The 72089-nt window shown below is 39.9% G+C and overlaps 1 protein-coding gene, 1 long non-coding RNA gene and 1 pseudogene across 3 annotated transcripts; 2 read left to right on the forward strand and 1 right to left on the reverse strand.

The window, feature by feature from the left end:
• Positions 1-25600: 25600 nt before the first annotated feature.
• LOC104249152 (phosphatidate phosphatase PAH1) lies at positions 25601-34458 on the reverse strand. 2 transcript variants are annotated; one of them, XM_009805530.2, is made up of 12 exons: positions 34353-34458; positions 34173-34250; positions 32354-33922; positions 31625-32223; positions 31450-31523; positions 31003-31087; positions 30144-30230; positions 28531-28603; positions 28041-28084; positions 26312-26440; positions 26120-26218; positions 25601-25869 (listed from the first exon to the last, which is right to left on the reverse strand). In XM_009805530.2, the coding sequence occupies exons 3-12, from the start codon at positions 33759-33761 to the stop codon at positions 25810-25812; spliced, it is 2658 nt and encodes an 885-aa protein (XP_009803832.1). In that variant the 5' UTR covers positions 33762-33922; positions 34173-34250; positions 34353-34458; the 3' UTR covers positions 25601-25809. The 2 variants fall into 2 exon arrangements, with proteins under 2 accessions (XP_009803832.1, XP_009803831.1); XM_009805529.2 differs by having other exon boundaries at positions 31625-32235.
• Positions 29951-30045, forward strand: LOC138874302 (U6 spliceosomal RNA; annotated as a pseudogene).
• A 6160-nt stretch (positions 34459-40618) lies between the features above and the next one.
• Positions 40619-41481, forward strand: LOC104249153 (uncharacterized). The gene is made up of 3 exons (XR_716650.1): positions 40619-40795; positions 40897-41012; positions 41160-41481. It is a non-coding gene; the product is annotated as an uncharacterized lncRNA (long non-coding RNA).
• The last annotated feature ends 30608 nt before the right edge of the window (positions 41482-72089 follow it).

Genomic DNA, 72089 nt, shown 5'->3' on the forward strand with positions numbered 1-72089 from the left:
GCTTGTTTTAGCTAATTTATGACTTGCGGAGATGGTTGGTTTGGGATTTGGAAGAGTTTGGAGTGAAATATGCCCATTTGATTCCTTAGGATTTTCTTAAAAGGCTAAGTTTGACTTTGGTCAACATTTTGAGCAAACGGACCCGGATTCGTAATTTGATGGTCCCGGAGGTTCCGTAGGAAAATATGGGACCTGGGCATATGCCGGGAATCGAATTCCGAGGTCTCTAGCCCGAGTAATGAGTTTTCATTAGAAATTGTTAATTTGAAGTTGTCACGACCCAATCCCCGAAGCCGGTCGTGATGGCGCCTCTCGTGAAGACAAGGCCAGCCAAACCAAAACGGAACACCTCTTTTAAATAGTTAATCATCATAAACGGTAATAACATATAATATAATACTCATAAATTGCAGAATTTAACGATAATAACCGCAAGAACCATCCCAACACATGCCCAAACCGGGGTGTCACAAGTCATGAGCTACTACAGAATCTGCTATAGGTCTACAAAGTACGGAATCCGATACAACAGTCTGAAGAAAACATAAATGATAGAGGATAAGAGAGACAAGGGGTTGCGGACGTCAACAGCTACCTCGTAACTCCAAATCACTGCCAAGCCTGGAAGGAATTAGCGCTCAGGTGCGGACTCTGCTATGCCTGAATCTGCACACATGGTGCAGGGAGTAATATGAGTACTCCGACTCAGTGAGTAATAATTAGAAATAATGGCTGAAAGTATGAAAACATGTAAAGGCACAAAGCAATTCCATATCAAGCAGTAAAATCACTTAAAACAGTAAATCAATGAAGAAATCAAATGATATTCCTTTTAAAACAAGTAAAATCGGTAATTTAAAAGGTAAATAACAAGTAGAAATCCGCCTCTTGGGCACAGTATCAATCGCTCAGCATAGTATCAGCCCCTCGGGCTCACTCTCAGTACAGTATCAGCCCCTCGGGCTCAGTATCAATCACTCAGAACAATATCAGCCCCTCGGGCTCACTCTCAGAACAGTATCAGCCCCTCGGGCTACCTCACAATCACTCATATCAGTCCCTCGGGCATAGCATCAATCACTCAGAACAATGGGTACATGTGCTCACTATGGGTGTGCAGACTCCGTAAGGGCCCCTTACGACCCAAGCGCTATATCAAGCCACCTCGTGGCATCATCACTCAGCATATCCTCACATCACTCAAGCCACCCTGTGGCATATAAAGTATCTCAGGCCCTCGGCCTCATATCACTCGACCACACATCACTCAAGCCACCGCGTAGCATAAATAGTAACTTAGGCCCTCGGCCTCATATCACTCAGCGCATCCTCACATATGGCCCTCTGCCTCACTCAGTCCGAAAATCATCATAAGCCCATTGGGCATTAGTAAAACAGTAGTTCTCAGCCTAAAACATGATGTAGGAATATCATTTAAGTTTCAAATCTGAGTAATAGTGGCTGAGTTTGTAAAACAGTAGATATCAACAGGACTGAGTTCAAATAATAAGTCAAGCAGTGAGGAAACAGTGATAAAAATCCCCGAAGGATTCAAATAGTTGGCACGAAGCCCAAATATGGCAATCATCCCAAATCATGATGATAATAATGAATTTCAGTCAAATATTTGGTAAAATCATCAATCGGGATGGACCAAGTCACAATCCCCAGTAGTGAAAGACCCCATGCTCATCATCCAGTGCGTATCTTGCCTCAATATAGCACTACGATGTGCAATCCGGGGTTTCAAACCCTCAGGACATCATTTACAACCATTACTCACCTCGAATTGGCTAATTCTCTAGCTCGCTAAGCCTTTGCCCCTCAAATTGGCCTCCACGCGCGTCGAATCTATCCAAAATCAGAACGAATACGTCACAATATGCTAAGGGAACAAAGCCCAAGCAAAAACATTCGAAAAATATCAAAAATCCCGAAATTAGCAAAACCCGAGCCCCGGGTCCACGTCTCGGAATCGGGTAAAATTTATATTTTCAGAATCCTCATACCCTCACGAGTCTAACCATACCAAAATTATCCAATTCCGATACCATTTGGTCCTTCAAATCATCATTTTACATTTTTGAAAGGTTTCACAATTTTCTTCCCAAATTCCATCCCAAATCACGAATTAAATGATGAATTCAGTGATAGATTCATGTATTCTAGCCAAATATGAGTTAAAATTACTTACCCCGATGAATTTCTTGAAAACCCTTCGAAAAATCGCCAAAATCCAAGCTCTCTAGGTCAAAATATTAAATAAAACCCAAAACCTCATATTTATAGGGTACCCCTCAGGTTCCAGCCTCCGCGGGCCGCACCAAAATGACCCGGTCCGCGCAAGCCAGTGCGGTCCGCGCAAACACAACCGCGGTCGCACAGACCTTCCTCTGCAGTGACAGGATTTAGTATTTTGGCCATAACCTTTTCTAAAGATGTCCAAATTGCAATATCTTTATCTTTCTGAAAACTAGACACGAAGGGCTACAACTTTCGTTTATAAATCATCTCAAAATTCCTTATGGATCAAAAGATATGAGCTTCCGAAGTTGGACCGACGATTTGCAGGTCTTCATGACCGCGGCCGCGGTCACTTTTACGCGCCCAGCACTAAGCCAGCGGGCCCAGCGCTAATTCTACCGCGGCCAGCGCTAACAATTCTGCTCCCATCCATTTTCTATGTTCTAAAATGTCCGTACTCTCTCAAAACGCACTCGAAACACACCTGGAGCCATCAGACCTCAACCCAAACGTACCAACACCTCTCATAACATCATTAACACCTAGTCGAGTTTTCGAATCACTCCGAACAACATCAAAACATAAAATCAACTTCGGATTCAAGCCTAAGAACTCCAAGAACTCTTGAATTATGCTTTCGATCAAAAAGTCTATCAAATCTCGTCCGAATGACCTGAAATTTTCCACGCACATCCCAAATGACACAACGAAACTACTGGAACTCTTGGAATTCCATTACGACCCCTATATCAAAATCTCACCTATCGACCGGAAAGCGCCGAAATCTCAATTTCGCCAATCCAAGCCTAAACCTTCCACGGACTTCTAAAATGCATTCCGATCACGCTCCTAAGTCCCAAATCACCTAACGGAGCTAACCAAATCATAAAAATTCCCATCCGATATCAAATACACATAAGTCAAATTTTGGTCAACCCTTTCAAATTTTAAGCTTTCAACTGAGACTGTTCTTCCAAATTCATTCTGATTAACCTGAAACCCAACACAAACGATTTACATAAGTCATAATACACCACACGGGGCAAGTCATGCCCGAGAACTGGCGGGCGAAATGCAAAAGCTCAAAGCGACCGGTCATCTCGTTACATCCTCCCTTACTTAAACATACGTTCATCCTCAAACGTGCTAAGAGTTGCTCCAAAAGCCAACCAATTGCTGAATAACTTCACCATGCACATGCCCGGGGGTGATCCCACGTCACCCTATCTCGCATAGGTTCGATAACACAATATAACGGAAATTTCACCATCCATCCTAGTCCATGAACTATGGAACCACATTTCCTCTTCTAAAATCATCGACACGATCAGAATTTCACATTTATACTGTGAATAAGTCCGAACAAGCGGTAACAAACCATATATGCTATCTCCGGTGCAATCACATGATATACCACATAACTCAACACTTGTAGTGATAACTTCTAACCACAGCAACTGCACACAACATCCGCATACCGATAGAAAAACTCTTATCAACTAAAGTCTCATCCCAACACTTTCATATACTGCCAATGATCACTAAGACACGCGGTAAGCCATAACCATTTTCCAGATCAACCATTCATGAAGCCACTTCTTCCTTGGCAAATACCACAGCAAATTCCCGAACTGAAGCTCGATACTATCCTTCCAACATGCTGAAATCACATTCGTTCGTATTTATTAATAATCCCCAACGATCTCCTCTATTCTAACACATTACTCTGGTGACATGACACATCCATACAGGCCTAAGCCACAACTTACACAATACACGCATCAATACGCAACAGTCCGAACATACTCAAATCATGAAAATGACTCAAATGAAAGAGCTATACCTCAAGCTCACCGGTACCACCACAACACAAGGCTGAGAACCCGTCTCACATCATAGGAACAAAATACACAAGTCTAATCCGCAAGGTCATACCTCCACATAACTTCGCTACGATGTGTGATCCTATGCAATACTGCCCCACATGAACCACCTTAAGTCACTAGCTCGAAATTGACAACCATGCACAATTTGATATCTGGAACCAAAGCAATTCATCAGACTCACGGTGAAGTAAATAACATACACCATGCAAACCCGAAAGGACATAACCGATACGATATTCACTGAGCAACACCCAATTACTCTTCCGCTCGACTTCCACTATGAGACCCCAATAGAACCGCACCACATGTACTTATAACCAACAAATCATAACATCTCGCAACACAGAAAGGTAACTCATGGATCTCCCCATATTACTAATAAGTTCAATAACAATTGAATCAATACACCCCTCAACAGTACAATTCAGAGCCAACCAAGCCGGCTCAAATTAGAACACGCATCCACATTGACCTGCAACGAGCTCCTTATAACAAAAATCCTGGAGTTGCTCTTCAACTCCTTTAACTCTGTTGGTGCCATACGATACAGTGCCCGACATCAAATCAATATCGAAATCAACAACCTTGCCCGACGACATGCCCAGCCACAAGAAACATATCCGAAAAGTCCCTCACCACCGGAACTAAATCAATGGCAGGAGCCTCTACACTAACATCCATCACAAAAGCCCAAATAAGGAAGACAATCCTTCCCAGCCGTCCGCTGGGCCTTCGAAATATAAAACCACTCCACTAGGGAATAATCCTACGGACCTCGCCACTTAATCTGTGGCATTTCCAGCATAGCCAACAATATCGCGTTAGTGCAATAGTCCAGAATGACACAATATGGAGACAACCAGTCTGAACCCAATATTACATCCAAAATCTAACATACCAAGCAACAAAAGATCCGCTCAGGTCTCCAAATCCCAATAGTCACTAAACAGTGCTGATACACAAGACTCGCAACCTCCATATAGCCTGAATATGAGAACTTCCCGTTTCCAACTCCATATGGCCCATGAATCCACATATTTGGTTCCAATTCCGCCGTCTGAATGCATACCACACCTCGAACACTCAATTATTCCATGAGAGATAATCTAGAATTCTTCTGTGCCACCAAGAAAACACGAGTATCAGCAGTCGTTCTAACCAGAAAATGCCACAATACTACCAAATTATCACCAACTTAATCACATTGCCCTTTCTGAAACATATGCCCTCGTCAAATCACCCCAAATTAGCAATACAATTTCCTTAGTCATTCGAAGACCCTTCCTCTAATTATCTAAAGCTCGTTCCTCTAATTATCTAAAACTCGTTCCTCTAATTATTTGAAACTACCCGTGCTGCCTAAGAATTATATGACTTTCCATTCAAAATTAAACTGCAACCTTACGCACACAATTCCCAATCATTTACAACATACTGCATAACCCATACCACTCTAGGATAACCACGAAAAATTCATATCCCTTCCGAACCGCAAGCCACTATGCATTCCACTAGCCAAGAACTTTCCATTGATCCCATCTAGCAAAGAACCACTATACATCCCATGCTCCTTATGCCCATAGAAAATATACATCTCCAACCAAGGTAGAAACCATCAAGGACTCTCCGAGTTCCCCTTGCACAAAGCAGACCTGCCAGGACTGAATCTTCTAACTCATCCAAGCTACGCAAGCCATCAAAACCTAAGAGCATTGCCGCGAAATACCTGTAGGAACTCATTACCCCGTACACACCCAAAGAACTAATCATATCTTTGCCATACTGATCCAGCCTACTATCAAGCTACCCCATCTATCTAAATTTCCTTCTGATTCATTTTCATCTTGATATTCTCTCTTAAATATTCCCAAAAGCACTACATTCGAAATACTTCGCTCTGAAGAACTTCCTGTGGATCTAAATCTGTTACCTCCTAATATTAATACATAGAATCCCACAATTAATATAGAAAACACCACAAGTCTTGATGTTTTCCAAGGAAAACTCAGTTCGTAACCACACATATAACTTGAAAATATCTAATTGTTATATGTAAAATTTTGAACACAATAGGACCATTCTCTAGAGGCATCCACTCTACTCAAACCGCAGTTAGATTGATTAAACGAACCGAATAACCTGTGCTTTATTTGCGCTCCGACACTGCAGAATGTGACTTCATTTTAATATAACCAAGCAACTTCTTACCCTATGCACCGAGCATTCCTTACCAACCACAACTCAAGTCATTCCCCGATTCTCGTACACTCATAAGGCATAACATAACCTTTATTGAAATTTCCTTTACTCGAGCCATAACTGATTCACAAATACGCCTCAAACTGGAACCATTAGAGCACATAACCATGCAATCAACTATTCAATAGCGGACTCCCCCACTTGGCTCAAGGCCATAGATCAAAACACGCACCATAACTTATAACGCGTATACTTTGTTGCTTCCATGATACCATAGTGAGATTAGACTCAGTCATTCATAAGCTCTTGAAACACCAACCATCGGGTACTTTAACTCTATGTAAATCTCGCATTCACTCTCGTAACAGTTAAGCCCACTCTATCAAGTGACCCAAATTTAAATTTAAACACATATGTTTCACTTGTGAATGAGATCTTCTAACAGACAGCATAAGGATCACACAATCTCAGAACACCGCAGGAGACAACCCGCCTGCTTCACCTCAATATAACATTTCTGTATACCTTCCACTGTCATATACATTACACAGTCACTTAATGTTTCCTGAGTCTGAACTTATATCGCAACATGAAATTTACTTCACCCCAACTAGGAGACATGAAAAGATTTTTCACGCGCCCATAACTCGGGGCTACACATCCAACCACAATGGAAATCAAACACTTAATAGTTCATCTATCATCCATCAGACCTTCCTCGTCACTTCCAAGTCATATAGATACCTCTCGCAGTACCAACATACTCATCACATAGTTGTCAGCCATCACTTCTACTAATAGGGACAATACTGCACATATAAGTTCAAAATACTTGCTCACACAATCAGCACCTCGGTGCTCAAGCCATAGGCAAAGATCCAGCACCAAGTCCTCTAGACTGGCCCAACATCAAACTCACAAAGATCATATCTCGCCCCTCGATCAGGGAATCACAAGCCATTAAGGCATATCTGATATTGAGCGCTCATTCGCACATACGAACGCGTGGAAGGAATTTAAGAGTTACTTTTCAAGCTGAATCAAGGACGCACGATAAGAATTCAAGAATGCAAAGTTTTCCTAAAGGTTCTGCAGCCTCTCGATGATAAATACAGACATCTCCGTATCGATCCGTGAGACTCTACTAAACCTACTCATGACTCGTGAGACCTGTGTAACCTAGGCTCTGATACCAACTTGTCACGACCCAATCCCCGAACCTAGTCGTGATGGCACCTCTCGTGAAGACAAGGCCAGCCAGACTAAGATGGAACACCTCTTTTAAATAGTTAATTATCATAAACGGTAATAACATATAATATAATACTCATAAATTGCATAATTTAATGATAATAACCTCAAGAACCATCCCGACACATGCCCAAACTGGGGTGTCACAAGTCATGAGCTACTACAGAATCTGCTATAGGTCTACAAAGTACGGAATCCGATACAACAGTCTAAAGAAAACATAAATGATAGAGGATAAGAGAGACAAGGGGTTGCGGACGTCAACAGCCACCTCGTAACTCCAAATCACTGCCTAGCTTGGAAGGAATCAGCGCTTAGGTACAAACTCTGCTATGCCTGAATCTGCACACACGGTGCAGGGAGTAAAGTGAGTACTCCGACTCAGTGAGTAATAATTATAAATAATGGCTGAAAGTATGAAAACACGTAAAGGCACAAAGCAATTCCATATCAAGCAGTAAAATCACTTAAAGCAGTAAATCAGTGAAGAAATCAAATGATATTCCTTTTAAAACAAGTAAAACCGGTAATTTAACAGGTAAATAACAAGTAGAAATCCGCCTCTCGAGCACAGTATCAATCGCTCAGCATTGTATCAGCCCCTCGGGCTCACTCTCAGTACAGTATCAGCCCCTCAGGCTTAGTATCAATCACTCAGAACAGTATCAGCCCCTCGGGCTCACTTTCAGAACAGTATCAGCCCCTCGGTCTACCTCACAATCACTCATATCAGCCCCTTGGGCATAGCATCAATCACTCAGAACAATGGGTACCCGCGCTCACTGTGGGTGTGCCGACTCCGGAGGGGCCCCTTACGGCCCAAGCGCTATATCAAGCCACCTCGTGGCATCATCACTCAGCATATCCTTATATCACTCAAGCCACCGCATGACATATAAAGTATCTCAGGCCCTCGGCCTCATATCACTCATCCTCACATCACTCAAGCCAACGCGTGGCATAAATAATAACTCAGGACCTTAGTCTCATATCACTCAGCATATCCTCACATATGGACGTCGGCCTCACTCAGTCCGGAAATCATCATAAGCCCCTTGGGCATTAGTAAAACAGTACTTCTCAGCCCAAAACATGATGTAGGAATATCATTTAAGTTTCAAATCTGAGTAAAACTGTCTGAGTTTGTAAAACAGTAGATATAAACAGGACTGAGTTCAAAAAATAAGTCAAGCAGTGAGGAAACAGTGATAAAAATCCCCGAAGGATTCAAATAGTTGGCACGAAGCCCAAATATGGCAATCAACCCAAATCATGATGATAACAATGAATTTCAGTCAAATATTCAGTAAAATCATCAATCGAGATGGACCAAGTCACAATCCCCAGTAGTGAAAGACCCCACGCTCATCATCCAGCGCGTATCTTGCCTCAATATAGCACTACGATGTGCAATCCAGGGTTTGAAACCCTCAGGACATCATTTACAATCATTACTCACCTCGAACTGGCTAATTCTCTAGCTCGCGATGCCTTTGCCCCTCGAATTGGCCTCCACGCACGTCGAATCTATCCAAATACAGAACGAATACGTCACAATATGCTAAGGGAACAAAGCCCAAGCAAAAACATTCGAAAAATATCAAAAATCCCGAAATTAGCAAAACTTGAGCCCCGGGACCACGTCTCGAAATCCGGTAAAATTTACATTTTCAGAATCCTCATACCCTCGCGAGTCTAACCATACCAAAATTATCCAATTCCGATACCATTTGGTCCTTCAAATCATCATTTTACATTTTTGAAAGGTTTCACAATTTTCTTCCTAAATTCCATCCCAAATCATGAATTAAATGATGAATTCAGTGATAGATTCATGTATTCTAGTCAAATCTGAGTTTAAATCACTTACCTCGATGAATTTCTTGAAAAACCTTCGAAAAATTGCCAAAATCCGAGCTCTATAGGTCAAAATATTAAATAAAACCCAAAACCTCATATTTATAGGGTACCCCTCCGGTTCCAGCCTCCGCACCAAAATGACCACGGTCCGCGCAAGCCAGTGCGGTCCGCACAAACACAACCGCGGCCACACAGGCCTTCCTCTGTAGTGACAGGCTTTAGTATTTTGGCCATAACATTTGCTAAAGATGTCCATATGACAATATCTTTATCTTTCTGAAAACAAGACACGAAGGGCTACAACTTTGGTTTTTGAATCATCTCAAAATTCCTTATGAATCAAAAGATATGAGCTTCCGAAGTTGGACCGACGATCTGCAGATCTTCATGACCGCGGCCGCGGTCACTTTTACGCGGCCAGCGCTAACAATTCTGCCCCTATCCATTTTCTAAGTTATGAAATGTCCGTACTCGCTCAAAACTCACCTGAAACACACCCGGAGCCATCAGACCTCAACCCAAACATACCAACACCTCCCATAACATCATTAACACCTAGTCGAGTTTTCGAATCACTCCGAACAACATCAAAACACAAAATCAACTTCGGATTCAAGCCTAAGAACTCTTAAATTACGCTTTCGATCAAAAAGTCTATCAAATCTCGTCTGAATTACCTGAAATTTTGCACGCACATCCCAAATGACACAATGAAACTACTGGAACTCTCGGAATTCCATTCTGACGCCTATATCAAAATCTCACCTATCGACTGGAAAGCGGCAAAATCTCAATTTCGCCAATCCAATCCTAAACCTTCCACGGACTTCTAAAATGCATTCCGATCATGCTCCTAAGTCCCAAATCACCTAACGGATCTAACCAAATCATAAAAATTCTCATCCGAGATCAAATACACTTAAGTCAAATTTTGGTCAACCCTTTCAAATTTTAAGCTTTTAACTGAGACTGTTCTTCAAAACTCATTCTGATTAACCTGAAACCCAACAAAAAAAATTTACATAAGTCATAATACACCACACGGGGCAAGTCATTCCCGAGAACTGGCGGGCGAAATGCAAAAGTTCAAAGCGACCGATCGGGACTTTACAGAAGTTTTAAGGATTTAAAGAAACTAATTAATGATTGATCACGAGGGTATCGGGTTTGTATGTTGGTTCCGAAGCCTGGTACAGGTCCGAAATAATATTTAAGACTTGACCGTAAAATTTGGTGTCAAATCGAGTAGTTTAAGGGCATTTTGGCCCATTAGTAGAAAATTAAGAACTTGAAGTTCAAAAGTTTGATTCAATTGGTTTTAGGGGTGATTCTTAGATTTAGCGTTCTTTCGGGCATTTTGAAGGTTTGAGTACATCTGTTTCGTGATTTTAGACTTGTCGGTATGTTCGGGTGGGGCCCGGGAGCCCCGAGCGTCAATCAGACGAGGCTCGAGTGAAATGAAATTTTTGAGAAGTGCTGAAGCTGCTGCTTCTGTCATAACCGCACCTGCGGTTGGTGGACCGCAGGCGCGGTCCATCTATCGCAGATGCGGCCTAGGGAAGGCTAGGCCAAACCACAGAAGCGGCTCTAGAACCGCAGAAGTGGCCTCAAGACTGCAAAAGCGGTCCCGGCCCTTTTAGTCCCTTTCGCAGATGCGGTCCTTTCTCGCAGATGCGGTCCCCTGACCCTAGATGCAGAAATCGCTGAAGCAGTGAGCTTCATTTAATACGTGTTCTAAGTCATTTTTACCACTTTTCACTCCTCCATTGGCGATTTTGGGAGCTTTTGAGAGAAGACTTCCACCTAGCATTGTGAGGTAAGATTATCCCACTAATTCCTAGTTTAATACTTGTGTCGTAGGTAGATTAAACACTAGAATTTAGGTAAAATCAAGGGGTTAGAGCAAAACCTAGGATTTTAATAAAAGCTAGATTTAACCACGAAATTTGTTATGGAATGAATTAGAAATCATATATTGTTGATCCTAGGTTTTAAGGAACAACTTCCTTCGAAAAGTTTCGGAATCCGGGCACGTGGGCCTGGGGTCGGATTTTAGGATGTTTTAAAGGTTGGGAAATTGCTTAAATAGATAGAATTCTATCTTGTGAGTCTATATTGACTAGTTTCTACATCATTTAACTAGTTTGGGATCTTTCGGCTCCGAATTGAGGGCTTGGACTCGTTCTTGGTATTGGAAGTGCACTTTGGAGCGAGGTGAGTCTTCTTTCTAACCTTGTAAGATGGAATTATCCCCATATGTGTAATAATTGAAATAATTGCTATTATATGTGGGGGCTACACACGCAGTAAGTGACAAGAATCCGTGCATAGCTACTATTATATTAAGTCCGGGTAGTCTAGGACCCAAAAGCATGCTCTATGTAATATTCTTGTAACTTGATGATAAATTCGGATTTGTATAAATTATGTTGATTAAGGAAAATGGGACTAGTAAAGGAATCTTATCTTGCTTGGTCTTGTAAAAGAGAATTTGAATATTCCTGTGAATAACTACTCCTCAGATATACATTATTTTCTGCTTGTTGATGAGTTTATTTATATTTGACCATGTCGCACATGTGATTCGCGAGCGGGGTGATAGATGCATCTATGGTTCGAGTCATTCGACCCTCGACAGTGCACAATTTACTTTTATCTTAGATCGGGCCGTACGTCCCTCGGTGTTACTTGCGCATGCTTTACTTAGTATTTCTCTGTGGACTGAACTTCATATATGCCTTGAAACGTAAATGGATGCCCATCATATTATTTGGAAAAAGAAATGTTATTCCTTGCCATATAATGCTAATAAATTGTGCTATCCATGCTTATTATAAACTCTTTCTCATATTATTTGGACCTAGTAAGTATCAAGTCAACCTCTCATCTCTACTTCTTCAAGATTAGATGGGATACTTACTGGGTACATATTGTTTATGTACTCATACCACACTTCTGTACTTAATTGTACAGGATCTGAGGCAGGTATATCTAGCTATCAGTTTGGTGCACATCCCTGAGTGGAGTTCGAGACTTCTACGGTGAGCTGCTTCCCTTCCCGTGCTGTTCAGCAGCCTGAATGAGTCTCTCTTATGTATTTTTTTTGCTGTCTATTATGTTACGGACAGTAAAATAGTGTGATTCTTTTGTATATTCTACTAGTTGCCCATAGTTTGTGACACCAGGTCTTGGCACACACATTAGTAGACTGTATTATTTTTTGGGATTGTATGATTATTTTTGACTTAACTGATCATCTTTTATTTTAATTCAACTTAAAGAATCATTGCAACTATTTTGGGTAAAAGTAAATGAAAGTTTATTTAGTATTTTTCCGCGTTGGCTTACCCGACAAGGGTGTTGGGCGCCATCACGACCTATTATGTAAATGGTTCATGACAACATGGTATCAGAGCACTAGGTTCACGTAGGTCTCACAAGTCATGGGCAAACCTAATAGAGTTTTGCGGATCAGTACGGAGACGTCTATATTTATCTTCGAGAGGCTATAGGGTGTTAGAAAAACTACTCTTTATTCATTTCCTATTGTGCAGTGGTTGGTATACTAAATTTCCCTCTTTTATTCTCTCACAGATGGTGAGGACACGCACAGATGATGTTCTAGACCCGGGCGGAGCTGCTCCCCCCGTTGTTAAAGGCCAAGGCAGAAGCCGGGAGAGGGCATCGGCTCATGGTAGGGGACTAGGGCATCCCAGAGTTATCCCAGCAGTACCACCAGCAGATCCCACGGGAGATCCTATCATCGAGGAGCAGGGCGAGGTGCCCGCAGCTGAGCCTACCCCGGCGGACTTTATGACAGCACCAGGATTCTAGGAGGTCATGGGCCGTATGCTACGGTTCATGGATTCTATGACTCAGACTGGTTTATTTCCAACAAATCCAGCTATATCACAAGTAGGAAGGGGACCACATACCCTTATTGCTCAGGCTCCTGGACATGCAACTGCCGTGTATCAGACTCCGGGTGTGCTACCCGCAGATGGGGCCCAGACTGTTGTTGCGGTAGTGCCCTAGCTCAGACCAACTGTGGATGGTGACTCGCAGAAGTTATTAGATAGATGGACTAGACTTCACCCTCCTATCTTCGGGGGTGAGAGTCATGAGGATGCCCAGGATTTCATTGATAGGTGTAGGGACAGGCTGCACAACATGAGGAAATTGGAGTCGCATGGAGTTGACTTCACTACTTTTCAGCTGGAGGGCAGGGCCCGTAGATGGTAGCAGTCCTATATTCTTGGTAGGCCAGCAGGTTCTCCTCCCTTAACCTGGGGTCAGTTCACCCAGATCGGTATATTCCACCCTCAGAGAGGGAAGAGATACGGTATCAGTTTGAGCATCTTGAGCAGGGTCAGATGTCTGTGACCAATTATGAGGCGAGGTTCTCTGAGTTGTCTCGCCATACACTCATGATACTTCCCACATATGCAGAGAGGGTGCGGAGATTTTTTGCGGGGTTACACCTCGGTATTTGAGCTAGCATAGCCTGGGAGGTGGAGATGGGTATTGAGTATCAGCTAGTGGTAGAGATTGCTCGCAGGATCGAGGGGTATCGCCAGAGGGGTAGAGAGAAGATTGAGCAGGACAAGAGGGCCCAATTTTTAGGAGAGTTCAGAGGTGCCTCAGCTAAGGGTAAAGGTCACTTCGGGAGGGGCCATCCCAGCAGGCCCCCATATTCAGCACCACCACCCCCTCCCTAAGGTGCTCTAGTGAGGCCTTATTTCAGTGCAATGACGGAGAGTTCTTACCGCCCACCAACTATTCAGGGTGCCTCTGGCGGGTATTCTGGTCATCAGGATTCTTCCAGTGCTCACTTCAGTGCCATGTCAGAGAGTTCATATCGCCTACCAACCATCCAGGGCTCTTCCAATGGGTATTCGAGTCAGCAAGCTCAGACTTTAAGGCAGCAAGCTATGGTACCGAGAGTATGCTACAAGTGTGGAGATCCGGGTCACATGAAGAGGACCTACCCCAGATTTTGGGGCAAGGTAGTGCAACAGGGTCAGCAGCCTATGATTTCAGCACCGGCTGCCCCGCCACCAAGAGGTGGAGGGAAGACTGGTAGGGACCGTCCTAGAGGTGGAGGCCAGGCAGGGAGAGGTCAACTAGCTATTGCTCAGTCAGGTGGAGGATAGCCAGCCGGCGCTCCAGCCAGATTCTACGCCCTTCCAGCCAGGCCAGATGCATTGGCCTCAGATGTCGTCATCACAAGTATTATTTCCGTCAGCGGTAGAGATGCTTCAGTATTATTTGATCCCGGGTCTACTTATTCATATGTATCATCTCTGTTTGCTCGTTTCTTGGTTATTTCTCCCGAGACTTTGGGCACTCCGGTTCATGTGTCCACTCATGTGGGTGATTCTGTGGTTGTAGATAGGATCTACCGATCCTGTATGGTCACATTCTGTGGTTTTGAGACTAGAGCGGATCTCCTATTGCTTGACATGATCGACTTTGAGGTCATCCTGGGCATGGATTGGTTGTCTCCATATCATGCCATCCTAGATTGCCATGCCAAGACTGTTTCATTAGCGATTCCAGGGTTACCGAGGTTAGAGTGGAAGGGTTCCACAGTTGATACATCTAGTCGGGTTATTTCTTTCCTGAAGGCTCAGCATATGGTCGAGAAGGGGTGTTTGGTTTATCTAGATTATGTTCGGGACACCACTGTAGAGTCTCCAACGATTGATTCAGTTCCGGTGGTTCGAGAGTTTGCCAATGTGATTCCTTCTGATCTTCCTGGCATGCCACCGGATCGTGATATTGATTTCTGTATCGATTTGGCTCTAGGCACTCAGCCTATACCTATTCCACCGTATCGCATGGCTCCTAAGGAGTTGAAGGAGTTGAAGGAGCAGCTTGAGGAGTTGTTAGTGAAAGGGTTTGTTAGGCCTAGTGTATCACCTTGGGGTGCACCAGTGTTATTTGTGAAGAAGAAAGATGGGACTATGCGGATGTGCACTGATTACCGCCAGTTGAACAAAGTCACCATCAAGAACAAGTATTTGTTGCCTTGTATCGATGATTTGTTTGACCAGTTGCAGGGTGCTAGGGTGTTCTCTAAGATAGACTTGAGGTCAGGGTACCATCAGTTGAGGATTTGGGACTCGGATATTTCGAAGACTACATTCCGGACTAGATATGGCCATTAAGAGTTTTTGGTAATGTCATTTGGCTTGACTAATGCCCCAGCAACATTTATGGACTTTATGAACAGGGTATTCAGGCCTTATATTAATTCATTTGTCATCGTCTTCAATGATGACATCTTGATATACTCCCGTAGCCTGGGGGAGCATGAGCAGTATTTGAGAGCAGTGCTTTAAACTTTGCAAGAGAAGAAGCTATATGCTAAGTTCTCCAAGTGTGAGTTTTGGATGGAGTCAGTGGCCTCTTGGGGCATGTTGTGTCAGGAGAGGGTATTAAGGTAGATCCCAAGAAGATTGAGGCAGTTCAGAGTTGGCCACGTCCTACCTTAGTGACCGAGATCAAGAGTTTCTTGGGGCTAGCGGGTTATTACTGGCGATTCGTGCAGGGCTTTTCATCTATTGCATCACCTTTGACTAGATTGACCCAGAAGGGTGCTCCTTTCCGTTGGTCCAATGATTGTGAGGAGAGCTTCCAGAAGCTTAAGACAGCTTTGACTACAACACCAGTTCTTGTGTTGCCTTCCGGTTCAGGGATGTATACAGTATATTGCAATGCTTCGCACATTGGATTGGGGTGTGTATTGATGTAGGAGGGGCGAGTTGTTGCCTATGCTTCGTGCTAGCTGAAGGTTCATGAGAAGAATTATCCTGTGCACGATCTAGAGTTGGCCGCGATTGTTCATGCTCTTAAGATATTTAGGCATTATCTGTATAGGGTGTCATGTGAGGTTTATACTGATCATCGCAGCTTACAGCATTTGTTCAAACGGAGGGATCTTAATTTGAGGCAGCATAGGTGGCTTAATTACTGAAGAATTATGACATCACTATTCTTTATCATCTGGGCAAGGCAAATATGGTCGCAGATGCCTTAAGCAGAAAGGCAGAAAGTATGGGTAGCTTGGCATTCATTCCAGCAGAGGAGAGGCCACTAGCCTTGGACATTCATTCCTTGGCTAACGGACTTGTGAGGTTGGATATTTCAGAGCCCAACCAAGTTCTCGCGTGTGTGGTTGCCCAGTCTTCATTATTGGGGCAGATCAAGGTCCGGTAGTTCGATGATCCACATTTGGCGGTTCTCATAGAGACGGTGCTTCAGGGAGGTGCCAAGGAGGTTACTATTAGTGAGGATGGTGTTTTGTGACTCCAGGGTCGTTTATGTGTTCCTAATGTTGATGGATTGAGGGAGAGAATTTTACAATAGGCACACAGTTCGCAGTATTCTATTCATCCGGGAGCTACGAAGATGTATCGCGACTTGAGGCAGCATTATTGGTGGCGGGGGATGAAGAAAGACATAGTAGAGTATGTGGCTAGGTGTTCGAATTGCCAGCAGGTCAAGTATGAACACCAGAGGCCGGGTGGCCTACTTAAGCAAATGCCTATACCAGAGTGGAAGTGGGAACGCATATCATGGATTTCGTAGTTGGGTTGCCGCAGACATTGCGGAAGTTTAATTCAGTATGGGTCATTGTTGATAGGTTGACCAAGTCGGCCCATTTTATTCCAGTGGCAACTACTAATACAACAGAGAGGTACGCTCAGATTTACATTCGGGAGATAGTTCGGTTGCACGGTGTGCCTATTTCCATCATATCAGATAGGGGTTCTCACTTCACTTCCCATTTCTAGAGAGCCGTTCAGAGCGAGTTGGGGACCCGTGTAGAGCTCAGCACAGCATTCCATCCTCAGACCGACGGGCAGTCGGAGCGTACATTGCAGATTTTAGAGGGCATGCTCAGAGCATGTGTGATTGACTTTGGAGCGCAGTGGGATCAGTTCTTGCCCTTGGCGGAGTGTGCATACTACAACAGCTATCAGTCCAGCATAGAGATGGCTCCAAACGAGGCTTTCTATGGTCGTCGTTATCATTCTCCTATCGGCTGGTTTGAGCCTGGTGAGGCTAAGTTATACGGTACAGATTTGGTATAAGATGCCTTGGATAAGGTAAAGTTGATCTAGGAGAGGCTTCACACAGCTCAGTGTAGACATAAGAGTTACGCAGATCAGAAGGCGCGTGATGTATCATTTATGGTTGGCGAGAAGGTCCTCTTGAAAGTCTCGCCAATGAAGGGTGTTATGAGATTCGGGAAGAAGGGAAAGCTGAGCCCAAGGTTTATTAGCCCATTTGAGGTGTTGAGGCGAGTTGGGGAGGTTTCTTACGAGCTGGCTTTACCCCCCAGCTTATCGGGATTTCATCCGGTTTTTCATGTATCGATGCTTCGGAAGTATCATGCTGACGTATCCCATGTGTTGGACTTCAGTACTATTCAGCTGGATGAGAGTTTGGGTTATGAGGAGGAGCCAGTTGCCATTATTGATAGACAGGATTGCTAGTTGAGGTCAACGAGGATTTTTGCGGTAAGGGTCCAATGGAGGGGCCAACCAGTCGAGGAGGCGACTTGGGAGTCCGAGGAGGACATGCAGAGCAGATATCCACATTTATTTGGCAGCTCGGGTACTTTTCTATGTCCATTCGAGGACGAATGTTTGTTTAAGAGGTGGAGAATGTAACGACCCGACTGGTCGTTTTACCTTTTAGAACCCTGTTCCCTTAAATAAAACTTCTCGCGCTTGCTTTAGCTAATTTATGACTTGCGAGGATGGTTAGTTTGAGATTTGGAAGAGTTTGGAGTGAAATATGCCCATTTGATTCCTTAGGATTTTCTTAAAAGACTAAGTTTGACTTTGGTCAATACTTTGAGAAAACTGACCCGAATTCATGATTTGATGGTCCCGAAGGGTCCTTAGGAAAATATGGGACCTAGGCGTATGCCCGGAATCGAATTCTGAGGTCCCTAGCCCGAGGAATGAATTTTCATTAGAAATTGTTAATTTGAAGTTTTAAGGATTTAAAGAAATTAATTAATGATTGATCACGTGGGTATCGGGCTCGTATGTTGGTTCCGAAGCTCGGTACAGGTCCGAAATAACATTTAAGACTTGTCCGCAAAATTTGGTGTCAATCCGAGTAGTTTAAGGGCATTTTGGCCCGTTAGAGGAAAATTAAGAACTTGAAGTTCATAAATTATTCAATTGGTTTTAGGGGGGTGATTCTTAGATTTAGCGTTGTTCCGGGCGTTCCGAAGGTTCGAGTAGGTCCGTTTCGTCATACTCCTATCATACTTCCCACCGAGAGAGAGGGTGAGGAGGTTCATTGATGGACTTATTCAGCCGATTCGTCTTCAGATGGCTAGGGAGACTGGGAGTGGGATATCTTTCCAGGAGGCGGCCAATGTGGCCCGGAGAGTTGAGATGGTTCTATCGCAGGGAGGTGGTCATGGGTTAGACAAGAGGCCTCATCATTCAGGCATATTTAGTGGTACCTCATCAAGAGGTAGAGATTCGTATGGCAGGGGCCATCCTCCTAGGCCTTTTCAGTCAGCACTTCAGGTTTCTCACGGTGCCTCAGGTAGTTGTGGTCCTTAGATGCAGTATTTTGATCAACAACCCTACAGTGCACCACCAGCTCCTATCAGTGCATCGCCGCTCCAGAGTTTTCGGGGTGGTCATTCAAGTCGCCGGGGTTAGTCTCAGTTTCCTCAGCCGCAGCACTTAGGTGGATGTTTTGAGTGTGGAGAGTATGGTCATATCAGGAGGGCTTGTCCGAGAATTGTGGGTACCCAGTCGTAGCAGTAGGGTTCCCGTGCTATGGTTCAGGCACCAGGTGTTCCACAGCCCGCCCAGCCAGCTAGAGGTGGGGGTAGAGGTGCTAAAGGTGGAGGTAGAGGTGGAGGCTAGCCAGCTGCAGGCCGTCCTAGAGAAGTAGTCCAGGGTGGTGGGGCCTAGCCCCAATGTTATGCTTTTCCAGCTAGGCCTGAGGCTGGGGCTTCCGATGCAGTTATCACATGTATTTTTCTGGTTTGTAGCAGAGATGCTTCAGTTTTATTTGATCCGGGATCTACGTACTACTATGTGTCATCTTATTTTGCACTGTATCTGGTCATGCCTAGTGATTCTCTGAGTGCCCTTGTTTATGTGTCTACACCGATGGGTAATTCTATTATGGTATATTGAGTACATTTCTCTTGTATAGTCGTGATTGGGGGTCTTGAGACTCGTGTAGATTTGTTTCTTCTGGACATGGTTGATTTCGATGTCATATTGGGGATAGACTGGTTATCACCTTACCACGCTATCTTGGACTTTCATACCAAGACCGTGACCTTAGCCTTGCCGAGTTTACCTCGTTTAGAGTGGAGAGGGACTTCTGGTCATTCTACCCATAGTGTTATCTCTTATGTGAAGTCTTGGTGTATGGTCGAGAAGGGGTGTTTGGCCTATTTGGCATATGTTTGTGATTCCAGTGCCGAGGTTCGTTCTATTGATTTTGTGCCTGTTGTTCGTGAGTTCCCTGAGGTATTTCCTTCGGACCTGCCAGGTATGCCACCCGACAAGGATATTAACTTCTGTATTGATTTGGCTCCGGGCACTCAGCCCATTTCTATTCCGTTGTATCATATGGCCCCGCCTGAGTTGAAAGAGTTGAAGGAGTAGTTGCAAGACTTGCTTGAGAAGGGTTTCATTAGACTTAGTATTTCGCCTTGGGGTGCGCCGATGTTGTTTGTTAAGAAGAAGGATGGATCGATGAGGATGTGTATTGATTACCGGTAGTTAAACAAGGTTACAATCAAGAATAAGTATCCATTGCCAAGGATTGATGATTTGTTTGATCAGCTTCAGGGTGCCAAGGTATTTTTGGAGGTTGACTTGAGATCTGGCTATCATCAGTTGAGGATTAGGGCATCTGATATCCCTAAGACAGCTTTCCTAACTCGGTACGGGCATTATGAATTCTTGGTGATGTCATTCGGGTTGACAAATGCCCCAATAGCTTTTATGGATTTGATGAACCGAGTGTTCAGTCCTTACTTGGATTTGTTCGTGATAGTCTTCATTGATGATATTTTGATCTATTCCCGTAGCCGAGAGGAGCACGAGTAGCATCTTAGGGTGGTTCTTCAGACCTTGAGGGATAGTCAGTTGTATGCTAAATTTTTGAAGTGTGAGTTCTGGTTGAGTTCAGTTGCATTCCTGGGTCATGTTGTATCAGCATAGGCTATTCAGGTTGATCCGAAGAAGATTGAGGCAGTCAAGAACTGGCCTAGACCAGCATCAGCTATAGATATCTGGAGTTTCTTAGCATTGGCGGGCTACTATTGTCGGTTTGTGGAGGGGTTTTCATCTATCGCAGCCCCGATGACCAGGTTGACCCAGAAGGGTGCCCAGTTCAGATGGTCAGACGCGTGTGAGGCGAGCTTTTAGAAGCTCAAGACAGCTTTGACTACGGCACCGGTGTTGGTTTTGCCTACAGGTTCAGGGCCTTATACAGTTTATTGTGATGCATCTCTTATTGGACTTGGTGCGATGTTGATACAGGATGGCAAGGTCATTGCCTATGCTTCGTGGCAGTTAAAGATTCATGAGAAGAACTATCCAGTTCATGATTTGGAGTTGGCAGCCATCGTCCATGCGTTGAAGATTTAAGAGGCATTATCTGTATGGCGTGGCACATGAGGTGTTCATGGATCACAAGAGTCTGCAGTATTTGTTCAAGCAAAAGGAGTTGAATTTGAGGCAAAGAAGGTGGTTGGAGTTGTTAAAGGACTATGATATCACAATCTTATATCATCCGGGAAAGGCCAATGTGGTGGCCGATGCTTTGAGTAGGAAGTCAGCCAGTATGGGCAGTCTTGCTTATATTCTAGTCGTTGAGAGACCGCTTACTTTGGATGTTCAGGCTTTGGCCAATCAGTTCGTGAGGTTGGATGTTTCTGAGACTAAACATGTGTTAGCTTGCACGGTCGCTCGTTCTTCTTTATTGGAGTGTATCCGTGATCGGCAGTATGATAATTCCCATTTGTGTGTCCTTAGAGACACGGTGCAGCACGGAGGTGCCAAGCAAGTTACCTTAGGTGATTATGGAGTTTTGAGATTGTAGGGTCGAGTTTTTGTGCCTAATGTGGATGGACTCCGAGATTTGATTTTAGAGGAGGCCCATAGCTCCCGGTACTCTATTCACCCGGGCGCCGCAAAGATATATCAGGATCTGCGGTAGCATTATTGGTGGCGGATGATGAAGAAGGATATCATTGCATATTTGGCTCGGTGTTTGAATTGTCAGCAGGTTAAGTATGAGCATCAGAGGCCTGGTGGTTTGTTCCAGAAGATTGAGATTCCTGAGTGGAAGTGGGAGCGGATCACTATGGACTTTGTTGTCGGACTCCCACGGACTCAGAGGAAGTTCGATGCAGTATTGGTTATTGTTGATAGGATGACCAAGTCAGCGCATTTCATTCCTGTGGCAGTCTTCTATTCTTCCGAGAGGTTAGCTGAGATCTATATCCGGGAGATTGTTCGTCTTCATGGTGTGCCCGAGTCTATCATTTTGGACCGAGGTACGCAGTTTACCTCACATTTCTGGAGAGCAGTTCAGCGAGTGTTGGGCACACGAGTTGAGTTGAGCACAACATTTCATCCTCAAACGGACGGGCAGTCCGAGCGGACTATTCAGATTTTGGAGGATATGCTCCGAGCTTGTGTCATCGACTTTGGAGGCCCGTGGGATCAGTTTTTGCCTTTAGCAGAGTTTGCCTACAACAACAGCTACCAGTCGAGTATCCAGATGGCTCCTTATGAGGCTTTATACGGTAGGCGGTGTTGGTCTCCGATTAGATGGTTTGAGCTGGGAGAGGCTCGGTTGTTGGGTACGGATCTGGTTTAGGATGACTTGGACAAGGCCAGGATTATTTAGGATAGGCTTCGTACAGCTCAGTCCAGGCAAAAGAGTTATGCCGACCGCAAGGTTCGTGATTTGGCATTCATGGTCGGTGAGCGGGTATTGCTTTGAGTGTCGCCTATGAAGGGCGTGATGAGATTTGGGAAGAAGGGCAAGCTTAGCCCTAGGTTCATTGGCCCGTTTGAGATTCTTGGTCGAGTGGGAAAGGTGGCTTATAGACTTACATTGCCGCCGAGCTTATCAGTCGTGCATCCAGTGTTTCATGTGTCCATGCTTCAAAAATATCATGGCGATCCATCCCACGTGTTAGATTTCAGCTCTGTTCAGTTGGATAAGGACTTGTCTTATGAGGAGGAGCCGGTAGCTATTCTAGACCGGCAGATCCGTCAGTTGAGATCGAAGAGCTTTCCCTCTGTTCGTGTTCAGTGGAGAGGTCAGCCTGCTGAGGCATCGACCTGGGAGTCCGAGTTCGATATGCGGAACCGTTATCCCTATCTTTTCCCCGACTCAGGTACTTCTTTCTTCTGTCCATTCGAGGACGAACGGTTGTTTTAGAGGTAGAGAATGTGATGACCCAAAAGGTCATCACCTGTTTTTAAAATGAATTGTGTGTTCTGAGGCCTTAAAAACCTCTTTCTGTCTCACCTCGATTTGTGTGCACAGTACGGGCGCGTAGCCGGAAGGCTGATATGTGAAAATATATGAAAAATGATAAATTTTGACTATAAAATGAATTAATTCGACTTCGGTCAACATTTTGGGTAAATGGACCTGGACCCGAAAATATGGGACTTAGGCATATGCCCGGAATTGGATTCCGAGATCCCAAGCCCGAGAAATGATTTTTTAAAGAAAATTATTTTCTGAAATTATTTATGAGATTTGGAAATGAATTGTGATTAGAACTCGATGGTATCAGACCCGTATTTTGGTTCCGGTGTCTAGTACAGGTCTTATATGTGATTTAAGCTAAGTCTGTGAAATTTGGTAAGAAACGGACTTGAAACGACGTGAATCAGATCATTTTTGGAAAAATTGGAAGTTTGAAGTTCTTAAGAAAATTTCATGATTTTGATGCTAAATTCATAGTTATTGATGTTATTTTAGAGATTTGAATGCACGAGCGAGTCCATATGATGTTTTTAGGTTAGTGTGCACGTTTGGTTTGGAGCCCCGACAGCTCGAGTGAGTTTTGGATAGGCCACAGGGTGGATTTTGGACTTGATGGATTGCAGGTTTTATAGCTGGTGTGTTCAGGCCTGCAGGCTTCGCATTGCGAGGGCCTTGTCGCAATTGCGAAATCAGCCCAGGCCAGCTCCATCTCGCAAATGCGATACACCCCTCTTGGGCCTGTTATCGCAAATGCGATCCTTTGTTCGCATTTCTCATCTCGCAAATGCGAGAACCTGTTCGCATTTCCCATACCTGCGACTTGCAATTTTTATACTTAGCCGAAAATCAACCATTTCTCGCATCTTTTTAAAACACAAACTCCCTAGGGCGATTTTTCAAGAACAACTCTTCTTCCAAATCGATTGTAAGTCAATTTTAACTCGTTTTTTTCAATCATTAACATCTTTTCACATGATTTCAACTCAAAATCAATGATTTTCATAGGGGAAATTGGGTGTTTCAGGTAGAACCTATGTTTTTCAAAAATTGGGGATTTGGACCTCGATTTGAGGTCCGATTTCAAAACAAATTATATATTTGGGTTCGTGGGGGAAGGGGTAATTGGGTTTTGGTTCGAACCTCGGGTTTTAACCATGCGGTCCCGGGGCGATTTTTGACTTTTTGGGTAAAACTTTGGAAAACTCATTTTTATGCATTGGGGTTGATTCATTTAGCGTTTATTGATGTAATTAAGAAACTTGTGGTTAGATACGAGCGAATTGGTGGTGGAATCAAGGGGTAAAGCGATAATTGAGACGTGAATTGTGTTCGTAGCATCGAGGTAAGTGTTTGGTCTAACCTTAGCTTGAGGGATTAGAAGTTGTGTCCTATTTGCTACTTGTTTCTTGTTGAGTACGACTTATAGGCATGGTGACGAGTATCTATACGTTGGTGTCGAGCATGACCGTGAGTCTTAAATTATGATTTATTATGTTCTTGAATAATACTACGGATGCTTAAATTGATGATTCTCTGTGTTGAGCAAGGATTATGATTGTTCTCGTGGAATTACTTATGATTGAGTATTGGTGTTAGCTGAGGTAGTTAGATGTTGGAACAAGTTTGGTTATAGCTGTTTCTCCCTTGCCTGGACGTATTTACCGATATTGTCGATTCCCTTGCCGAAATAATGTAGTTCTTTATTGATCCCTTGACGGGACTCTTGTTATGATTGTTGTTGATCATATATGTGGACCGGGTTACACGCCGCAACATTATTATATGTGGATTGGGTTGCACGCCGCAATAATGATATATGTGGATCGGGTTGCACGCCGCAACAGTGTTATTATATATTGGGATCGGGTTGTGCGCCGCAACAATTGTTGATACAAAGCGTTTATAGATTGGATACAAGTTTCTTATTATTTTGCCGTGAATTCTAAGCTGTCCTTATGCCGTTACTCTTGATTTACTGTTGATATTGTTACACCCCCGCAGCATGTACCCCCTCCCATCTTTACTTGTTTATTCCTGTTTTATTTTCCGTTTTATATTATATAACTGCACAGGTTCATTTGGTAGTCTGGTCCTAGCCTCGTCACTACTTCGCCGAGGTTAGGCTAAGCATTTACCAGCACATGGGGTCGGTTGTGCTGATACTACACTCTGCACTATGTGCAGATCCCAGAGCAGCTCTTGGACCATAGTATTTGGGTGGCTACCTTCAGTCCACGCGGAGATCCAAGGTAGACCTGCAGGCGTCCGCAGGCCCTGGCGTCTCCTCTATCCTTTATTTCCTGTTTCATTTCCTTGATTCAGAAACAGTGTACCTTTTATTTTCAAACTTTGTATTTAGCACTCTTAGATCATCTGTGGTACTGTGACACCAGTTCTGGGTGATTAAGGCTTAAACAGTTGTAATAGATTCATATTTAAGATATTTTACTATATTTCTTCCGCTTAATGAAATTTCCACTTTTTTTTCACATTATTGCTTTATCAATGCTAAAAAGGTATAAAAATGGATAAAGGTAATATGTTCAATAATTGGCTTGCCTATCTCACATTAGTAGGCGTCATCACGACTCCCGAGAGTGGGAAATCCGGGTCGTGACAGCAGTGAAGACAAGCAAATGATCTAAGAGAAATAGAAACAAAATTTTTATTCAGTGTTATGCTTTGAGTACAATATGAATTAATTATGACTACTTAACTGAAATTTTACACTTAAAAGAAACATGAATGGCAGTTCCCCTTCAAAGGAAACTGCAGTAGTTATACATATACCGACTAAACATGTCATCGGCCTCCCAAATCGACAAAGATCCATCGCAATGGGAAGAAATCTCTACAAGTTATCGACGTCTGCCAAGGGCATTTTCCAATAGTTCCACAAGTTAAAATCTTCCTGCAACAATGAAAATACAATATAATTGAGTCAAAGCTCCAAGAAAACCACCCCCTTTGTAGAATTAAGAATGTCCACCCCCGGGAAGAAAAATAGTAAAGGAAAGAAAAAGACTATGCTTTAGTTCTAGAAATTCTTGAATAAGAAAGAAAATGTATATCTAAAGATAGGAAAACATGATGATATGAAAGTGCCGATGACGTTAGAATTACTTACAAACGAACGAAGAAGATATTAGAGTCTTGCTTACCTGCTCAACCATAGATGTAGGAGGGAACATGTCATTAACTAGAGTGTGCAATGAAGTATAGGATTTCACGTCAATTTGGTGGTTAATCGCTACCTCCCCCTGTAAGTCCAATTCAGCTTGTTAAGCAAGAGTGTAACTTGACAAATTGTACATTCCATTTTTACAATAAAGCAAAGGAAAGAGATTGAGAACCTTTGGGTTTATTATAAAGATTTTGCCTTTCGGAATTCCAATTTTTCTGTAACTGAGCTCATCGGTGTCCCTATTCCCAAAACCCGCATAAAAAGGGTTGTAATCTGCTGGGAAAAGTGCTTTGATGTCCTGAAATGTAGAAGAATATATTAGAAGGTGGCAAACTATTAGAGAGATACAAGAGGATTGAATCCACTGTCGTTTGGTTTGTGGGATGAGGAATAACAATCTTGGGATAGACTACGGGAATATTTTATTCCCCGTTTGGTTGAACTTTTGATTCTGGGATTAGCAATCCTGAGATAATTTACCACAAATATGGTATTATATTTATCCCACTCAATGTAGGATAACAAAATAACAAAAAATGCCGTTCTCCAAAGCTCTTTTTGCAAAGTTCTTTAAAAAATTCAAGGTTAAAATTGAAAATAAATGTTCATCCCAATTTAACTAGTGTAAAACCAAACACATGTTTTATATTATAACCCGTAATTCCATTTTCAGTCAAATGAACCAAACATATACCAATAAAAATATATCCACTAAATAATTTCATCATTGTCGGTGTATACACTACCCTCCCCAGACCCCACTTGTGGGATTATGTTGGGTATGTTGTTGTTCTTGTTGTGGTAATTTCATCAGAATCTAATCCACGTATTACAACCCCAACAACTATAATCCCCGTATAAATTGTTCACCAACCAAATGACCCCTTCAGGACTAGGCAAAAATAAGACTTAAGGTCCATTTGGTGCAATATTTGACTCTCTGGAAAAAACAAGACTAAATCACAATACAGCAATGGGACATATCTTAGAAATAGTTTCAACTGGACGTGTGAGACTATAATGTTGTCATTACCCTCCGACTATGTTAGAGAGCAAAATGTCGCTTCTAAAGTTCCAACCTGCTATCTATAAAAGGTTAGGAGAAGGTTGGATCTGTTCCATCTTTTTTTCTTGTTCTTCTTCTATCTTTTTCACTTTCTGGAGTATTTTCCCCTTGATTTTTCTGCTACAAATTTGTCAATTGGGAAGTGTATTTTCTTTTTTCCCTTTTTAAAAGGAGTATCAGTTCAGGATAACCTGCACACGCCTCTATCCTGAACACGCCTCGATTGATCCACTACAAACATGCTACCTCCCACCAGCACATATACCAAATAACTCTGTCGATCAAAGCTTAGCCAGATGGGAAGAATTACCTAATGTTGCTTATGCTGGAATTCGAACCTTGATTTTCAAGATTACCACTCCAACTCTTAGACCATCTGGTGACAAATTAGGGGCTTACATGCGGTATCTCTTGGATTTTTCTTCTATTTGTCCATTATTTCTCCAATTTCTTTTTGTTTAACTTTTTAGCTTAAAAAGGTTAAACTTTTGAAGCAACTTGTTAAAGTAGTGGACATTTGTTGTAGTTTACCAGACAAAAAAACTGAATGATAAAATATTATTATGGATTTTTGCGCTTTAAAGAAATAAAATTTGTGTAAATGTATTTGGTGCAAAATTATAATCAATATTGTACCAAATATAGAATCAGATTAGACTAAAATGCTGATAAGTTATCAGATATTTGATCTCGAAACCAAACATTGGTCAAGGATTTCAAGTCAGCCCTAAATCCCCTAATTAAAATCCCATCTAAAGAAAATAATATCCACTTTATCCATTCATTCGTACCAAGATACACGTGAAAGAACTGTCAGTCTTGGAGTACTTACCTCTAAGCAGGCAATCTTGAATTCATGAGGAGCTCTTCTTATAACTGCCACGACATAGAAGAGAAAAGGTAAATTTTGTCAGAGATCAAATTTATGCCAATTCCTTCTTAAAGGGGGGAAACAAATTGCACAGAATCATGCATGCAAAGTGCGACTCAAAATCTGAAGAAGATGACATGGCACCAACAATAGATCAATGGTCTTAATATGGAATCAAAAACCAGAGCTCAATGGGAAATTGGGAACGGAGGCATATAGAACTGACAGAAAAACCCTAGTACCAAGACAACATGTGTTGCTTCAACTACTCTTTTTATCATATCAGTAGGAAAAAGTCAGTCGACTTGCTATGGGCAAAGAGCTGAAGTTTCCGGATAATTCTCATTGAAACCAAACATCAAGAAACATGTGTAATTCGCATGCACAGATAATGCATTTCGACTCAGACTAAGGCAAAAGATGGACTTATGCTAAATATGTACTTACTTACCTTCTCTGTACAACGAGGGAAATAAACCATCAGGTGAAATAACAACAGGTCCAGGTGGTAAGGATTTCCCATCCTGCAGATTGTTACACGTTTCTGGTCAGTGAAATCTGTTACACAATCAGAATTCTACAAGAATGGACAAACAAACAGAGGCCAGATCCAAGAATTCTTTAGGTGGTGTATATAATCACAAATAGCGGTTAGACAAAATGCATCCTCCAAACCTCCTTTCCCCATAAAAGAAAGAAAAAAAAACACATGGAAGGTCTGAGAACAAAGCACAGGAGTCGGAGAATAAGAAATGAAAAGAACAGGTAATTAAAGCTAAATCTTCACCCCAACACCATGAGTGCCCAAAACATGTAAATACGGCAGTACTCTATTAGTCAGTTGGCTTTGAGCAAATTCTGTTCAGATTATTTGATTTTCTGCTTGTAGATTGGCAAACCAATCAACAGATCTATTTGTGCCTCTCTTCCTCAGCTAATTCATTTGTAGCAACATGTTTTACACCCAAGCAGGAAATAAAGCCAAAACTTTAAAACTCAGAACAACTTGCATAAGAAAACGCTAGATATAAAAAGCGAGAAAGGCAAGTTGAGAACAAGGCTGCTTATAGTTGTTCAATTTCCCAAAACTATAGAAATCCACAAGAGTGAAAGGCTCTACTTCACAAAAATATCTAACGGAGATGATTTCCTGTTGTCTCTTATCTTTTTCTTTTTATAAATATAGCAACCTTAAAAATCAAGCTATGCATCATAGGTCCCAAGCCTGATAACAAAGTTTGGATAGTTCACGGTCGATGAAAAAATAGTTTGGAATTGATGAGTAGTTGATTGGATTTTGATTGATATAGCAACCATCAATTAAATGAAAATAATCGTCATTTTGAAGTTTCTAGCATAACCATGGATATAAGCTTATGGCATGTCCCACCTAACCAAATTTGGAAACAGCTTCTTGAAGCCGTTCTGAGGTAGTATATTTGCTAGGACCGGATACAAAAAAAAAAAGGTTTATATGGTTCACAAGGCCATTGGTGTTTGAATCTCAGACTACCAAGGTCTAAAGACATTTCTAGATATGTTCATTTGATCTCATTATATTCTCGCCTTGAAGTGTGGAGAAGAGGCGAGAGAGACAGAGGTGGAGTGAGGAAAGTGGAGACAACAACTGAACCCCTAGTAAACTATGGATACCTACCCTCACCCCCTAATTTCAGTTTTCAGTTTTCTCATTTAAAAAAAAAAAATTCTACTCGTTGGAAACCTCACTGGAAAACAATGTTTCCCTGCACCGAGAATCAAAACAAACCGAACCGGAAAACCAAAAAATTTGTATCACACAAACCAGAATTTTTGGTTTGGTCAGTTTTCTTGGTTTAAACCAAATAATGCACAGCCCTACATGTAACAGAGTGCCTTCGGGAACATCTTATAAAATAGTAACGATATAGAGAAGATCAGCATGGCCTGTGCGCAAGGATGACATCGAGAAATGGTCCTACATGTAACAGAATCCAGCCAAAATGCTCCCTAAAATCTTCTGTATGTTTTAGAAAACTAAAAATTAGTGTCCTCGGTATTTCATGTATATGGGACTATGTTTACCTGTTTGAGATTGAACAGAAAACTTTTGGTCAGATAAGCTTGAACAATTGCCCGTGCGCTGAGAAAGAGTAGCTGATACCCATTTTCCTGCAATTACAAGACAGCACATCCATTATAAAATATTGAAGAAATATAGTTCAACATCAATGAAAATGGAAGTGAGAGTTCATAAATATTTGGCCAGCTTCGTGTTAGTCAATCATAGTACTTCGTAGTTCAAAAATAGCAAACAAAGAACAAGGAACACGCAGGGAATGGAGATATAACAAGTCATACTGTATACATATTACTCTTCAACCCAACTTTTGTACATTGTATAATGTCCGGCATGTTGAATCAAATACTCCGCCATGAGGTATGTAACTTTGCCAGGTCTCACCTAAGCAAGTATCTTATATAGGAGTCTTGTCATCCTGTATGAATGGGTCTGCGGATTAGCCCGCGACACTTTGTCTAAAGTTATGGCAACTAGAATACAGGGCTCTTCTATCTAAATCTTAAAATTCTTCCATGCTCATTTATGAACACCTTAGTTTTCCCCAGTTTTCCTAAGGATAAACCCTATATGATATCATCAAAGTTTTACTTTCCTCTCTTTTGAAGATATATACGTTAAATAGATTTCCTGCTCATCTCTGGCAGATATGTTTATCATATCACATTAAATGTCATAGGCATAGCTCCCCCGCAAACATCTTTCTCGTGCTGAAGCATCAAATCCAGAATTGCCACACTATTTGAATTGGAGGAAAGTATTGGTTGTACTTTGTCTTAAGGAATTTTATCAAAATACAAAAGAATTGATGTGATGACTTGAAGACGAAGAAACATTAAAATATAGGACAGAGAAAAGGAATACCTTGATTGCAGAGAAAAGTCTAGCGATTCCGGAGTGGGTCCAGTCCTTTCCAACCAAAGGCATGAACTGACCAAGAACATCAGACCTAGACATAAATATGAACTTTTTAAGTACGTTATAAAACATGTGCTCGTCCACTCTACAAACGATAGTTACATAGTACGCTACCAGAATGAGATAATGTTCCAACAAACGGTCCTATTCTCACAATTCCAACTTATAATATTATTTTATGCTCTCAAATCAGGTTTCTTTATAATGCTTTAAAATTTATTAAACGAGGGGGCAAAACACGCCCATATACAAGAAGTACACTATAAAGTAGAAAACCTTACAAAAAGATATTGTTTTCTCACATCAGCTTAAAGATGAGAAATTTGGACATCTGATCCTATAGAAGGCTAACAAAATTTTGCAGCTTGAGGTTTAGTGATCCAAAAAGCTTACTTGGTAATAGTCCCATCAACATCAGAAATTACAATCCGAGTATTCCACTTCCACAAATATATATGGGCTTCAACCTGTTTTAAAAAGTTCGTTCAGCATTGCGATACGAACCAAAACAATAAAAAGACTACTATTTTTTTAAGTAAACATATTTGGCACAAGCAACACAACAAACCTTTTGCTCCCCTAGGACTCGAGTTGAAAAAATGAAAGTCACCAAATTCTGCCCCTCCTTCAGTTTTAAAGAGTCGATTTGATCAGAAGAAGGGACATTTGTTCTCACAAGTTGCTTGCGAGGAGATTCCTTAGCTCCTCGTGGTGCTGCTGTTTGTTCTGTAGGCTGGTTCAGTGAGCTTGATTCAGAATCAACAAACACCTCTTCATTTGATGCATTGCTACTTGTGTGTTCAATTGTCTTAACTCTTCTAAATGGAATTGGCCAAAGCCTCCATCGTCGTCCAGAAGGAGTTGAAGGCAACCCACTATCATCCTCTCCTGTTTTTAGGTTCTTCTCCTGCTCCACGGGTATGAAATCAGTAGATTCAACTGGTAGTTCCGTATTATACGCAGCCATCCCGAGAACGATTGGAGCAGCTTTGTCCCACTGTAAATAGTTTCCTTGAATTCGGACAACTAAATTTGGATTAGTAATTATTGAATTTGCAGAACTTCTGAATTCCTCCTCAGAAATGCGATTTGCATCAAAGGCTTCTCTAGCAGCAATGGAACCCATTCCAGCATGAAGAAAGTTCCTACAAAGAGATATCTCTACTCCTGCAGATATCACTAACAAAATGCGTGAACATAGTGAGAAGTAGAGCTAAACCGAACAACTAAATGAGACACTATAATTTTAATCAAAAACAAGAGGCATGCCGGCTTGTGCTTGAATCAGTTTCTGTACCTTTAAGCAAAGCTGCAGTCTGATCCTCCAAATTGTCACATTCAGTGCATTCACCTGATCCTTGCTCGCCATTTTGTGTCTCCTCTACTGCTAGAGTTACATCAGTCTGTTCCTTTGTGTCTGAAGCATTATGATCCAAGTCCAAGTCACTTTTCTGAAGGGTTACAACTTCAGGCTGTAAATCTCGTGATAGAGAACTGCAGGGAAGGTCGGAATCAGGAGTTAACCCATTTTCAGCTTCACTAATTGCAGGAGGACTCATGTGAGACTTCACTTCTACACCTTCAACGACTCCCTGAATCTCCGACTGAGAAACGGTATCTGACCGATTAACCTCATCCTCCGCCTGCATGGCTAATGCTGATAGCTCTAAACAGCTCTTGAATACGTCGTCCTTCTTAATGCTGCATGATGTGCTCTCCACAGTGCTATTCATGCAAAGATCTGATTCTCGGTGCTTCAGGTTATTTTCTGGAGTTTGATCAAGGTGCTTCCCATCAACTTCAGAGACTTCTACCTTGTGCTCGACTGTCGTGCTCTCGTTTTTCAGGTCGCAAGTATCTGCCGAGGCAACTTTAGATGTGTTCAGATCGCTGAAATAATCGTCAGCCCATGTGCCATCGCCTGAATTGAACTCTGAGCTATCATCACAAAATTCAGTACCCTGACCAGGACCCAGATGAAACTGGGGTGTGTCTAATTCGACATCTTCCGTATTCCTTTCAGACGACGAGATGGGTGCTGTCAGTATATGACCATCAACGCTTACTAGAACAACTTCAGAACCCGAATCCTGTGATTCTAAAACATGCTCCATATTTTCTAAATTATCATATCTACTGGATCCGTATTCTGATAAATCATCAAGAGAAGGCTGCTCATCCGGAAACTCGTAATATCTTCGGTCAGCATCCGAATCTGTCCTATTTAATCGATCCATACCCAATGTCACACGTTCGTCTCGTAATGGCAAATCAGCTGCAGCATTATACTCATCCTCCTCATTTTTAGACAGCACATCGTCTTTTCTACTTTCTTTATCGTTAACATTACCAAGATTACTACCATCCCCTTCACCTTTCAGGCTATCGGACTCCTTGAAGCCACCATTTTCCTCATTCTCATTGTCTCCGGTGACCTCTTTGATAAAATAAGCTTCACCGGAGTTATCAAGATACATGTGAAAATTGGCTTCTTTGCCATTAACTTCTATTCTAACTACCTTTTCTGCCCCCTTAAGAACACCCTGAAACTTACCAAATCGAACGTACCAAGGCGTGCTCCTAAAAGTCCCATCATGCTGTTTCACCACAATTATATCAACTGCTCCACCAAAAGGGTGAAATGGGGTGGCAACTGAGTATACACCCTGTGTTATAAAGCTACTAACTTTACCTACAACATTCATCTGTTCAACTACCAATAGACTTATATTCCCCCAAAAATACAGAATAATCAACAATTTAACCAAAACCTAAATGTTATACTACAATCTAAGAAACTGTCAAAACCAAACAGCTTCAGAATGATCCAATTGAATTGATCCCACAGATTACCAATCAAGAATACCTGCATGCAACAGATAAAAAAGGAAAAAAAATGTGAACATGCAGAGTATTGCAAATGACAAATTCAAGATCATATAAGAAGAATTTTAAAACCATAAAGAACAAAACTTTACATCAAGCATCTTGAAATTACAATAACCCAAATGAGAATTCAATCCATATAATGCATGAGAACCAAAGAAATTAAGACCCCCCCCCCCTCCACCTCCCCTCTACCCCCTCCAAATTAGCAGAATAAATCATATACTTACAGATTGAAAAAAGGTGTATTCTTGAAAATCTTGGAAGCTCCAACGATCGATGGATCAAAATGAAAGTTAATCTCAGAGCTGAAGAGGGTTGAGACAAAAAATAAATTAGAAAATAATATCAAGAATTTTCTCCATTCAATTTATTTGTCTATATTATGTTATATATACAAAAAAGAATACCAGGAATATTATGAGGGTATCTTCTTTTTTTCTTTGATTTTCCTCTCTCTAGAAAGTAGGTGACTTCTGTTGATTTTTCTAATACAAAATATTTGTTAAATACAGCAAAAATAAATTCTGGAACAAAAGGGGATAATGAAGAATTAAATGAATTTTGGATAACAGACACAGCCAGAGTCAATAAATTCCTTCCAACTTGCCCAAAATATTACTGTCACCTCTCAAATCTTTCCTAAATGCACAATGTGAATAAATAGGTATTGTCCTTTCAACTGAAGACTACTGTTATTCCATAATTACCCTTGGAATTTATTGTAAGATTGGGTTGGTGAGGAGGGTATTTTTGGAAATTCAGTAACTGTGGTGAGGAGGGTATTTTTGGAAATTCAGTAACTGTTCGGTTCCATGGTGAAACGAGGTAAAGACAATTATTGGACTCTGTTGCAGTTCGAATGTAAGTTGGGGCGTTGGGCCTTCATTTTTTTTCGTTTGTATTAATAAATATTTTTAAATTATTTATTTTTTATAAAGTTAATAGTACTACTTATGTTTTCTGGTTCTCAAGAAAGGGTTTCTAGGTAGAATAAGGAAAAAAGAAAATAAAGGACTTCTAGAACAAGATCCTAACTTCCTAAGAAGTATCGCCTTCTCATTTTTTTAATATATCTTATGAGAAGCCATCTCTTGGCCAATGCAAATTGGTTTTACAATTTAGACAATTTATTTAAATTAATTGCTCTTATTTTATGAGTATGAGGGTCGTCCAAAATAGCCTATTTGCCTTCCAAGGTAAGATTAAGGATGCATACACATTACTCTCCCAAATCCTACTTATGGAATTATATTGAATTTTTTTTATTGTTGTTGTAATTACTCTTATTTTATGTGATATATTTTTTATAGTTTATGTTAAAATATTATTTATTTAATTATTTGAAAAATATTTATTATTATTCTTATTCAAGTTTTACCTATAATAGCTTAAAAAATCAAATTTTCATCGGAACAGAGTGTATGAAAATACATGAATGAAATTGTCACCCACTCTTAATGTAATAATAAATAAAATTTTGATACTTTACATATATTTAGTTCATGTGTCAAAAATCTTTTTTTATTTTTGAAAATATCATGTCCAATCAAACATCGTCACATAAAAAGGAATAAAAAATATAACTCTATCAAAGTGATACGGGGTTATAATTTATAAAAGCAATTTTCATGCTCACTTACTGAAAAGATGCCATAGGCGAGAAAAAAAAAAGGACATATCGGGAGTGTTATAAAAATGGAAAAGAAAGAGGCGAAGTTAGTGGTTATAGCGGCTAAGATTATGGTATTTGGACGTCTGTATGAGGAACACGGCCGCAAAGGCAAGGGCAAGAAGTTGTACCTGTTGTCCAAGGTGAGGGAGAGGAAGGCCCATGACTTGCACCAAGTCAAGTGAATCAAAGACGAAGATGGCAAAGTATTGATGGATGAGGCACATATCCCGGTAAACAAATTAAGGTAGTGGCGGTGGAAGGGGCAATGCATTAGATGAGTAGGGACAGAGCAAAATCCCGGTAGAATTTTGGAAGAACGCAGCCCGAGGAGGTTTGGAGTGGCTCACTGGGTTGTTTAATGTTATTTTTAGGATGAAGAAGATGCCCAAATAATGGAGGTGGAGTATAATAGTTCCATTATATAAGAACAAGGGTGATATCTAAAATTACAATAACTATAATGGTATAAAGTTGTTGAGTCATACTATGAAGGTTTAGGAGAAGGTGGTGAAAGTCAGAGTCAGGAGGAGCGTGTCTATTTTCAAGAACTAATTCGAATTCATGTTGGGATATTCGACTATAGAAGCGATTCATCTGGTGAGGAGACTAGTGGAGCAGTATAGGGAAAGGAAGAAGGACTTGCATATGGTGTTCATAGACCTTGAAAAACGTACAATAAAGTTTAGAGGTTAGTGGCGTTTTGGTGGCGTACATTAGGGTGATTAAGGATATGTATGATGGTGCTAACACTTGGGTGAGGACTGTGAGAGGTGACTCAGAGCACTTTCTTGTTGTGATAGGGATGCACCAGGGATTGGCCCTTAGCCTGTTTTTATTTGCCTCGGCGATGGATGCATTCTATTTGCCGATGATATTGCATGATCAACGAGAGTGAGGCGGGATTAACGCAAGGTTGGAGGTTTGGAAACAAACCTTGAAGTCTAAAGATTTCAAGCGGAGCAGGACCAAAATAAAATATTTGAAGTGCAAATTCAGTGACGGGACTCATGAAACAGACGTTGGATGTGAAGCTTGATACTCAAGTTATCCCCAAGAGAGGTAGCTTCAAGTATCTCGGGTCTATAGTCTAAGGTAACTGGAAAATTGACGTGGATGCCGCATATCATATTGGAGCGAGATGGATGAAATAGAGACTCAGATCCGGTATTTTATGTGATAAAAATGTGTCGTCAAGACTTAAGGGTAAATTTTACATAGTAGTTATTCAACCAATTATGTTGTAATAGGGATTGGTGTTGGTCAGTCAACAACTCCTATGTGCAAAAGATGAAAGTAATAGAAATAGGGATATTGAGATGCATGTGCGGGTGTACCAGGAGAGATAAGATTAGGAATGAAGCTATTCAGGACAAAGTGGGAGTGGCCTCCGTGGAGGATAAGATGCAGAAGGAAAGACTGAGATGGTTCATGCATGTTAAGAGGAGAAACGTTGATGCTCCCGTTAGGAGGTGTGAGAGGTTGGCCATGGCGGGTTTGAGAAGAGGTCTAGGAAGACCAAAGAAGTACTGGGGAGGGGTGAGTCGGGACATGGCGCTATTTCGGTTTATTGAGGACATGACCCTTAATAGAAAGGTGTGCAAGTCGAGGATTAGGGTAGAAGGTTAGTATGTAGTTGAAAGTTCTCATTTTCTTACCAGTAGTTTTAGTAGCATTCATGTTCCTTCATATTCTTAGAACTTTATTATGTTATGTGGTGTAGTTTGCCTCTGATATTGTATTCCTTGTTGTTACTAATTGGCAATACTACTTATTCTTTTTCTTTCTCTCTTCCTTTTCTTTCCTTTTCTTCTACTCCTCCTCCCCCTCCTTCTTCTTCTTTTCACCCTTTTTGAGACGGGGGTCTATTGGAAACATCATCTCTATCTTCATTAGGTAGAGGTAAGATCTGCGTATACACTACCCTCTCCAGATCCCATATATAAGAATATACTGAATTTGTTATTGTTGTTACTGAACCTTAATCAAAGTTAATAGAGTTAAGTAACATGATAATCTTCGAAATACAAATTATTCAAACCTATATTCTGCTACTAAGCAGCACATTCACGCACTGATTAAAATAACAAATAGTCTTAAAATATTACCACTTGTTTTTTACAAAAGAGAAAACCCCTCAAAACTACTGTCTGTCTCTTTCACCATAAGCAATCAAGTTTGTATGTTTGTTTTCACGCAAAGCTCATGGAGTTAGCTATAGAAAGTTCATTTTGTTAACTTATTACTTTAAAGTTACCCCACGTTTCTAGTCACTGTGTTCTTAGAAATGACTGTTTCATAATTAAATATGGTTTAGGAATTTTGCATGAAAATAATTTTGATAGGGTTCATATTCTTAACTATTTTCTTCCTTAATTTCTTAAATGTTATCATCAATTTTCGTTCTCTGGGACAAGATGTGGGGATAAGTTGAATTAAATTGTTTTAGTGTTCTATGTTCTATTCGAGGTAACATAGATTCATCGAGGGATTTTATTTTATCATGAATTCATTAATTCTCAATAATTTATTATTTTTTCTTTCACACTTATTCTTACATGGAATAGGGTGGGAAAATATTAATAAAAATGATACTCAATATATTAATTTTTTATATAATTGTGATGATCGAATCAGCTTACACGTAGTACATATCTCGACTATTTTCTATCTTTTTTGTACTAATATGGTGTTTTCTTCATAAAAAGTCGAAATAGTATTTTTGGATTAGATCTCGTAAACAAGAAAGTCAGAAAATGTTCAAAAATGTGCAATGACAAGAAAGATTTATGGGATGTCTATGAAAATTAAGACAACTTGATTTTGGGGAGGTGATGTGTTTCAAGAAAATAACTATCCAGCTCATGTATAGTTGGGAGAGCACAAGTTCAACGTTATTTATTAGTCACCGTCTGTGTGTAATGTTTTAATCATGCATAAAAACAATACTTTTTGTTTGATTAAAACGGCTCATAGATACTCTTCACATGGTATGATATTGTGCGTTTTAAGCTAAATTCGCACGGTTTTCCCCAAAAGGCCTCATGCTATTAAGAGTATCCAACTCCTTATAAGTATTTTATTTTGTTGTTCTACTTTTCATATGAGACTTTGTTCACACAACCAATAATCTCGCTCTTGAGTTCCAAAATAGTTTTAAAAATTAATTCAAATTAGCTATAATGGATAACAATGGTGGCAATAGCTACCTAAATAGCTACAAATTCATTGCTACAAGTAAAATTTTGTAGCTAATCATAAGTTTTTGTCATACACCAATAGTTATTGTAGCAATAGTAACCTTTTAGCCACAATAAATTATTTAAAATAAAATATTATAGCTAAATGAATATTTTTGCTTCAAGTTCTAAAAAGTTGTGGCAGTAGTTAGATGATATAGTCATAGATTTATTGCTATAATTAAATTTCGTAGCTAATCATTAGTTTTTTGCCAGGAGTTGAAACTTACTATAGCTATAGTAACCTTTTAGCCACAATAAAATATTTAAAATAAAATATTATAGCTAAATGAATATTTTTGCTTCAAGTTATATAAAATTGTGGCAATATAGGTTAAATCAGCCACAGATTTCTTGCTATAATAAAATTTCGTAGATCATTAATTTTTGTCATGAGTTGATACTTAATATAACAATAATAATCTTTTAGTCGCAATAAATTATTTAAAACAAAAATGATGCTAAATAAATGATTTTTCTTCAAGTTCTAAAAAGCCATGTCAGTAATTGCATTAATATCTACAATTATTTGTCATGATAAAATGATATAACTACGGATTTATTTGTATGATAAAATTTTATTAGTTTTTGCCATAAGGTAGATTTGCCGCAACAATGACAATCTTCTAGCCACATTTTATTTTATTGCAACTTGTTATTTTGGACATTAATTATGTAAATATGGTGTAAAATTCAAAATATACTAATACTTATAGAGAATTTATGTACGTATGGTACTTTACTAATTTTTTTATAGGTACTTAGAGTAATTTCTTTATTTAAGTATTTATTTTTAAACAAGTCTTCATATATATATATATATATATATATATATATATATTGATAAGTATATATATACAATGTTTGACTATCTTGATAAGTTTTCAATTATCATAAACTAAATATACATTGAATATAAGAATTGGGAATTAAATATGATAAAGATCGTGTTTTCTCTTGTTACTATTATTTGATATTTTATAATGTTTACATAATTCGATGTTATTAAATTTCACATAAACATTTTTTAAAGATTTTATATGGTTAATATAGGAGTGTATAACAATACTAACTAGCATTTCATAATTCATATAAAACAAAATATACTTGTAAGTTTCAATACAATTAAATAAGTATGTAACTAATTTTCATTAGATTTGAATATCTCAATATCAAATTTAAACGATATGTTTATATCTATGTACATTTATCACTAATTACCCTCACTTTAGATTAATAGAAAAGTTTTTTTATTTACTGTTCTAATGCTAGTTTAATAACTTAATAACTATCATTATCTAATTAAATTCTAAAATTAAGAAATTAATACGATTGAAATAGGAGTATATAACAAAACTAACAATATCGTATATGCGTGCTAGCTGCAATAAAAAAAAGCGCTAACGAGCAAGAAAACGGATGCGCTAAGGCGCAACTTCGCGCAGCTGCTGCGCCCTTGCTTCTTGCTTTCGAGTCGGAGCTTGCTGGGTAGTGAAGTGGTCCGTGAAGGTTAAATAAGACTTGTATATGACGAATAAAGTTGTAAAGAATAAAATATATTATAAAATATCTTTATTTCATGCAAGTTGATTTTTTTATTTTACTTAGTGTGAAGTATGTGTTTAATCTTTTGCATTTTTCATAGATAATTTTCTTGCTGGACTTGTATTTGTTAATACTTACATTTCTCACATTTATATTAGGTAATAGTGCAAATATATAGTAATAGTAATAACAAAACGAAGAGCGTAAAGGTTTGGCCCAAACAAAAATCTACAAAACCTAATAAAGCTATCATTTTTCTTCCCAGCCGCCAACCCCCCTTCCTTCCCCCTTTCTTCTTCTTCAACAATGTCTTTTCTCTTCACATGAACAGAGCAAACCAACTGATCAATCACCGCTTAGATAGCCAGTCGCCTTCTTTCTTTCCAGATATGTTTATGTATGTATCTTAGGATTTCTGAATCCCCATACACCTTTTTTATTTGAATTTTTGGATTTATATTCTAACTAATTAATAGATATTGTGTTGTATTGTGATAGATATTGAGTGGAACCTTGGAGATTACAATATAATGTTGGAAGGACCCACAGTTCTAGGAAAGATATTACAAAATTGAGATGAAAATCCTTTCAAAAGTTTTTTAAAAAGTATACAGGTTTGTTTTCTCATCGCTTTACGTTTTCCCCTCTTGTTATATGCTAAAGTTTCTGTTTTTGATCGTTCTTTTAGTATTTTACAAAGTAAACTTGCATCTTTGTATTGATGTCTTTTGTACTAATTATTGTTTATTTTGAATTTATAGGGTACATTTTAGTCTATTGAATGCAAGAAGAGCAAGGTTTCAGCCTTGAGTGAAATTACTTTATCCTTGACTGCAGAAGATCATACATTTGCAATCCTCGTATCAAATACTTAGCACTTAGTTTTGTTTTGACATGGAACCTTTCTGAATTTTATAAGATCATACATTTGCAATCCTCGTATCAAATACTTAGCACTTAGTTTTGTTTTGACGTGGAACCTTTCTGAATTTTATAGATTATAGTTAAATTACCGCCTGTACATGGTTTGTATTTTACTCCTATTAGTTTGACAAGAATGCAAGGTTGACTTCTTTCTTATTATCTTGCTGCGTATTAGCTAGTCTTTGGAAGTGTGGATATTATCTACTTTAGATAGACAATTGTATATTTTAGAATTAATTTTTAAAACTATTTTGGAAGTCAGTTTCTGTAAAATAAGTGATAGTCAAAGTTTTTTATTGCGTGTTTCTATGAATTGATCAAAGATGTATGGATATGGAATATTTGAAAATTTTAAAAATATTTAGTGAGGTAAAAAAGGAAAATAGCAACACATATGACAAGAAAAATTTATTATCTCTAATAAATTAATTTTTCATCAATAAAAATAAAATGTAATAAAAATCTAGTCAACAAATAAATATAATAAAAAAAGCTAATCATGAATATTTTGACGATTTATTGCTATAAAATTATGGGTTGGTAGCTAAATATAAATACTATAATACAAATCTAATATTGCTACATATTTGAATTTGTGGCTAAATAAATAACATCTTTTGTCACAGTATACCCCTTTGTGGCTAAAGTATAAAAGATAGCTACAAAATTGATTTTTTGTGGCAAAAAAATAAAATCATTAGCTATAAATATATATTGTTCGTGGCAAAAGTTTTATTAATATAGCCACATCAAAAAAGTTCTTGTAGCAATAAGTATTAATCCTTAGCCATGGAACATTAAAGTTTGTAGCTAACTTTTAGGCTTTAGCTACGCTACTTCTAGCTACGAATGCTACGGAATAAAATATTTGTGGCTAAATGTTTAGCCACAGAAATTTTCATATTTAGCTACGAGGTGCTTCATAGCTATATATGCGTAATGTTGTAGTAAAATTTGGAGATTAACTGTGTGCAACTCATATGATCCGAGTATTTATGGTCATCGAAACCTAAAGATTGTGTATGCGTCTTCAAAGCTACGGGTAAAGATCGTAAACCCCGAAGACGAGCAAAGGCACTAAGTTAGGCCCCCAACTCCACACTCTGCCATCTCCATAGTTCTGCCACTGATACTAGTTGTTGGACTAAAATGGTCCAACGATACTCTTAACATGATGTGATATTGTTCGCTTTGGGCCAAACGCGCACGATTTTTCCCAAAAGGCATCAAACCATTAAGAGTATCAAACTCCTTATAAGTAGCTTATTTTTCTTTTCTACTTTCCATGTGAGACTTTGTTCAGACACACCCAACACTTTTGATGCGGAGTATCAACCACTTCTTGCACTTAGAAGCGGGATGCAGTGTTCCGGTATTGGATTTATTCAAATTTGTACTTTTCTTACGGAGCATAAATTTATATGTAAATTTGTAATAACTAATAAATATAAAACTATAATTTTTAAGAATACAATATATTAAATATTAAAAATCTTAAATGTTAAACTCTTGAGATTCATACTGATACGTTTCTAAAAACTTATTCATGCCAACATATGATAGGATGTCTGGTCTAGTAGTTGTCAAAGTAGTTGTTAAAGGAGTCAATAAATAGTCATTTTTCCAATAGCATTAGCTTGTCATTCTTTAAATGTTTTAGTTGTGAAAATAGAAGGCAATGGTTAGTGTGATTAGAGGCAGAGTTAAAAGATTTTATTTTATGGATTTTTAATTTTTTAAATAATGACTTCAAATAATAATAACTGGATTCTACATTTAATAAGTTACTGAATTCGACCGAACTCGTAACCGAGCTTCTAGCTCGCCCCTTAGTGCGATAACATTAACTTCTCCCTTAAGTTTTGTAATAAATATAAATTCCCTTATAGAAGAAGTATTTTTGATTATATTTATTACCATCTTATATTCTCTTCTGAGTTAAAATGCATGTCACAAGTTATTTATTCAAGAATTATAGGACTGAAGTACAAGTCAAATGATCACTGGTGCAGCAACTATGGTGATCTAACCTATGTTCTACTAAGAAAATTGAAAACTCGATCCAAAGTGATGTGAAAAATAGGGCATATCTTATTTGAATCGACTTAGTATCAAAATTAAGGGGGGAAACTGAAAATATTTATCTTTTTAGTATTTAAGAAAAAAATGAATGGACCGAAGCTGAATCAAATAGACATACAATTTTATAAAAAGTAAACAACAAGTAACAACAATAATATACCCAGTAAAATCTTACTAGTGGGGTCTGGGGAGAGTATACACAGACTTTACCCATACCCCGAAATGGTAGAGAGGCCGTTTCCGAGAGACAATGTGAACACATCATAGACCGCTAACAGACCTAGACAAAACTCTATCAGACTACTCTGCACAAAGAGAGAAAAACTCTCGACTACCCCTAGCCTACAACCCTAATGCTTGACCTCCACAAGTTCCTATCAAGAGTCATGTCCTCGGAAATCTGAAGCCGCGACATGTCCTGCCTGATCACCTCGCCCCAATACTTCTTAGGCCGCCCTCTACCTCTTCTCGTACCTGCCAAAGCCAATCGTTCACACCTCCTAACCGGGGCATCTATGGTTCTCCTCTGCACATGCCAGAACCACCTAAGCCTCGTTTCCCACATCTTGTCGTCTACGGAAGCAATGCCCACCCTCGACAAGTTCGACTACCCTGCACAAAGAGGGAAAAACTCTCGACTACCCCTAGCCTACAACCCTAATGCTTGACCTCCACAAGTTCCTATCAAGAGCCATGTCCTCGGAAATCTGAAGCCGCGACATGTCCTGCCTGATCACCTCGCCCCAATACTTCTTAGGCCGCCCTCTACCTCTTCTCGTACCTGCCAAAGCCAATCGTTCACACCTCCTAACCGGGGCATCTATGGTTCTCCTCTTCACATGCCAGAACCACCTAAGCCTCGTTTCCCGCATCTTGTCGTCCACGGAAGCAATGCCCACCCTCGACAAGTTCAACTACCCTGCACACTCCTAGCCTATAACCCTAATGCTTGACCTCCACAAGTTCCTATCAAGAGCCATGTCCTCGGAAATCTGAAGCCGCGACATGTCCTGCCTGATCACCTCGCCCCAATACTTCTTAGGCCGCCCTCTACCTCTTCTCGTACCTGCAAAAGCCAATCGTTCACACCTCCTAACCGGGGCATCTATGGTTCTCCTCTGCACATGCCAGAACCACCTAAGCCTCGTTTCCCGCATCTTGTCGTCCACGGAAGCAATGCCCACCCTCTCCCGAATATCTTCATTCCTTATCTTATCCAGTTTAGTATGCATGCACATCCATCTCAACATCCTCATTTCGGCTACTTTCATCTTCTGGATATGTGAATTAAAGAAGACACATGCAAGTAAGGGTGTACAAAAGAAACCGACAAACCGTATCAAATCAATAATCCGAGTCAATCCGAGAAAAAAAAAACACGACTATGGGTTGATTTGATTTGATTTGATGTTGGAAAAAAAATTCGACCATAATTGATTTGGTTTGGTTTGGTTTTAACTAAAAGAAGTCAAACCGAAACCAAATCAACCCGATATTACATGTAAAAAAGTTTTAAATATATTTAATACATAAAAGTAGTTATTGTAGTGTGAGTTATAAATATTTCTTAAGCTTTTTCCTTATTTTATCTTTTTATGTACTATTTCAAGTTTGGACTTATAATTTTTGAATGCTCCAATAAGTTGTATACTCTATAAATGTTAATAACTCAAATAAAATCAAAATCAAAATCAAATCAATATTAATGCTAACAAAAGCATTCAATCCAATTGTACTAGAAATAAAAATATTGTTGGATCTCAATTTTTTAGTTTTTCCATGGTATAGATAAAATGCATAACTTTTTTTTAGTGTTTAGTCATGTAAATAATAGTACTTATTAATCGTACTTATTTTAGAAACTTACTAATTTTAGATTATGTTCATTTTTACTATGGTTTATTAATATTTTATGCGATTTTATTATCTTTATTATTGTATAATTAGTATAACGTCATTACTCATCTCATATTTTATGTTATTCTCTTGAAAAATACATTATAGTTTTGTCTTACTTGGATTAAAGAAATATTTAAAGCATAAGTTCTATATGTGTACTATGAAAACTTTATGAAAAAAACCTGAAAAAACTCGAAAATCCGAGAAAAATCGAGATTTGAAAATCCGACTTTTATTGGCTTGGTAATTGAAAATCCGAACCAACTCGACCTATATACACCCCTACACGCAAGATTATTTTATTTTTATGGATTACTTTTTAAATTTTTTACTTTAACTTTTTTATCATCTTTTTCTCATTTCCTCCTTTTGGGCTTTGAACTTTCCATTGGGCTTATATTAGGAAATTTGGATTCTGGCAATTGTAATGATCTACTCTGGATTTTTTGTAGTGAAAAATCTGACCGTTAGTCATTTCCTTTGTTTATACGGAAAAGGGCCAAAACTGCCCCTATCGTATCAACTTCATCCTATAGACGCCCCTCGTTCACCTATTTTGTTAAGACTAACCCTACCGTTAAAAATCTAGCATATTCATGCACTTAGTTCTAACTAACTGCTTATCAATAAAATAAATATTTTCTAACATTAAATATGGCATACCCTAATCCATATTTCCTCACACCCATTACCCATCCAGACCGACCCAACCCAATAAAAACACTTTACCCTCAAAACACCTGATTTTAGGTCATTTTTAACCTATTTCATAAACTATACTGAAAAAAGCGATATGGTCGGCGATTTTGGAGTTTGACAACTTGAGATTTTCTGCTATGATTTTGTATTGAAGTTGACAGATTCAAGTTGTTCTTTAAAGTTAAAGAATTTTCTCCATTCAAGTAAGACTTTATTGTTGTTTTCATGCTTAGGGTTTTTGGAATCTTCCATCTTGTGTTTCTTTGATGTTATGTGATGTTTCAGTAGTGTCTTCAATATTAATAGATGTCTTTATGTAATAGTTTTTTATTTCATGTGGCCCCGCTTAGATTATTGCCGTTTGAACTTAGGGTTTTATTTTGTTAATATCTAGTTTATTTATTCGTATGTGGTTGATGTTTTTTGTCGATTCCAGTTGTTTATTCAAAGATTTTATCTTTGTTTACTCAGTTTTTGATTACCTGTGGTCCTGTCCCTTTATTGTGTTGGTCTGACTTAGGGGTTCAATAGTTGTTGATGCTTGATTTTTTATTTATATGGGGTCTATTTATTTGTGTAACGACCCGGCCTGTTGTTTCGAGAGCTATAAGCCCGTTCCCCCATTTATTGCCCATTTTGTACTTTGTAGCTGTTATGTGATTTGTTGGGTAGTCGGTTCGGGTCCGAAGGAATTTCAGAATGAATTGAGACACTTAAAGGTTGGAAGCTTAAGTTGAAATGGTTGACCGGATGTTGACTTGTGTATAAACGACTCCTGATTGGAGTTTTGATGGTTCTGTTAGCTCCGTTGGGTGATTTTGAACTTAGAAGCGTGTCCGAATTGTGATTTGGAGGTTCGTAGTTGAATTAGGCTTGAAATGGCGAAAGTTGGAAATTTGGAAGTTTGACCGAGAGTGGACTTTGTGGATACCGGGCTTGGATTAGAGTTCCGGGAGTTGGAGTAGGTCCGTGTTGTCATTTGTGACTTGTGTGCAAAATTTGGGGTCAATCCAACGTGATTTGATAGGTTTCGGCGTCGTTTGTAAAAATTGGAATTCCTTAGTTTTAATAGGATTCAATTGGGGTGCAATTCGTGTTTTTGATGTTGTTTGATGTGGTTTGAGGGCTCGACTAATTGCCAGTTTGGCCAAACCTTTTTTGGCCAAAAGTGCTTTTTTTTTTGCCAAAAGCACTTTTGGCCAAAAATTGAGGTGTTTGACAAGCTTTTGGATGGAAAAAAGTGCTTTTGAGGAGAAGCAGAGCAGTTTTGGGAAAGCAGAAAAAAGTAGCTTCTCTCCAAAAGTACTTTTTTGAAAAGCACTTTTGAGAAAAATACACTTAGAAGCAATTTTTTAAAGCTTGGCCAAACACTAATTGCTGCTCAGAAGTGCTTTTCAAATTAATTAGCCAAACACAAACTGCTTCTCATCAAAATTACTTTTGAGAAAAGCACTTCTCAAAATAAGCTAATTTTTGCATCTTGGCCAAACAGGCTATAAGTTTGTATCATGTTTTAGGACTTGTTGGTATGTTTGGTTGAGGTCTCGGGAGCCTCGGGTTGATTTCGGATGGTTAACGGATAAAAAATGGGACTTAGTACATTGCTGAACTGGGAGTCTTCTGGTATGATCGCACCTGCGATGGGTTGGCCGCATGTGCGACTAGAGTGTTGCATAAGTGAGGTTGTCTTGAGCTAGGGGATTTTTCGCAGGTGCGAACTTGCACCTCCGCGTGGAGGACCGCAGAAGCGGAAAAGAGCTTAGGGAGGCTAGTCCGCAGAAGCAGATGATTTGCGCAGATGCGCACCTGGTTGGTCAGCATTAGTGACTTCCGTAGATGCGGATGGTTGACCGCAGAAGCGGCTAAATAATCCGCAGAAGCGAAAAGGCTGTGCAGAATATTTAAATTCACGGGTTCGCGTTTTTGCTTCATTTTAAACATTTCAAGCTCGGGATTGGGCAATTTTGTAAGGATTTTCGAGGAATTTCTTTAGGCAAGTCACTTGTGCTCATTTTTAATCAATAATCTTGTTTCCCTATTGAATTTCCCACCTAGTTTGTGTGTATTTAAGGTGGAATTTAGGAGTTTGAGGCTAGGGATTTGGAGAGCTGAATTTGGGGATTTGGGTGGCGATATGGTGTCAGATTTTGGTAAATTTGGTATAGTTGGACTCGTGGTTGTATGGGCTTTCGGATTTTGTGAGTTTTATTGAATTTCCAGAAGTGGGCCTGATGGTCGGCTTTTGAGAACTTTTGGCTTTTGATTTATTACTTTGTATTTCCTTATGGAATTGATTCTTTTAGCCCGTGTTGATTGTATCGAACTGTTTATGGATAGATTCGAGGCATTTGGAGGGCGATCCACGAGGCAAGGGCGTGTTGGAGTAGGGATTTGCACGGTTTGAGGTAAGTAACAGTTTTAAATTTTGTTCTGAGAGTATAAAACCCTGTATTATGTGTCTTGTGATTGATTTTGAGGTGACGCACATGCTAGGTGACGGGTATGTGGGCGTGCACCGTAGGAATTATGACTTGGTCAATTCCTTGGAACTGTATAGCTGAAAAATCTGTTGTTATCCGTACTTTCTCCATGTGTTATAGAAATTGAACTGCAAATCATATCTAGACTATGTGTTGGCACTATAGGGACCCCAGAGGCCGCGTACATGTTGAATTATCTGCTAAATTACTATTTTGTACTCAGTCACAGTTTTACTTGCATATCATATCTTAGTCTCTATTATTCTGTTGATACATTATATCATTTCGGTGTGGTCTGATTTTCATGATCATTGAGAACCCAAGATACTGGAGAGGTTGATGATTGAGTGCGGTCGAGGGCCTGATTGTGAGGATATTTATGGAATCGGGCTACACGCCGCAACATGTTTCATTAATTTACGCCATGATTGGCTTGTTATAGCGCGTGGGCTGAAGGAGCCCCTCCGAAGTATGTACACACTCCCAGTGAGCGAAGGTACCTACTGAGTGCGAGTGCCGAGTGCAAGTGTCGAGCGACTGAGAGGAATGAGAGACTGTGAGGAATGAGTGACTGTGAGGTTGGAGTGTATGGGAGGACTAAGTGACTGTTGCTCGGAGATTATGCACTTGATTTCATTACTGTTGCACTTTAGCTGGCACATATTAGTGTTATGTAGTTTCTAAGAGATATTATATCCTATTTCAATTGAACTTGACATGAGTTAATTGTTTTGGCCTTAATTGTCGAACTTGAAAGCATGCTTATCTTCTTATGTTGAAATTACTGTAATTGAACTATAACTGTGAAGCTCGTCACTACTTTCAGTCCATTATTTAGTCTTTTTACTTATTGAGTTGGTTGGACTCACGCTACACCCTGCACTTCGTGTGCAGATCCAGGTAGTTCCGAACACTGTGGGTGTTGATTTCTTTGCACAACTTGATCGTTTGAAGATTCCAAGGATGTTTCCCGACATTCGACCTTGTCTCTCCTTCCCTATCTTTCCGCTTTATGTATTTAGTTTCAGACTATTATAGACAACATTTCCAGACTTGTGTTGTATAGATGCTCATGTACTTATTGACACCCTGTTGTTGGGAATTTCAGTATTAGGTTTTGAATTTCTATCCATTTTTTGAGAGTTTTTGATGATTTAAACTTGTGTTGTTTTATTTTTCATTTAAAAGTGTTGGAAGTATTTTGAAGTGTCGACTTTCCTAGTAACACGTTAGGCACCATCACGACAGGCTAAGTTTTGGGTCGTGACAAGTTGGTATCAGAGCCTAGGTTACATAGGTCTCACGAGTCTTGAGCAGGTTTAGTAGAGTCTTGCAGATTGGTACAGAGACATCTGTACTTATCTTAGATAGGTTACCGAACCCTTAGGAAACTTCACATTTTTGTCGTGCAGATTTGTTGATTCTGGAAACTAAACTTCTATTATTCTATTCTCTCACATATGGTGATGACACATGCTACCGGGCATGACGGGCAGCCACCAGTACCACCAGCTAGGGCCGGCGAGAGGCCGGGGTCGCGGTAGAGGTCGCGGTAAGGGAAGAGGTGCAACTCGTACAATAGCTAGAGCAACGCCTGCAAACCCACCAGTTGCTACAACTCAGGAGCAGGTATCCGATACGGCTGAGCCAGTGGGGCCAGCTCACGCACCAGTTGTGCCCATTGTGTTTCCAGGCCTTCAGGAGGCTTTTGGCTCATATTTTGACTATGTGCACCAGCCTTGCTCAAGCGGTCTCTGTTCTGGCCACAACAGCCACTTCTCAGGTCAGGAGAGGTACTCAAACTCCCGCCACTCGTACTCCAGAGCAGGTGATGCAGGGACTCCAAACACCGGCGGTACTACCAGCCCAGCCGGTTGTAGTTTCTCAAGCCCAGGTGGGCCCCATTATGAATGATGATGAGTAGAGGAGAATAGAGAGATTTGGGAGGCTTCAGCCTCCATCATTTAGCGAGGCTGAGTAAGAGGATGCTCAGGGCTTCTTGGATAAGTGCTAACGGATTCTTCGCACGGCGGGTATTCTGTAGACCAGTGGGGTCTCGTTCACTACTTTTCAATTTACTAGGGCTGCCTTCAGATAGTGGGAGGCATATGAGAGACGTAGATGGGTTGGTGCAGCACCACTTTCATGGTAGAAGTTCTCTGTTCTCTTCTTGGAGAAGTTCGTGCCGCAGTCTCGTAGGGAGGAGCTGTGTAGACAGTTTCAGCAACTATGTCAAGAGGGCATGTCTGTGACCCAGTACGAGATGAGGTTTTCAGAGTTGGCTCGTCACACAGTTTGGTTGGTTCCTACTGATAGGGAGAGCATTAGGAGGTTCATTGATGGCCTTACATATAAGTTGTGGTTGCTTATTACTCGGGAGAGGGTATATGGTACTACTTTCAATGAGGTGGTTGATATCGTTAGACAGATAGAGATGGTCCATAGTAAGGAGAGTAAGGAGAGAGAGGCCAAGAGGCCTAGAGGTTCGTGTGGTTTCAGTGGTGTTCCTTCTGGAGGATATTCCTACTACAACATGGGTCGTCCTTACAGGTCCACTCAGATGGCTCGTCCAGTTCAACGTGGTGCATCATCTAACCATAGTTCATACGATGCTCGCCAGGGTCAGTTATATCTTGTGCCCTTCCAGCTCAGAGTTCGTCCCGTGCTCCATTAGTTTAGGTTTCATCCATGCGAGGTTCTTCTAGAAGTTATCCCAGTACTCGGGGTCCTCTTCAGTCCCTACCACCAGCACCGATGAGTTGCTTCGAGTGCGGGGAGTTTGGGCATATGTGGAGGCAGTGTCCTCGTCATTTGGGAGGTCTAGTGTAGTAGAGGAGTCAAGCTGTGACTTCCGCACCAGTTACTTCACCACCCGCCCAGCCAGCTCGGTGTGGGGCCTAGGCAGCTAGAGGTAGTCCTAGAGGGGGAGGCTGATCAAGTGGCGGTCAGCCCCAATATATGATATTCCTGCCAGGCTAGATGCATTAATCACAAGTATTATCTCAGTATGCCACAAGGATTCTTCTGTATTATTTGAACCTGGTTCCACTTATTCATATATATCATCATATTTTGCTTATTATCTGGATATGCCCCGTGAGTCATTAGTTTTATCTTTTCATATATCTATGCTAGTGGGCGATACTATTGTGTTGGGCCGCGTATATCAGTCATGTGTAGTGACTATTGGGGGACTGGAGACTAGAGTTGATCTCTTATTCCTTAGTATGGTTGATTTCGACTTTATCTTGGGTATGGATTTGTTGTCTCCATGTCATATTGTTCTGGATTATCATGCTAAGACTATGATAGTGGCGATGTCGGGGTTGCCAAGGATCTAGTGGAGAGGTTCTCTAGACTTTGTTCCCAGTAGAGTGATTTCGTATTTGAAGGCCTAACAGATGGTTGTGAATGGTTGTTTATCTTGTTTGGCCTTTGTGAGGGATGTTGGTACTGATACTTCTACTGTTTATTCTATTCCGGTGGTGCGAGATTTTCCGAATATATTTCCTGCAGACCTGCCGGGCATGCCGCTCAACAAGGATATTGACTTGATGCCAGACACTCACCCCATTTCTATTCCTCCGTATCGTGTGGCACCAACTGAGTTAAAGGAATTGAAAGAGCAGCTTCAGGAACTTCTTGATAAAAGGTTTTATTAGGCCTAGTGTGTCGCCTTTGGGCGCACCAATTCTATTTGTGAAGAAGAATGATGGTACAATATAGATGTGCACAGACTATAGGCAGTTGAACAAAGTTAAAATCAAGAACAAGTATCCTTTGCCGTGTATTGATGATCGATTTGATCAGCTTCAGGGAGCAAGAATGTTCTCTAAGATTTATTTGAGGTATGGGTATCACCAGTTGAAGATTAGGGACTCAGATATTCTAAAGACGGCATTCAGGACCCATTATGATCATTATGAGTTCCTTGTGATGTCTTTTGGGCTGACCAACGCCCTAGAAGCATTTATGCATCTGATAAACAACGTATTTCAGCCTTATCTCGACTCATTTGTTATAGTATTCATTGCTGATATCCTGGTGTACTCTTGTAGTCAGGAGGAGCATGCCCAGTATTTGAGGATTGTGTTGCAGCAGTTGAGGGAGGAGAAGCTTTATGCCAAGTTCTCCAAATATGAGTGTTGGCTTAGCTCGGTGGCATTCTTGGGGCACGTGGTGTCTAGTGAGGGGATTCAGGTGGATCCAAAGAAGATAGAGGTAGTTCAGAGTTGGCCCAGACCATCCTCATCTACGGATATTTGGAGCTTTCTCGGCTTGGCCGGTTATTATCATTACTTCGTGTAGGGTTTCTCGTCTATTGCATCGCCTTTGACCAAATTGACCCAAAAGGGTGCTTCTTTCAGCTGGTTGGATAAGTGTGAGGGGAGCTTTCAGAAGCTCAAGACTGCCTTGACCACAACTCCAGTTCTAGTTTTGCCTTCAACTTCAGGCTCTTATATAATGTATTGTGATGCTTCTCGGATCAGTATTGGGTGTGTCTTGATGCAAGAGGGTAGAGTAATTGCTTATTCTTCGTTCTAGTTGAAACCTCATGAGAAGAACTACCCCGTTCATGATTTGGAGTTGGCTGCCATCGTTCATGCATTGAAGATTTGGAGACATTATCTCTATGGTGTATCTTGTGAGGTATTAACGGATCATCAGAGTCTCCAGCACTTGTTCAAACAAAAAGATCTAAATTTAAGGCAGTGAAGATGGTTGGAGCTGCTAAAGGATTATGATATTACTATTCTGTATCATCCCGGGAAGGCCAATGTGGTGGTCGATGCCTTGAGTAGAAAGACTATGAGTATGGGTGGCCTTGCATTCATTCCTTTTGGTGAGAGACAACTTGTAGTTGATGTTCAGGCCTTGACCAACCAGTTCGTGAGATTAGATGTTTCGGAGCCTAGTCGGGTTCTAGCTTGTGTAGTTTCTTAGTCTTCCTTATATGATCGTGTCACGACCCTAAACCCGGATCCGATCGTGAGAACGCCTCTCATGAAGACAAGGCCAGCCGACACTTCCCATATCCAATTATTAACAGTTAAACCATAAGAAATAAATCTAAAGCATGATAAGATAATCCAAAATTACCAGATAATGGCATAATTCGCGAAAAATAACCCAACACAGCCCGATACAGGGTGTCACTAGTCATGAGCATCTAAACAATCCGGAATACTCCAAATCAAACTACAGAGTTTCATACAGAAAACCAAGAACATGAAGAAGTAAGATAGGGAAGAGCTTCGGGCTACAAACACCAACATCTACCTAGAGACTCCTCGGATCCGCCTGAGCTGGAAATGATCAGCACTCGGGAGCGGGACCAGATACACCTGAATTTGCACACAGGGTACATGGAGTAAAGTGAGTACTCCAACTCAGTGAGTAATAATCATAAAAAAAGACTGAAAGCAGGAAATCACGTAAGGCACAAAAACATGCTATAATAAAACAGTAAAACCATTAAAAACAGTAAACTAGTGAAAGATAGGTAAAAATGCTTTAACTCAATTTAACTTCATGAAAAGCCTTTTTCGACAATTAAGCAGGTAATTGACAGTCAGTTATGAAAATAAACACATAAAGGTTCGCCCATCGGACACAATATCAACAAATCCGCCCATCAGGCAACATCTCAGAACAATACCAGCCCCTCAGACAATAACATAGAACAATACCAGCCCCTCGGACTCAATCTCACATCACAATGGGTACCTACGCTCACTGGGGGTGTACAGACTCCTGGAGGGGCCCCTTACGGCCCAAACGCAATATCAAGCCACCTCGTGGCATCATCACTAGGCCCTCAGCCTCATATCAATCAAGCCACCTCATGACGTACATATCTCAGGCCCTCGGCCTCATAATCAGTATTAAATGTATCCTCACAACATAGGCCCTCGGCCTTACTCAGTCAAAATCCTCACAAGATCTTCGGGCAACAGTAAAACAGTAATTCTCAGCCCAATTATCATTTAAGTATTTAAATAGAGTAAACATGCTTGAGTACGAAAATAGTGAAATATATCATGACGGAGTTCAAGTATAAAGTCAAAATAGTGAGGAAATAAGAGTAAAAATCCCCGAAGGGTTCAAATAGTTGGCACAAGCCCAAATATGGCATTCAGCCCTGTTGATACCCAATTTTTCCCTATATATTTTTTATATGCAAAATACTTTCAAAATAGCAGGTGTATGCATATATAAGTGTATCCAAATGTTTTAGTATTTTTTCTAATATTTTAAAAGATTTTTTAAATCTATTTATTGCCCTATTTTATCAAGAAAAAACCCAATAATTATCCCCAAAATTATCATTTTGGGTGATTTACTTATTGGATTCTCATATCTATATTAAAATATAGCTGGCATAATTTTTACATATTTTACAAACTTATTTAATATTTTTAAAGCTAAATTGCGTATAATTGCGATATTAGCCTATTTTGAGATTTAATTGTTTTCATAATTATAAAATTGACTCTAGTGTTTTTAATTTGATAATTACGTATTATTAATCATTTTAGTACCTTTAATTTATTTCCAAAAATTTTACTATTTTTTATAAAATAAATAAGGGAAAAATGGCTATTTAAATACTAGCCCTATTTCATTTCAATTGTATCCCAAATCAACCCCCCAATTGAACCCAATTGCAATCTCAATTCTCTAACCCAATTTTAATTTAAACCCACCCCTGACCCGATTAAATCCTACCCGACCCAGACCCCTCTCATCTTGGCCGTTGATCTCAGAGATCAATGACCCCTATTCGCTCTTACCTTTTTTAACCCAAATGACCACCCTAACCTTCTCATTTCTCACCTACCATCCGCCTCTGAACTCTCAAACCCTCTCGAACATTCCCAAACCCTAACCACCTCTTACCATCACTTCTACCTTGAAACCCTCCGGAATCCATGGCTTCTCAGACTATGGGAGTCTTATACTCACCTTCTCTTGCTCCCACGAGCCTGATACCTGAAGATTCGAGGCCTGGCCTCGAAGGTTTGCACCCAGACCTATGTTGATTCAAGGTTCCACGGCCATCTCCGATTTTACTCCGGCGTACCATGGTGGTTTGAGCCTAATTCCAACCTCTCCGACTTAGATCGAAGCCTATCTCACTTCTAGGGTTCTTTTGAAAGCCTAACCCTTAGAGGTTTTCTCCGATTTCCTTAGATCCGTTGTGTATCTATGCTCTCCTTGAGTTTTCAAACGATTTCCCTAACTTTTCTTTCAAAAATTACTTTCAAAACCGCTTCGTTTCCGATCTAGGGTTTTCTGAAAATGCTTAAGTGTTTCTCTGACTCTCTTTTCCTTTTCTTTTGTACGTATTTGCCTCTACTTTATTCTATGTTTTCCTTCTACCTTGTATGTTCTTCTACTGAGTTTTTACACTCCGCTCTTGTATGTTCTTTTACTGGGATTTATATACTCCATGCTTGTATGTTCTTCTACCATGTTTTCCATACTATGCTCTCATATATTTTTCTACTGTGTTCTTATATTTTTGTCTTCTACTATGTTCCAGTATGTTTCTCCTACTGTATTTTCCTGCTAAGTTCTTAAGTTTCCTTATTTTACTTCTATTAAGCTCTGTTTAAGTTTGTTCTGAAAAATCTCTTAAGCATGTTTCTTTTACTGTTCCTATCAACGTTTTTCTTTTGAGTGCTTCTACTGTGTTCCGTATGTTACTTTGCTATCGTGTTTTTCTCATAATTTTCTGTTGATGAAAGAAGCATGCAAGAGGTTTCAACTCTGAAACCTCTGAGCCTGTTTCAACTACTTGCCTTCTCATCTCTGTACTTGATTCAATGTGGAAACTCTAGAATCTAGGGTTCCGCCAAGCTTGATTATGTGATTTGATTGAACTTAGGGTTTATTTCAAAACCCCTAACTCTTTCAGACCCATTCCTTGCTTTCTATGACTCTGACCTTTTGCTAAACTTTTCTATACTGGATTCTCTACTGACTTTACAATGACACTACAGTCTTCCTTCATGCTTAACATGTTCGCATGCTCCTTATATATGATGAATTTTCCTCTAAATGGTTTTCAAATTTTCAATTAGTTCAAACTTCCTTTTGAATATAGCTTGATTGATTCCTTTCCATCTTTTTACTGATTTCCTCTGTTACTCGACTTAAGTAAAACCCTTCTTCATCTTTTTTGACTTGGTTCATTCATACCAAATCTCATACCTTGTGATTTACTGGCCGTTAATTGATCCTCTTACCTTATTTGCACAAATCGTGTATTTTTAAACCCTGTCTTTAAATAACTTTTATGTATTCATCCCTAATTGCCTACTTTGCACAAAGTGTTTGATTAATTTCTTTCCTTAATTGGTTTATATCCGTTTGAATCTGAAACCCTTAATTAAGGGAAACCTTGTGCAATTGATTGACAATCAGTTTTCAAAATATTTCCTTACCTCGTTTCCTCATGACTTTCACACTATAAAAGGCACGACCTTTCTTCACTACACTTCAGACTTCACAAGATCATAATCTCTTTTGAATTCTCACTCTCACATAATAGAATTCTTCCTTCTTGTCTGCATTCTGACACTCACAAGACTACTGCTTTTCCTTGTTTGTTTCTTTGAAACTGGTATGTCCTAATTTAACTTCAGCATCACCACAATGTGTTTACTTTCAGTTTTCTGGATCTATGTCTATTTTACTATTCTTACAGAGTTAAATACTTAAACTAGCATGTTGATTTTCTTTTGCTTGTTTCTGCTATGAATCCCTATTCCCTATTTCCTGTTATGTGCTTTGAGTTACAGTTTAAAACATGGCAATATGCAAGTTGTTGTCTATGGTTTGAACTTGATCCCTTAGGGGATCCTAACCTCTAAACAATGTGTTCCAGTAGGCTTATGGGTGTGCCAACATCTCCCATTGTTGGGTTATGACCACTAACCTGCTTTTTTACCTCTTGTAACTCCCCATTCCCTATATCCCTATGTGTACTATTTCCCTTCCCCTTTCCCCCTTTCAGAATTCTGTTCTGCCCCCCTCTTGTGAGCCTTGCCTTAGGACCTTGAGTTCCCTCTGAACTTGGACACCTGAGGGCTGGCCCTTCCACACTGCACTTTGGCTTAATATGGTGATACATTTGGGTGTAAACACTGCCCAGAGTTCTTATGAAACTCTTAGGGAACTCTGACACACCCAAATGGGAGAAAGGCTTTGAAACATGATCTTTGGAGTTGGATTACTTCATACTTCAGATAGGAAATCTGAATCAGGCTCTCCTTGGTTGTAATTTTCAACTTCTAATGTATTTTCTTTACTTTATTTTTTCTGAACTGTAATAACTTTGTATTAAACTATTGGGGATGTCTAGTGAAAAAAAGGGGGAATAACTATGTATGTAAAAGGGGTAGATATCCTGTTCATAGGGAATTTCTGATTTCTGTATATCACATAGATATCCTGCTCATAGGGAATTTCTGATTTCTGCATATCACATAGATATCCTGCCTGCAGGAGCTTCTGATTTCTGTATATCACATAGATATCCTGCCTATAGGAATTTTGCACTTTCATATATAGATACTATGGCTATAGGAAGTTTTGATTCCTGCATATCACATAGATATCCTACCTATAGGAATTCTGCACTTTCATATGTAGATACTATGCCTATAGGAATTTCTGATTTCTGCATATCATATAGATATCCTGCCTGCAGGAGTTTCTGATTTCTGCATATCACATAGATATCCTGCTTATAGGAATTCTGCACTTTTATATGTAGATACTATGCCTATAGGAAGTTCTGATTCCTGCATATCACATAGATATCTCGCCTATAGGAATTCTGCACTTTCATATGTAGATACTATGCCTATAAGGAATTCTGCACTCATATAGATATCCTACCTATAGGTTTCTGAAATTCTGCATTCATATGGATATCCTACCTATAGTTAAATTTCTACATCTCTCATATAGATACCATGCTCATAGTTAACTGGAAATCCGAATCCTGCATATGCATCTGTCACTAGGCAAACTTGTTTATAGGGCTTAAATAACTAATTGCATTTAGATATCATGTTCATAGGCTTAAACGAAGTACAACATTTAGATGCCATGCCTATATGATTTCTGCACTCTTGCTATGTCTGTGAAAGTGTTTAAAGTCAACAACGCCTAGAAAGCATGCCTATAGGAATTAATAACCAAGTCTGAAACGTCTCACTCGCCTACAAATCTAAAATCATTGTCCAACGTCTGCAGAACTTATGATCTTTTGTCAAAACTCGTCTTTCCTGAATAACTAACAACCTTTTCTAAAATCAGTATGCTTCAACTTTTCTGAAATCATTAGATATCATGCCTATAGGTTTTCGTCTAACACTTAGGCAAGCCATAGGACAGTTTATGAACTGAATCATATTTTATTAACTACAACCAGTAGGCAGGCCTAATTCAGGCTTCTTATCTGAAATATGCAATAAATCAGTCTGCCCCAACTTTTAAGTTTAATCAGGCCCTAATCAGTACATGTAAGACATGCTAAACTATATGCTTTTCTTTGATTTAAGGAGGTCTGTTTGAGCCTAATTTGTTTTATGTGCTTACCCATACTTGCTATATATATGTTTTTGCTTGTCGTCTTAGTATTTTTACCTTTTGAAACCACAAATAAGCCCAATACCTCCTCCGTTTAGGGGTAGTAGTCCCAAGTGCCTCTGGGGCTGATAAGATGGGGACGAGTAATAACATGCAATAAGTAGACGAGACCATTTCGCGCTTTAATACCTCAACGGGGTGGGAAAGGGTAGATATGGATATAATGACCACGCGATAACATCACGTGTAGCCCCTCACTGAGGAGTGATTACCGGATGTTGTGTGGAGTGATCCATATTATTAATAAACCTAGGACTAACTTTCCCTTTGTTTTCTTTTTTCTTTTAAATCTTTTTTTTATCATTTCTTTTAAGAAAATCAATTCTTTTAGTTCCTTTTTCTTACTTTTGTTTACTTGTAACCATTACGTGAAAATCTCCTCTTATTTGAAGCATTTATTTGCCTATGTGTTATTTGCATTTAAGTCACAACAATAGTTTGGCCAGGAACCACATCCTGAGGGGTGCCTAACACCTTCCCCTTGGGATAATTTCAATCCCTTAAAAAATCTCTAGTTACTCAAAACAAACCCCTTCTAGTGTCCTAATGCACTTAAATCATTAGATGACGACTCTTCAATTCAAACCCAATTCTCGAAAGGGAACGAGTTGTCCTCCCAAATGTCACAAACCCGATTTCGCGATAAAAAGGGGGCGCGACAAGCCCAAATCATGATGATAGCAAATAGATTTCAGCCAAATACGCGGTAAAATAGTCATTTAGGACGGACTAAGTCACAATCCTCAATAGTGAACGACCCCACACTCGTCATCAAGCCTGTGCGTCACCTCAATATAGCACAACAATGTGCAAGTCCGGGGTTTCATACCCTCAGAACATCATGTACAATCATTACTCACCTCGAACCGGTCAAATCTCTAGCTCACGACGCCTTTGCCCCTCGAATCGGCCTCCACTCGCATCGAATCTATCTAACATCAGAACGAGAACGTCAAAATATGCTAAGGGAACGAAGCCCAAGGAAAAATAATCAAAATACGACACAAATCCCGAAATTACCAAAACCCGACCCCCCGGTCCACGTCTCAGAATTCGATAATTTTTACATCAATAGATTCCTCATCTCCCCACGAGTTCATACATATCAAAAGTTTGAGATCCGACCTCAAATGGTCCTTCAAACCCTCAATCAAATGTCTAAATTTCCAAGCCCAAATTCTTCAATATTTGGCTTAATTTTCATGATTATTTAGGTGGAATTCACATTAGAATCGAGTTTTAAGTCCAAGAATCTTACCTCAATGAAGTTCCCTTGAAATCCCTCTTTCAAATCGTCCAAAAAGCTCCAAATCCGAGATAGAAATGGTGAAAATAGCTCAAAAATCGCGAAGGACAAAAATTTATACCTTCTGCCCAGGCATTTTCCCATCTGCAACCCTATTTAGCGCTTTTGCGGTACCGCATTTGCGGTTCTTTATCCGCTTCTATGGAAATCACTTAACTCACCACTTTCCGCTTCTGCGGTGCCATTCCCGTATCTACGGTCCCTATAACCGCTTCTGCAGTTCTTTCCATCTTCCCAGCTTCTGCTTCTGCGGCCGCTTTCCCGCATATGCGGTGTCGCACCTGCGGTCCCCTATCCATAGGTGTGAAAATACCAGAAGCAGCAAAATTTGCAGTTGCAACAATTTCTCAAACTCCCCGTCAACCATCCGAAATCGCCCCGAGGCCCCCGGGACCTCAACCAAAAGGATCAACATATCCAATCCCTTATTCAAACTTGTACCAATCTTCAAAACACCTCAAACAACATCAAATTGACAAACATATCGGATTCAAGCCAAACTTTCTAAAATTTTCCGAATTCTGCTTTTTGATAAAAAACCCAACCAAACCACGTCCGAATGACCTGAAATTTTGCACACACATCCCAACTGACCCAACGGAACTACTGCAACTCTTAAAATTCCATTCTGACCCCTATATCAAAATCTCGCCTACCAACCGGAAATCGTCAAAATATCAACTTCGCCAATTGAAGCCTAAATTCACTCCGAACCTCCAAAACTCATTCCGATCACACTCCTAAGTCCCAAATCACCTCCCAAAGCTATCAGAACCATCGTAACTCACATCCGAGCCCTCTAACACATAAGTCAACATACGGTTGACTTTTCCAACTTAAGCTTCCTCAAAAGAGACTAAGTGTCTCAAACCTTACCAAAATCGTTCCAGATTCAATCCGAACAACCCGATACCACAAAATACGGATAACAAAGCATAAAGAAGCAGAAATGGGGGAAACGAAGCGGTAACTCATGAGACGACTGGCCGGGTCGTCACATCCTCCCCAACTTAAACAAATGTTCGTCCTCGAACGAGTCAAGAAACATACATGAAGCCTCAAACAGGTGAGGATATCTGCTCCGTATCTCCCGCTCGGTCTTCCAGGTAGCCTCCTCCACGGGCCGACCTCTCCACTGCACTTTCCATGAAGCTATATCCTTTGACCTCAACTTTCAAACCTGACGACCCAAAATAGCTATTGGCTCCACATCATAAGTCAAATCATTATCCAACTGAACCGTGTTGAAATCCAAAACATGAGACGGATCCCCAATATACTTCTGGAGCATAGAAACATGAAATATCGGATGCACACTCGATAAGCTGGGTGGCAAAACAAGCTTATAAGCCACCTCCCCAATCCTCTGAAGCACCTCAAAAGGCTAAATGAACCACAGACTCAATTTCCCTTTCTTTCCAAATCTCATAACACCCTTCATGGGAGAAACTTCAATAGAACCTTTTCGCCAACCATGTAGGACACATCTCGAACCTTCCTGTCAGCATAACTCTTTTGCCTCAACTGCGCTGTACGAAACCTCTCCTGAATCACCTTTACCTTTTCCAAGGCATCCTGCACCAAGTCTGTCCCCAATAGCCTTGCCTCACCGGGCTTGAACCAACCAACTGGTCTACATCGCCTCCCATACAAAGCCTCATACGGAGCCATCTGAATACTCGATTGGTAGCTGTTGTTATAAACAAACTCTGTAAGTGGTAGAAACTAATCTCATGACCCTCCGAAATCAATGACACAAGCACGCAACATGTCCTTCAATATCTGAATAGTGCGCTCGGGCTGCCCGTCCGTCTGAGGGTGAAAAGTTGTGCTCAACTCAACCTAAGTACCCAACTCTCGCTGCACAGACCTCCAAAAATGCAATGTAAACTGAGTGCCCCTACCTGAAATGATGGAAACGGGGACACCATGCAAATGAACAATCTCCCGGATATAGATCTCTGCCAACCGCTCTAAAGAATAGGTAATACACATAGGAATGAAGTGCGCGGACTTGGTTAGCCGATCCACAATCACCCAAATAACATCGAACTTCCTCAAAGTCCGTGGGAATCCAACTACAAAGTCCATAGGGATCCTCTCCCACTTCCACTCTGGAATATCTATCCGTTGAAGCAAGCCACCTGGTCCCTGATGCTCATATTTTACCTACTGACAATAGAGACACCGAGCTACAAATCCCACAATGTCTTTCTTCATTCTCCTTCACCAATAGTGCTACCTCAAATCCTAATACATCTTCGCGGCACCCGGATGAATGGAATACCGCAAGCTATGGGCCTCCTCCAGAATCAACTCCCGAAGCCCATCCACATTGGCCACACAAATTCGGCCCTGCATCCTCAACACCCCATCATCACCAATGGTCACATCTTTGGCATCATCATGCTGAACTCTGTCCTTAAGGACAAGCAAATGCGGATCATTATACTGGCGCTCTCTGATGCGATCATATAAGGAAGACCGAGAAACCACACAAGCCAATACCCGACTGGGTTCCGAAATATCTAATCTCACGAACCGAATGGCCAAGGCCTGAACATCAACTGCAAGAGGTCTCTCCCCAATTGGAATATATGTCAAACTCCACATACTCACCGTCTTTCTGCTCAAGGCATCGGCCACGACATTGGCCTTTCCCAGATGGTACAATATAGTGATATCATAATCCTTAAGCAACTCCAACCACCTCCACTGCCTCAAATTAAGATTCTTCTGTTTGAACAAGTGCTGGAGGCTACGATGATCGGTAAACACCTCACAAGACACACCATACAAGTAACACCTCCAAATCTTCAACGCGTGAACTATGACAGCAAACTCCAAATCATGAACGGCGTAGTTCTTCTCATGGGGCTTCAACTGACGAAAAGCATAAGCAATAACTCTACCCTTCTGCATCAATACACAAACAATACCAACTCTCAAAGCATCAAAATACACGGTATATGAACCTGAAGCTGATGACAAAACTAACACTGGAGCTGTAGTCAAGGCTGTTTTGAGCTTCTGAAAGCTCTCCTCACACTCATCCAACCATATAAATGAAGTACCCTTCTGAGTCAACTTGGTCAAGGGCGATGCGATAGATGAGAACCCCTGAACAACCCGGCGATAATAGCCTGCCAAACCAAGAAAGCTGCGAATCTCTATGGCTGAGGACGGTCTGGACCAACTCTGAACCGCCTCTATCTTCTTCAGATCAACCAGAATACCCTCGTTGGACACCACGTGCCCCAAGAAAGCCACTGAACTGAGCCAAAACTCACACTTGGAGAATTTTGCATAAAGTTTCTCCTCCCTCAATCTCTGTAACACAACTCCCAAAAGCTCTGCGTGCTCCTCCTGACTACGCGAATATAACAGAATATCATCAATGAAGACTATGACAAACGAGTCAGGATAAGGCCGAAACACGATGTTCATCAAATGCATGAATGTTGCTGGGGCATTGGTCAGCCCAAAAGACATCACCAAGAACTCATAATGACCATATCGGGTCCTGAAAGCTGTCTTAAGAATATCCGAGTCCCTGATTTTCAACTGGTAATAACCTGAACGGAGATCAATCTTGGAGAACACTCTCGTTCCTTGAAGTTGGTCCAATAGATTATCAATGCGAGGCAAAAGATACTTGTTCTTAATTGTTACCTTGTTCAATTGTCTATAATCAATGCACATCCTCATAGTGGCATCCTTCTTCTTTACAAATTGAACCGGCGCACCCCACAGTGACACACTTGGCCGAATGAACTCTTTATCAAGGAGTTCCTGAAGCTGCTCCTTTAATTCCTTCAACTCCGCTGGTGCCATACGATACGGCGGAATAGAAATGGGCTCCCGGAACTAGGTCAATACCAAAATCAATATCCCTATCTGGTGGCATGCCCGATAGGTCTGCAGGAAACACATCGGGAAAATCCCTCACAATTGGAACAGAATCAATACTGGGAGTCTCGACACCGACATCCCTCACAAAGGCTAGATACGAAAGACAACCCTTCCCAACCATACGCTGGGCTTTCAAGAATGAGATCACTCTACTGAGAACATTATCAGTCACACATCTCCACTCGATCCGTGGCACACCTGGTATAGCCAATGTGATTGTCTTAGCATGACAGTCAAGAATAGCATGACACGGAGATAGACAATCCATGCCTAAAATGACATCGAAATCCACCATACATAATAATAAAAGATCCACACGGGTCTTCAGACCCCCAATAGTCAACACACACGACCGGTACACACGGTCTACAATAATAGTATCACCCACCGGGGTAGATACATGAACAGGTGAAGCAAGAAACTCACGGGGCATACCCAAATAATGAGCAAAGTATGATGACACATAAGAAAAGGTAGAATCGGGATCAAATAATACATAGGCATCTCTGTGGCAGGCTGAAATATTACCTGTAATAACAGCATCTGAAGCAATAGCATCGGGTTTGCTCGGAAGAGCATAGAGATGGGCCTGACTGCCACCTGATCGACCTCCCCCTATAGGGCGACCCCTAGCTGACTGACCTCCACCCCTAGCTGGCTGGGCGGGTGGTGGTGAAGTAACTGGCGCTGAAGCTGATGACTGATTCACCTGCACGTCTCAAACTGGAACCAACATAGCACATAACCGTGTAATAGACTAATTAATAGTGGACTCCCCCACTTGGATCGAAGCCATAGACCAAAACATACATAATAGCTCATAACGCATATACTTTATTGCTGCCATAATACCATAGTGAGATTAAACTCAATCCTTTATAAGCTCGTGGAACACAGACCATCTGGTACTTTATATCTTCTGCAAAACTCGCATTCACTCTCGTAGTAGTCAAGCCTACTCTCTTGAGCAACACAAATTTAAATTGTAAAACATATATTTCCCTAGTAAAAGAGATCTTCCAATAAATGACACAAGGGATTACACAAATTTCTGAACAATCCGCAGGAGATAACCCCACCTACTTTGCCTCAAACTAACATTTCTGTATACCTTCCACCGTCATGAATATTACGTAGTCACTTAAACTTCCTGAGTCTGAACTCAGACCGAAACATGAAATTTACTCCACTCCCAACTAGGAAATATGGAAAAATTCTTCACACACCCATAACTCGGGGCTATAATCAAGATAAAAATAGAGCACCTAATAGTCCTTCTATCCTCCAGCAGACCCTTCTCGTCGCTTGTAAATCACATGAATACATCTCGCAGTCACATCACACTCATCACGTAACTATCCAGTCATCACCTCTCTTAATAGGGACACAATAGAACATATGGATCCAGAAACACGCGCTCACGAAATCATCAGCTCAAGGCTCAAGCTATAGGCAAAAATCCGGCCTCAAGTCTTCCCGACTGGCCCAACATCAACACACAAAGATCACATCTCGCCCCTTGATTGGGGAATCACAAGCCATCGATGCACATCGGATACTGAGCACTCATGCACGCATACGAACGCGTGGAAGGAATTCAAAGAGTTACTTTTCAAGCTGAATCAAGGACGCACGATAAGAATTCAAGAATGTGAAATTTTTTCTAAAGGTTCTGTAGCCTCTCGAGGATAAATACAGACGTTTCCGTACCGATCCGCAAGACTCTACTAAACCTGCTCATGACTCGTGAGACCTATGTAACCTAGGCTCTAATACCAACTTGTCACGACCCTAAACCCGGACCCGATCGTGATGGCGCCTCTCGTGAAGACAAGACTAGCCGACACTTCCCATATCCAATTATTAACAGTTAAACCATAAGAAATAAATCTAAAGCATGATAAGATTATCCAAAGTTAATAGATAATGGCATAATTCATGGAAAATAACCAACACAGCCCGATACCGGGGTGTCACTAGTCATGAGCATCTAAACAATTCAGAATACTTCAAATCAAAATACAGAGTTTAATATAGAAAACCAAGAACATGAAGAAGTAAGATAGGGAAGTGCTCCTGTGAGCACGTGATTTTTGCCTTACGAAAACTACTCCAAAATAAATCAAAAAATAAAATAAATTTCTTTTACTGTGTAATTCTTGAATTTGCGTGGTGTTAAATATTTGTGTTATGTCCGTAAATGTTTACTTTGTCATAATAAAATGAAAATTAAAATAAAATACATGTTGCATGCATATAGGATTTAATTATGTATTTGAAAGATAATTTAAATAAAATCACCAAAATATGCATTTCGTTCTATTTTTTATATTCCACTGTGTGATTAATGTTTTATCTGTATGTTGAATAGTTGTTATGAAGTGATTAATATTTTTGTGTAAGGTTAAAAATTGTTTTATAATTTTTGTTAGGATTTTTTAATGATAAATAATAAAATAGAATAAAAAAAAATATAAGTTGTAAAATAAAAATTGGACCTGGATTAAAATCCAGGCCCAAATCAAATTACCCCCCTCCCCCCACAGCCCAATCCAACATCCCCCTGTCCGGTCCAATCCGAACAAGCCTAAACGACGCCGCATGAGATACCTCAAATCTGAGCCGTTGATTCATTGCAATCAAACGGTCTAGTTCAGCTTCTGCATAAATGAAACGACGACGTTTAAGGGCAACTAGATCTAAACCGTTCATCCATCTTGATCCCACGGTCTTAAAAACTCACCCAAACCCGATCCATTTCAACCCCGGGTTGACCCCTTTCCCCAACTTAAATCAAACGATGTCGTTTGGATAAGTGGATTGATCTCAACCGTGCATCTTAATTGATCCAACGGATGAGATCAATCCACCCCACCCCTATATAAGGCTCAAGCCCCTACCCCGGCCCCTAACTGAACACCCCCTCCTCTCACTGTTCATCATCGTCCCCAAACCCCACCCCTAACCCTAGCCGCCCTAGAATCCCACCGCCTGAAACCCGGCGGCATCAACGCCGCCGGTCACCAAAATAACACCCTAGAACCCCCTGAACATCCTCTACACAAATCTGACCTTAGTTTCCTTCGAATCAGACCCCAACTCTTCGAATACTAAATCGAAGGTGGGTCTGAAAACTCAAACCTTTCCAATGGCTTCCAAAATAACACCATAGTACCCCCTAGCATGCCTCGTTATGGATCTGAAGTTTGTTTGGCTCGAATCATTTCCGAGCTTCTCGAATCTTCTTTTGAAGATTCGGACCAAACAAGAACAAACTCAGATTCCTCCCAAATTAACACCAAATGACCTTTAGGCTTCCCTCACCCTTGTGCCATCTTTGGTTTCCCTCGAATCCACCCAGAAGTGTTCGGATTTAAAAGCCAAGGTCTGAAACCCTAAATTTTCCAGCCTTGGCATCTTTTTCACTTCAGAAGAAATATTGAGGTTTAATCGACCTTAATCAAAGTATTTTTAGTAGAAAATACTTCGACTAAGGTCTGTTTGATTTCAAACAAAATCCAAATCTAAGTTGAGTTGAGTCCGATTGAATTTGAAGGTTCAGAGGTAATTTTCTGTTTCGTGTGTGTATTCTACGTATACTCTATGTTCGTTTCATTAGTTTGTCTAAATTTTCATAATTTTCTAGTCAATTTTGTTATACTGTCCCCTACCCGTCTACTTGATTCTAAATGTGAATTGTTTCTGTTGATTGTGATTATGTACAATGTGTGTAATCGACTCGATTAAGTTCGTCGATTAGTTGTATTGTGAATCTTGCTTCTGAAAATGTTTTGTTTGTAATACCCTGTTTATCTGTTTGGAGTTGATTATTATCATTGAAATTAATCAATTAGTTCTTCCCAATTAATTGATTCTTGTTTAATAAATCAGAAAGTTTGTCAATGGTGTGTATATGTTGATTTCTGAACATTGAGTTTCAGGGCATTGTCAGTATATTGACAATGCTCCTGTGTTTGTTTGATTTTGTTCAAAGTTAAAGTTCGTTTGAATCATTATACTGAACTCAGTGTAATATTGTTGTGATGTTAAGTTTGAATTCAAGTTTACAAAAGTTGGTCAAATACAATTGTGTTAGGAGGTTCATAGGATTGGTTATAACTGTAAATCAGAAGAATAATCAAGTTTATACAGATTATAGAATCAGTTTTGCAGTAGGTTCTGATTTTTTCAGTAATAATAGTAGGAGTCAGGGGGCATTTCTGGGATAAAACAGTAAGGGTAATGTGACATAATAGTGGGCTGAAAGTGGTTTGTTAATGGTTTTTAATTTAATAGGATAGTGGGAAACAAAGGGTAATGGGCTGCTGAAAAACAGGATAATAGCACTCAATAGGATTTAAAGTATTCAAAAGTAGTTTTAATGGAAAACTTTCTGATTTTAAAAGGAGAAAAGGGTCCAGGCAGCACTAGAAGGGTACAGGACAGCCCTGTATAAATAGAGGGGGATTGGGACTGATTTAGGGGCAGATTTTGAAAGAGAAAAATCTGATAAGAGAGATTTTTTTTGAAAGAGAAAAAAATCAGATTTGAGGGCAGACTTTAGGAGATTGAAGAAAGAAAAAAGATCAGAGAAAAAGAAAGAAAAGAGAGGAAAGAAAAAGAAAGAAAAGAGAGGCTGATTTCTAAAGCATAGAAAATACACACAGAAATACATATACATTTGAGAGAAACAGAAATCCGAGAAGGGAAAAATCAGATTGGAAGAAAGAAGAAACAGAAAAATCAGAAACAGAAAAAAAAAAATCAAAAACAGGAATTTGAAACAGAAAAGAAACTGAAATCTGAAATATTATCCCTTTGTTGAATCTGTTCGGATTTATTTGAATCCATAGTTCAGTTAAAATCTGAAGTTTTCTTTAAAATACTATTACTGTGCATCTGGTTTTCTCGGGTCTCATTATTGTTTAAGTCTGTGGAAAGACTGCTATTCTGCTGATTTTGTTACTGTTGCAACTGCTGAAAACTTACTTCTTCTACCTTCATTTCCAGGTACTTATCTCTTAAATTCTATGTTGGAAAAAAGATTCAGCATGACAAATCAATGAAGCTTGAATTGCAAAAATTCTATTTTTCATTTGTTCAAGTTCATTAGTTTAAACTTCATTTTTTGTTTCATGTTAGTTAACTAATAGTGAATTCAATTTGATAGTTATGAGTTAATTGTCTTTATTTGAAATTCATGTAAAACTTTGTAATAATGCTTTCCATTCTAAATTTTCATTAAAGTATAGTTATGATTGAATTGTTAAGATAGGGAACATGGCATGAAGTTGGCTATTAGTTAAGTCCTATGACATTGTTAGTCAGGTATAGAGTATTCTGAAATATCAAGAAATTGCATGGTTAGTGTATTTCGATTGTTTGGTTGTGGATTAAGGTTAGATGTTGATAGTTGAATAAAGAGTAATATAAAAATGTCAAAAACTATATTGCTAGTTTTACCTGATTTAGTTATGGATTGAATGATGTGAGTTATACGTTCATATATGGCGTGATAATAGGTATATATATAACCATTAAGGGATGATGAGTTGATGTATCTCATTATGATGTTAAAATGCTATGAATGTTTTAGACATACAACTATGTTGCATGTAAGGCAATATTATTAATCGATTTATAATTCCCTTTCTTATCAAATTGATGCCTATTTACCATCTTAAATAAATAATTAGGCCTATTAGATTAAAAGCAAGTATATGAGAATAAGATGAGATATACAAATTGCAACACTTTATATCAATGACAATTAGAAATAGGATTTGCACTAATTAAATAATGAAAAATTGTTCAAAAATACTTCTTCCCTTCATAAATCATGTTTGTTAATTTCATATACAATTCATCCTTTGGCATATATATGTTGTAGTTGCTAGAATCATTTTATTTTTTTCTTTGAACTTGAATAGTTGGGCTGAATATAATTTATATCCGGAAATTATAATCGACGGGCAACATTTAATAAATTGTGAATTTCTTTTAAAAGAATTCAAAGACATCCCTTGAATATGAATTTCTCAGTATTTTCATATAAAATGTGTAGATATAACAAACAATTTTGTGAAAAATTCATAATATCATTAAGAATATTTGGTGTAATTAGGGATACGTTCGCGTAATCTGATTATACCAATAAAAGCAATTCGAATTATGCGTACGCGCAATTTCGAGTGAATATGTAATATAAGGGATTTCTTCGAGGACGTTAAATTAATTTCATAAAAACCCGAGATGTGCGGTTCACTATTTAAGAAAAACAAATATTCTTGATTCGACACAATTTCGAAAAAATGATTGTTTAATAAATATATTATCAAAAGTTATCGTGTACACGTACGCGTGACACAATTCCGCATTTTTAAATTTATAACACGAATATACGTACGCGTAATTCGATTCAAAGAAGGATCCTTAATCACAATAAGTAAAAGCGGTAGTAAAATCACGTAACAAAAATATATTTAATAAAATCAAGATAATTAAGCCAATAATAAAAACAGTTAAGCGACCGTGCTAGAACCACGGAATTCGGAAATGCCTAACACCTTCTTCCGGATTAACAGAATTCCTTACTCAGGATTTCTGGTTCGCAGAATAATAAACAGAGTCATATTCTCCTCGATTCAGGGATTAAAATTGGTGACTTGGGACGCCTTAAAATTCCCAGGTGGCGACTCTGAAACAAACAAACAAATCCCGTTTCGACTGTCCTTTAATTGAAGAAAACTCCCCACGCGCCCCGCGGGCGCGGTAAATAGGAGGTGCGACAGCTCTGGCGACTCTGCTGGGGACTGCAGTGTAAACTGTAACCCAGAGCCATTGGTTCAGGGTTTAAAGAATTCGAGCTTAAAATATCTGTGTTAATTCGCTTTATTTACTATATGATTTTCAACTGTTTATATGCTAATATGCTAAATGTTGCTTTTTACCGCTTTAATATTATTTGAATTGTGAATATATACAACTGCTACGAAACCCCCTTCTTTCTGAGTCTTCTGAATTTATGGTGTACACGTGCGCGTGACCCACCTTTCTGTTAAAGTCATACCAAATAAGACGGAGTTGGGACAAGTAACTAGGCCGGGCAGACTTTCGTGCTCCCGGTACGTTGCCCCCGCTTCGGCTCAAACTGTCCGTTTGGGTAAGCCAGGTTTAGAACAATCAACCTCAGGTTTTACACTTAGAATAACTCAGCCATGTACCGGATCCCTAGTAGGAACGAATATTTGCATCATATACATTTGGCCTTGGAGACTCAACACAGGGGTTGGGTCTGTCTAGGACAGGTGAACCCGAAACAAAAAGACCATCCTGATGCATCCTACTTGCTACTTGTGCATTCATTTGCCTCGAACATGCTTGTTGACCAGCTTAAACGAAATCATGGTGAGAAGAGAGGAATAAAATGGGTTTTTTTTGAAATAAAGATATTTAATAAATAAAATGATTTTTTTAGTGTAAATTTTCAAAAAAATATAAAATTCTGAAAATAGGTTTTTTTTCAAAATGAGTCTTAACTCTATTAAATTAAACTTCAGATACAAAATGAGCACCACACAAAGCCCCTCATCCACGAGTACAGAAGAATTTCTCTTTCAGCTTCAAATGTGGTGGTATGATTTAGGCGAAGACGGTCAAAGATGGGTCGTCAAGCATTTGGGAAACCTCACGGATATTATGAAGGTTAAACCCCGTGATGATCT

The sequence above is a fragment of the Nicotiana sylvestris genome, chromosome 7 (genome assembly GCF_000393655.2).
Source record: "Nicotiana sylvestris chromosome 7, ASM39365v2, whole genome shotgun sequence".
In the NCBI taxonomy this organism is placed as follows: Eukaryota; Viridiplantae; Streptophyta; class Magnoliopsida; order Solanales; family Solanaceae; genus Nicotiana; species Nicotiana sylvestris.

Coding starts and splice junctions, on each gene's coding strand:
- LOC104249152 (XM_009805529.2), bottom strand. CDS start 33,761: ATGAATGTTGTAGGTAAAGTTAGTAGCTTTATAACACAGGGTGTATAC. Junction 28,085..28,530: donor TCCCTCGTTGTACAGAGAAG/GTAAGTAAGTAC, acceptor ATGTCGTGGCAG/TTATAAGAAGAGCTCCTCAT. Junction 25,870..26,119: donor CTACATCTATGGTTGAGCAG/GTAAGCAAGACT, acceptor TCATTGTTGCAG/GAAGATTTTAACTTGTGGAA.